This window comes from Diabrotica virgifera, chromosome 5, assembly GCF_917563875.1.
Source record: "Diabrotica virgifera virgifera chromosome 5, PGI_DIABVI_V3a".
In the NCBI taxonomy this organism is placed as follows: domain Eukaryota; kingdom Metazoa; phylum Arthropoda; class Insecta; order Coleoptera; family Chrysomelidae; genus Diabrotica; species Diabrotica virgifera.
Window position 1 is genome coordinate 72,580,029 of NC_065447.1, and position 72,089 is coordinate 72,652,117.

At 32.8% G+C, this 72,089-nt stretch overlaps 1 protein-coding gene across 1 annotated transcript; it reads left to right on the plus strand.

Moving 5' to 3' along the window:
• Positions 1-15,630: 15,630 nt before the first annotated feature.
• On the plus strand, positions 15,631-44,519 carry LOC114329775 (facilitated trehalose transporter Tret1). Its single transcript, XM_050650130.1, has 2 exons — positions 15,631-15,757; positions 43,140-44,519. Exons 1-2 carry the CDS (start codon positions 15,709-15,711, stop codon positions 44,459-44,461), a joined length of 1,371 nt encoding a protein of 456 aa, XP_050506087.1. The 5' UTR covers positions 15,631-15,708; the 3' UTR covers positions 44,462-44,519.
• The last annotated feature ends 27,570 nt before the right edge of the window (positions 44,520-72,089 follow it).

Genomic DNA, 72,089 nt, shown 5'->3' on the forward strand with positions numbered 1-72,089 from the left:
CGAAATTTTTTCTTTACTAGTATTTGGGTTTTCCGTAACAGAAAGCAGGATATCAAGTTCCTTGACGAGATCACAAATAACTGGTTTATTTTTATTTAACTTTCCGAAATTTCTCGAAAACGTCCATTTTTGGGTGTCTTCTATCAGGATACCTACTTTTGAACGTAAACTTTAGAAAGTAAGATACAATTTTGTAAACACTCCCCAATTCGAAGTACCATGTCTACTCTTTCGTAGATAACGTGGTTATTCATTTTTAGGAACAATTAAATTTGAATATCATTTATGGATGTTAATATTTTTGATAATTACCAGACCGTACTTTCATAAAATGACGATGTCATACAATGAGATACATCTTTTGTTTTAAAATCGATTTACAGATTAAGAATTTAAATAATTGCAAATTACGCAAAAACTATTAGACCTAGTTGTAGGATATCTATATACCATTCGAAAGAAGTGACTTCGTTTAATATAATTAATAATTAATATACAAGGTGTTCCATTTAAAATAAGCATCATATGACTCATTGAATCATCCAATAATGGAACTGTAAATGTTGGACACCCTGTAAATAAATTTGTAATAATCAGTCATGGAATACATTCAACCAATATCTAACTGTTTAGATGTAAAAGTATTTTTTTTATAGTTTCTTAAATAACTTGAGAATAAGCCTTTTTTTAAAACTTTATATTTTAAGAAAAATCAACATAACTCAGAACACTCTGTACATAGGTATAGGGAAGCCTTATGAAACTATACCTTATTTTTTACGGACAATTAAAAAGTGCAATAAAATACAGGGTATTCCGTAAAAAAAATAAAACTTTGATAAGCCGCCATTTATTGGGACACCCTGTATATTTCAAAATAATTTTAAAATGTAGATTTTATCAACTTACAAACCACTAATTAAAATTTTTTTCAAATCTTTTACCATTTTGCTGTAATCTTCCGTCGCGTTAGTGGTGACTCACCCTGTATATGGACCGTTCACTCTTGTTAGAGTATACATAGGTTGCTCAAATACTATGAGCACTTTTAATCCATTTCACGCGGTGGATTAGTCCGCAGTTTCCTCTAGGTCGTCGTTCATAGGTTGTGATGTTTTTTTGCCTTCTCTACTATCTTTGATTTCCATCTTTGATATATCGTCTAGCAGTTGATATTCCCATCTTATTTTTGGTCTTTCTCTTGGTCTACTTTTTGCTGGTTTCCAGATAATTATCTTCCTGATCAGTTCTTCTACCCTCTTCTTTGTGTGTGCCCAAACCACCTGAGCCTTTGTGCTTTAATGAATTTTACTATATCTTCTCATTCAGTTATATTTATTATTCCATGGTTCATCAGCTTTCTATATTCCCCTGTTTCTGTCTTTACTGGGCCATGTATTCTTCTCATAATTTTTCTGTCAATTATTCTTAACTTTTCTTCGTCTTTTTTCGTAAGGCACATTACTTCTGCTCCATAGGCTATCACTGGTCTAATTGCTGCTGTATATATTTTTGATTTTATTTTTTTGCTCAGGTTTTTGTCCTTGAGTAGTCGGTGATATTTCCAATAATATACTCTATTACCTACTTTAATTCTTTCGTTTATCTCTATACTCCTTCCGTTTTTGTCGTCCACCATCACCCCCAGGTATTTGAAGCAATCTACTCTCTGGAATGTATTTCCACCTATCTTTATTTCTGTTATACTGTTTACATTGTCTCTTGTGCTAATAAGGTATTTTGTTTTATTCTGATTGATTATTAATCCTCTCGCCTTTGCTTCTCTTACCAGGGTTAAAAATGCCTCTTCTAGTATTTTTTTATCTCGTGCTACCAGTCCCAGGTCATCCTCATATCCTATGATCTGTGTTGAGCTTTGAATAATTGTCTTTTTTAGCCCTGTGTCCCTAATTACTCCTTCTAGAGCGATATTAAATAGTGTCGTTGACAGACTGTCTCCTTGTCTTACCTTAAGTTCTATTTGGTGTCGTTTGTATCTCCCTCATTTGTTTTAACTTTTGCTGTTGAGTCTTTCATTCTCATTCTAGTTAGTCTTATTAATTTTGCCGGTATCTCCATTTTTTTCATTTCCTTTAATAATTGTTGTCTGTATATGCTGTCGAAGGCCTGTTGGAAGTCGATGAATAGTACGTGTAATTCTATGTCATGTTCATAGTTTTTTTCAATTGTTCGTGTTAGTACGTGTATTGCAGCTATTGTTGATCTTTCTTTTCTAAAGCCCTGTTGGTATAGTCCTATAATTTTTTCTGTGTACTGATTTAGTCGGTTTCTTAACACTGTGGTCAATATCTTATACGTTGTATTTAGTAGCATAATTGCTCTGTAGTTGCAGCACTTAGTTGGATCTCCTTTCTTAAAGATTGGTGCGATATATCCGTTTTTCCATTCTGTAGGCATGCTTTCGTCCTTCCAAATTGTAACCATTAACTTGTGCATTCGCTTCGTGATCTCCTCTCTTCCGTTGACTATCAGTTCGTTGTTGATTTCATCTGGCCCTGGCGTTTGGTTTACTTTTAGTTGTTTTAATACCTCCATGAATTCCTGATAAGTAGGTGCGCATTCCTCTTCATCTCTGTTATCTATTATATCCTCAGCCTCTGAATCTGCCTTGTTGTTGTTTTTGTATAGGTCCGTGAAATGTTTTTCCCAATCTTTTTTGTTTATTTTTGTGACAGTTTTTTTTTGGTACTGTATGGTTGTCTTATGTATTCGAACAATTTCTTGTTGTCTTTATTATTCGTTTCTAATTCTTGCATTTGTTCAGAGATCCATGTGTTCTTCTGTCTTCTATAGAGTTTTAATGCTTCCTCTTTTTCTTTTCTATATTGGTCCAGTTGTTCCTGTTCGTCACTAAGTAGCCATTTGTTTCTTGCGAGGTACTTCATTTGACTTTTTTATGACATTCATCATCAAACCATTCTTTCGATTCTTTGATTTTTTGTAATACTACTATTTGTTCTGCTGTCTCTATTATGCTGTTCTTTATGTCTTTCCGTTCCTCTTCTATTTCTATGTTCTCGTACCTACCCAGTTTCTGTTCCAGTTGTTCTGTATATTGTTGCTTTGTTTCTTGCGTTTTCAGTTTGTCTATATTCCATTTCTTTTTTTCCTATTTCCTATTTTGATCTTAAGTTTTGCTATCAACAGTATGTGATCAGTGTCCGCATTTACCCCTCTATATGACCTTACGTCTTGTACTATTTGTGTCCACTTTTTCGAAATTATAATATGATCTCTTTGGTTTCCACCCATTCTTCCTGGTATCATCTATATTATTTTGTGTTCTTTTTTATGTTTATGCCGAGTACTAACTATATATCGGAATGGGACGTTTCGATGCCGCCGGTTCATCGCCGGCCGTTTCGATGCCGCCGGTTCATCGCCAGTCCATTTCATCGCCGTCATATCTCGCATTTCCTAGAATTCCTAATTAATACTAAAAATAACTAATAATTGTAACTGTCGAAAATTCGGAAATAAATCAGATAGCGATTAATTGACTGGCGATGAATCGGCCGGCATCGGCATCGAACTGGCGGCATCGAAACGGCGGCGATGAAACGTCCTAGACCCCTATATATGTTTATTTATTTATTTACGGGTTTCTCCAATTTCAAAAAAATATACATATATAAACAATAAGTAGAAGTAAAAGTAGTATTAGTAAAGTCCAGTAAAACAGTAAAAAATTAAAAATTAAATTAAATGAATTAAATGAAAGTTAGTGTAGGAAACAGAGGTTGAACCTTGCAAAATGGACACAAGTCCGGTTTTATTTTTTTTCTGGCACATCAAGGGGTGCTTATTATAAGACTAACTTTTTCTGAAAAAATTTCGCCCCGGAACCCCCCTTTTCACCCCATTAAAGGGGGTAATTTATGGTTTTTGCAGAACGTAGCCCTTCCTGTACCTTTTACAAAAAATTTCTTTTATAGAAATATGAAGAGGACTATATTTTCTACGATTTATTTCCGACAGCATCTCTCTATCATCCACCGTTTAGCAAGGGTGGCGCCCCAAAGTTGACAAGTTTTTAAAAAAGATGTTTTTAAAAGAAATATATTTTTCCCTAACTGTAACGGATATTAAAAAGAAATGCTGCGGAGATTATTCACAAATAGATGATTGATTTTTTGGTATAGGTTTCACTTAAGGGTAATTGCCCTTTTTTTAATTACATGGTGTTACATTTTAAAAAACCCCTTTTTATACCATCTGAACCGTTTATGCTAGAGTAAAAAGGCTTTCAGCGATTACCCATGTACTGGTGTTATTTACAAATTTGTATAATGCACCCCCATTTTTTCCCCGGAACTACCCAAAAGAAAAGAACAATTAATAAATAAAGTGATTTTCTTGGAATCCTTCACACACAATGCCCTTCATTAATATGCTTCATATATCATTTTGTGCAAGTTATTATTACCCATGCACGTACACTAACAGCGATTTCCTAGTAGCCAAAAACAATAAATAAAATGGGGGGTTGAAATTTTTTTTTTTGTTTTTTGCTTTTTGATCCATATGGGCATATGCTTCATCAATAGTGCTTTTCAAAAATATATATGGCTATTGCAACATCCCTGCGCAAACCACCCCTATCCTTGAAAATATACTGCAGAAACTACCCCTATACCTTATCCAGCATGTTTTTACGATTTTCTCATTACCTATTCATTTTTTTTAAACAAATCTTACACAGGGTTAAAGACCACTATTTACTCTAAAAATTAGGTCCTATTCATTTTTTTCGTATACGCAACCGTTACGGCACAGTGGCGCCCTAAACCTCATATATGCTTTGACGGGCTCCAGTTTTTGTTTATTTTTTCGTCATATCTTTGTTTTATTGATAAAGTACTTATGTAAAATAAAACAACACAGTGTAACCTACAAATCATGACCTATGCACATTTTACATTCTTTGCTCCCCAAAGCTACAGTGGTGGCCCAAAATAAATTTTTTCATATTTTAGCCACCTACACGCATTTTATTGCGTTAATGCTACCTTAATAGCACAATATTCACCCCTAAGTGGTCGCTAAGCAGTGACGGATCCAGGGAGGGGTGATGGGGGCGATCACCCCCACCCCTCTCAAACCAAGTGATATTATATTTGAAGATTATAAAAATATTCATTTATTTTTATAGAAACACTTATATTATATTAATATTATTTTTATAAGAATGACTTTTTATGCTTTAGCGACAGTGGCGGATCCAGCATCGTTAAGAGGGGGGGTGCCAATTGGTTAGATTTCTATAAAAATAAATGAATATTTTTATAATCTTTGAATATAATATCACTTGGTTTGAGAGGGGGGGGAGGTGATCACCCCTCCCTGGATCCGCCACTGCGTAGCGACCACCTAAGGGTAAATATTGTGCTGTTAAGGTAGCATTAATGCAATAAAATACATGTAGGTGGCGAAAATACGCAAAAATTTATTTTGGGCCACCACTGTGGCTTTGGGGAGCAAAGAATGTAAAATGTGCATAAGTCATAATTTGTAGGCTACACTGTTGTTTTATTTTGCATAAGTACTTTATCAATAAAACGAACAGATAACGAAAAAAAAAACAAAAACTGGAGCCCGCCAAAGCATATATTAGGTTTACGGCGCCACTGTGCCGTAACGGTTGCTTATACGAAAAAATGAATAGGACATAATTTTTAGAGTAAATGGTGGTATTTAACCTTGTATAAGTTTTGTTTAAAAAGAATACATAGGTAATGAGAAAATCGTAAAAACATGCTCGCCAAGGGATAGGGGTAGTTTCTGCAGTATATTTTCAAGGATAGGGGTGGTTTTCGCAGAGATGTTGCAATAACCATATATATTTTTGAAAAGCACTATTGATGAAGCATATGCCCATATGGATCAAAAAGCAAAAAACAAAAAAAAATTTTCAACCCCCCATTTTATTTATTTTCTTTTGCTACAGGGGTTGCACTAGGAAATTTCTTTTGGTGTCAGTGCATGGGTAATAATAACGTCCACAAAATGATATATGAATCATATTAATAAAGGGCATTGTGTGTGAAGGATTCCAAGAAAATCAATTTATTTATTAATTCTTCTTTTTTTTGGGTGGTTCCGGGGAAAAAATGGGGGTGTATTATACAAATTTGTAAATAGCACCAGTACATGGGTAATCGCTGAAAGTCTTTTTACTCTAGCATAAACGGTTCAGATGGTATAAAAAGAGGTTTTTTAAAATGTAACACCCTGTAATTAAAAAAAGGTCAATTACCCTTAAGTAAGACCTATACCAAAAAATCAGTCAATTATTTGTTAATTATTTACCGCAGGATTTCTTCTTAATTTCCGTTACAGTTAGGGAAAAATATATATTTTTGAAAAACATCTTTTTTAAAAACTTGTCAACTTTAGGGCGCCACCCCCGCTAAACGGTGGACGATAGAGAGATGGTGTTGGAAATAAATCGTAGAAAATATAGTTCTCTTCATATTTCTGTAAAAGAAATTTTTTGTAAAAGTTACAGGAAGGGCTACGTTCCGCAAAAACCACAAATTACTCCCTTTAAAGGGGTGAAAAGGGAGGTTCCGGGGCGAAATTTTTTCAGAAAAAGTTAGTCTTATAATAAGCACCCCTTGATATACCAGAAAAAAAATACAACCGGACTTGTGTCCATTTTGCAAGGTTCAACCTTTGTTTCCTACACTAAGTGTGACAGCATAAAACTATAGTAAGGACATTACAATAAAACTAAATATAACATACACACAATCCACGTTATGTAGTGACAATACATAATAATATAATATAAACTGACATTAATCAACTAACTACAGACAATAAAAAATGAACACATTACATAATACAAAAGCATTATCCATGGTAAAAATTAACAGATCCACTGAAAATATAATATTAAATATTAAACATAAGTGCTGACCGGAAAAATTGATTTTAGTCGGTTCTTAAATACTCGACTGGAAGAAGAGAATAAATCAATGTCCAAATCATTCAGGCGACTTAAAGTTCTATCTATTGGTGAGTTAAGACCATAGTTTGTTGAATGATGAGGTACATGGAACAAGTTATTATTTCTCAGATTATGGTTTGGAATATTAAAGTTTATTAATTTTAATAAATCAGGACAATTGATTTCACTATTTAATAGTTTATAAATAAAAGCTAGATCATTTATAATTCTACGGTCTTTTAAGGAGTGCAAATTGAGATCACTACGGATGATGGTATAGTTGTGGTTTAGTTCAATAATATTATATCCCAATCTGTATGCTGCAAATCTTAAAAACTTATTTTGAACTCTCTCGAGACAAACAACATTAACATTATAAAATGGTGACCAGACAATAGAGGAGAATTCTAATATAGATATAACCAATGATGAGTAAACAGCCTTTATTGTATTAAGGGAAAGATCAGCACAACTGCGAAGTATATAACCCAGTACTTTTGAAGCCTTTGCTGTCACATAGTTAATGTGATCCACAAACTTTAAGTTTTCATCGAATATTACTCCTAAATCCTTTACTGTTTTAACATAGGAGAGCGCTTTACTGTCGATGACATATGATGATTGATATTTTTTTGCAACTTTGTGGAAGCTAATGAAATGACATTTATTAATGTTTAAAAAGAGTCTGTTTTTGTTACACCACTCAACTAAATTATTGAGATCGTTTTGAAGGAGACTACAATCTTCATGATCTTTGATAGATCTGTAAATCTTCAAATCATCACCAAATAGCAAGTACTTAGAGTGATTAAATCATTCACCTATGTCGTTAATAAATAGATTGAACAGAAGGGGCGAGCAATGAGCACCTTGTGGAACTCAAGATTTTATTGGTGTTGCATCTGACATAAATGAACCCAGTTTGACTTTTTGTGTGCGACCTATTAAATAGCTATCAAACCACTTTAAAAGCTGATCGCTGAAACCATATGCCTTAAGTTTATGTAGCAGTAAGTAGTGGTCAATCCTATCAAAGGCTTTTAAAAAGTCTGTGTATACACAATCTACCTGACATTTTCTTTCCAGATCTCTGATAATAGATGTTTCATAAGATAGTAAGTTTGTAGTTGTGGATTTCTTGTGCATAAAGCCATGTTGATAATTATTTATTAATTGTTGACAAGTAAAACTAATATGGTTATAAATCAACTTATCAAGTAGTTTAGGAATGGTCGATTGTTTAACTAGAAAATTACAGAGGTATATCAAATTGATATACCTCTGTAATTTTCTATATTTTCTCTTTCGCCAGATTTAAAAATTGGAATTAAATGGCTAGTTTTCCATTTATCAGGAAGAATGCCTAATTTCAATGATAAGTTATATAGAACAAACAATGGTTGAGTTAGACTGTAAGCACAGTTTTTCAAGAAAAAATCGGGAAGACCATCCGGCCCAGCTGTTACATTATTAGAAAGTTTTGACAAACCGTCAAAAATAACTTCCGCTGTCAAAGAATCACACTTTATAGATAAATAATTATTAAATGTGTCATGATAACTTACATCCAGGGAAGAAACATAAACTTCAGAGAAGTAAACAGCAAAAAGTTCACTTATCTGATCACCATTCACAGCTTTTTTATCAGCTAGATACATATTATTAGGAACATCATATAGATTATTTTTTCGGCTAAAAAATCTCCAAAATGACCTGGGATCGGTATTAAAATTATTTTCAAGGTTTTTTTTGTAATTCACAAAACATTCTTTAGATAAAATATTACATTGACTACGTAACTTTGAAAATTCTATGTAATAACAGCGATTGCCAGTATTCTTGTAATTTTTGTGAGCTATTTTCTTTTGGATGATTAAATTTTTCAACTCAGCATTGAACCACCTCAGGTGGGAAAGTTGATACCTTACTTTTCTTTTTGGGCACAAAAAGATTTAATGCCATACTCAGAATATGATAGAAATTGTGTACTGCAGTATTTATGTCATTTAAGTTTAAATACTTGTGCCAATTGATAGGTCCCAAATAATTCTGTAAGCTAATATAATCAGCGTTTCTGAAATCATAGTAAAATTCTTGGCACAGTAAATTATTTGTAATGCCCGATATAGGTAAATCAAAGGAGTATGGTTTGTGATGGGTAGATTCAGAAAAAATAGGATCTATTGCAGATGAAACTAGAATACTATCCACATTCGAAAATAGTAGATCTAAAAACTTATTATTAGAGTTAGGAATAGTAATATGCTGTTTAAAATCAAGAAAAGCATAACATTGTGCTACACTAGAAATGTTTTCATTCATCTGAGATGGTGATATATTATTTAAATCGGAAGTTATATTAGGCAAGTTAAAATCACCAAAAATATAAAAGTTGCATTTATTATACTGAATTCTCAAATCTTCAATCGTTTCAACATGTGATAAATAGCAATTATTTGGACTGTTAGGAGGAATATACACGCCACCAATGATAAAATTAAAATTTGAAGCAGAACAATATATAAATAAATGTAAAGACTGAAAAAGTTTTGTACACACTTATGACAACAGGTAAAAGGGGGAGAAGTGTACTTTTGAAGTGTGTAAAATTAATAATTCTTAGCTGAGCGCTTTCGGCTTATAAAGCCATCTTCGGAGCTATGGTCAAAAAGGTCAAAATACCACTATGAGGAGAGATGGGTTCCATTTATGATATGAAATACTTCTGTTTCTTATGTAGTTTTTTATTGGTTGGAAAAAACCTTGTCTATCTGTTTAAAAAATTGTTCAATTTGCCGCTGGTTGTTTTTGTATCCAGAAAAGTTAAACATCAAGATCGAGCACAAAGGACTTTCACACGAAAATTACATAGCAGAATTCTGCTATCTGACACCGCAGTATTCAAATGGTAAGGTCTTTTTGACCTTACCATGATCAAATATTCGTTTTATATATAATGTAATTTTCGTGTGAAAGTCCTTTGTGCTCGTTTCTAAGAATTCTGCTATCTGACACCGCAGTATTCAAATGGTAAGGTCTTTTTGACCTTACCATGATCAAATATTCGTTTTATATATAATGTAATTTTCGTGTGAAAGTCCTTTGTGCTCGTTCTTGATGTTTAACTTTTCTGGATACAAAAACAACCAGCGGCAAATTGAACAATTTTTTAAACAGACAGACAAGGTTTTTTCCAACCAATAAAAAACTACATAAGAAACAGAAGTATTTCATATCATAAATGGAACCCATCTCTCTTCATAGTGGTATTTTGACCTTTTTGACCATAACTCCGAAGATGGCTTTATAAGCCGAAAGCGCTCAGCTAAGAATTATTAATTTTACACACTTCAAAAGTACACTTCTCCCCCTTTTACCTGAAGATATAAATAACTGCTCCACTGAATTGTTTATGAGGCTCATTCTAAAAGCTTTTATTTTTCTATGAATAAGTATCAAAATCCCTCCAGCTCTACTTTTAGTACTTAAAAGATTAGATCTATCACATCTGAATATCTGATAATTAACCAAATAAAGTTCCTTATCTAGGAAATCATCGTTCAACCAACTTTCAATAATGACAAATATATCAAAGCAAGAACAATTAACTGCTGCAGAGAAATCAGATAATTTTGTCCTTAAACCTCCTACATTATGACAGTAGATTTTCAGTGTATTGGAAACTTGTGGAATGATCATATCGAGTTTTTTTGCTGATTATATTTGGTTATTTTAGGCTCACCATTAATATACCTTATAACTAGATCTTTCTCACCTTTAGATTTCCTTTCTGCCAATTCAGTTTTTAACTTATTTAAGATGTTTTGTTGAAGACGCGTGAGGTCAGCACTTATGAAAATATGTCTATTACGGCTTACATTATATTTATTTTTTAACACATCAAATACATCCTGGGGTCTTGAGAGCTCCACCTTTACAGAACGATGTCCATTTTTATCTTTCTTGCCAAATCTGGTTATCTTAACAATACTTATTTAATCACTGGAGGCTTCACTTATGATTGAACGCACAGTTGCAGTGTCATTTGGGGATTCTGGCAAATTAAAGATCATAATGTTCCTAGCTCTAGCATTACGCTCTTGAATTTCATTAATTATAGATTCATCATTCGAAATTGACGGTGTAGTAGTTAATTGTGGTATAGAAGTGTTTTTGGCTTCAATACTTTCCTGAAGATGTTTCACCTCTAGGCGTAACTCGCTGACGATTTTGTATAATTTAGGTACAGCTGCCATGCCCTCCAAACATTGCTGACAGAAATACTTCAGTTGACGACTGTTCTTTAGGTCCATGACTCTCAGTTCCGAAGCCGAGAGTTCCGTGCATTTTCGATGTAAACTCCTTTCACAGCTATCACAACTCAGTGTATCCTTGGAGTCACTGATGTCTTTGTCACATTCTAAACAATTCATTGCCATAATTAAATGTATGAAATAATTGTATTGCAAAGAACGTCGGTCGTAACAGTAGTCACTTCCAAAAGATAAAATTAAAAGTAATAAATAAGTACTTAAAGGTTAATGATATTTACTGAATTTTTCTTGATCATTAACCAGTTTGTCTATAAGAACCACTGTGTTTTTTGTTGCTGCTAGGTTGCAGATTTCTTCTTCATTATCATTCGTAGTTTCATGAATGGTTTCTTTGCCCGCTAAATTACAATTATAATCCTCCTTTCCGGTCTTTGCATTAAAGTCACCCAATATTATTAATGTGTCATTTCTCAGAATATTTTCACAGGTTTCTTTCAGGATGTCGTAAAATTCTGCTCTATCTTCTTGGTTTGCTTCTTCGATAAGTGCATAGCAATTGACTATCGAGATGTTGGCTTGTTTATTTTCTATTCTATTATTTTGGGGTTAAGGGAAGAATATTTTTGTTGTGTCTTAGAACACAGCAAAAATAAATTTCGCCCTCTACTTTAGAGAATGTACATTTTGGTTATACTTATTATTTTTTGGAAATAAAAGTCGGTTTATTATTATTATTATTATTATTATTATTATTCTTATGTAAGATATCCTTCCATTAAATGCTTTGAATTGTATTATTTTTCCCTCATTTTTTTGTTTACCATTAATGCCGTACCATTCGTTTCCTGTTTGTTTTCTCCCGAATAATATATGCTAAAGTTTTTCTCCTCAATTTTTCATTCTTTCTTCCATCGTATTTCCTGTAGGGCTAGGATTTCTAGTTCGTATTTTTCCATTTTAAGGGCTATTTCTTGCATCTTACCTACTGCTAACAGGGTTCCAATATTCCAGGATCCCATTCTAATGGGTTTCGTTCTTTTCTTCTTATTGAGCTCCTTTCTTTCTTTTGTGTGCGTTATTTTGTTTTCATTAACCGTTTGCATTGCCGAGTCTGTTTCCAGTGGTACTATCTTTTGATCTTCATCAGCTAGTTTTTTGGGAAAGTTTCTACTTTACCGTCTTTTCTCCATCTTCATTTTTCATTACCATCCACGGTTAATCCATTGTAGTCCCTTTTAACATTTCTCCCCATGTCTCTTAACTCCTTACACTTTGCTCCTATTTCCTTCTGAATATTTCTTTCTGAGATTGTCGTATCCTGGCTTATGAAATTCTTTTCCCCTTTGATATGTCTTAATTTACTTTTCTTCTTCATCACCTTATTTTTTTCTTTTATACTTTCCATTTTCAGTAGACAGGTTCTATCTCTCAGTTTAACTGATTTCTCAATTTTTATGTTCTCTTCCAAGCGCTATTTGATGAAGTTTGTCATTTTTTCTTTTGGTGCAGCTTCATCATTCGTATCTATTTTTAGACTCGTTATTACTAGATTATTTTGCTTCATTTCCTTTTCACACCGTTCTACCCTAATTTCCAAAATATTTAGCTTTTTCTTTGTTTCCTCGAGTTCTGTCTTTACGTTATTGTTTTCTTTCTATAATTCTAGTATTTCATCTCTAAAAGCCTTGTTTTCTCCCTTTTCTTCCCTCGTTTGTCTCATTTCATTCAAAACTTGTTTCAGTAACCTATTTTTTGTTTTTTGTTCTGTGTCCATTGTTTTCTCATCATGGCTATCTGTTGCTTTTGTGAAGTCTTGGAGAGTTTTCGACTCTTCGTTGACCTTTCTTCTTCGTTATCTGAACCCTCATCTCTTGTCCTCCTTTTTTTGCCATCATCGGTTGTTTCATTACTGTCCAGACATGTTTTCTTTTTCTTTTCCAGGTATCTGTCCATTTTCGGCGCCAAGCACTGTTTTCCACCTAAACGGTTCAGAGAAAACGATGCCTACCGTTTCACTGTGATACTGTTATTGCTTTTATTCTGTACCCAGAAATTCTTGTCAGTTTGGCAAAGTCGCTTTAAAACGGACAATAATTAGATGTAATTACCGGTTCAATTGTTTATACTTCACCAATTATCAGTTAACCTTGTTTATTTGTTTTTAAGTCACTTAAATGTTTTTTAATGTTTTACGGCCAAACCTTATCACTGTCATTAATGTATTATTTTAATTATACACATCGGCTTATTGCACTAAATTACAAAATATGTACATGGTGGCCTCAAAACAAGAACGATGGCGAATAAGACAAAACATCTCTATAAACGATAATAATTTCGAAGTGGTTAAAGACTTTAAATATCTAGGAAAAACAATCACAAATGCCAACAAAACAAATCGAGAAGTTGAAACGCGACTAATGGCAGTAAACAGACCTTTCTTTGGAATGCAGCATCTAATGAAATCAAAACTTCTTTCACGAGGTGAAAAAATCCAGATATATAAGACTATAATACCACTATCAGTCGCATATGGGAGCGAAACATGGACGCTAACAAAAAGAGAAGTAAATAAATTGCTGGTGTGGGAACGTAACCTCCTCCGAATGATATATGACTCTGCAGAGACAGCGTGACACACGAATGGAGGCGCAAATACAATAACGAGTTAGTCTCTATTCGGAAAATCTAGTTAGATATATAAAGGTCAATAGACTAAGATGAGCATGAGCAGGGCAAGTGATACAGGGTGTTCTGGGAAAGGCCAGATGGAAGAAGGTCTGTAGGACAGAATTGAAAAGGGTGGAAAGATACAGTCAAAGAAGATTTGGAGAAAATGGGAGTAGGACAATGGGGATTAGAGGCACAGGACCGACAAACATAGAAGCCAATAATAAACGCGGCAAAGACTCACGAAGAGTTGGAACGTCATTGATGATGATGATGATGATAGTTAAGTATGATTGTTTTTGTGTGTCGCTTTCAAAAATATGTTTAATTAAACAAGATATAAGAATCAGCAATTAAATTCACCTGCAGGTATTACAAAAAGTCGCCAAAAATGTATAAACTGTGATATTTTCAATAACATCGACAGACAACTGCCATAAAATGGTCGATAAGCACGTACTTCTTCTAAACATTGACTGGATTGTAAACAGTGGTGGTGGCTCTGTTCGCGGAAGAATTTGAAAACGTGCTATTTCGCTTTACATCATAGTCTAGGCTGTATGCTCGCATTGCTCGCCCCCGTTAGGTAAATTATTCTGATTCGTTTTTTGCACAAACTTACTCAAAAACAGGTCCTTATCACAAATCCACAGGGACCAGGCGGTACCGCGGTCGGAAAATGATTGTTTTTTCACTTTGGACCAATTTTTTTAGATTTTTTTGGCCATTCTGAGCAAAAAAGGTATCTTGTGATTTTTCTCTAAAGTTAATTGTTGTCGAGTTAGACGCGATTTAAAATTTGAAAAACGCGAAAATGACCAATTTGAAGGCTTAACAATAAGTTAAAAATTATTATTATGAAAGTGAGAAAGCGACCAAATCAAAGTTTAAAGCCCCCTCCCTATAAGATTCTGAAGAAATTTTTGTCATTATTTTATTCCAAAACTGTTATTTTTAATTATTAACAATGAGAGCTAATCGCGTATTAATGCGGCCGTCCAATGGGGTGCATCTCTCTCGCGGACGGCAGCCTCAATACGCGCTTAGCGCTCATTGTTAATAATTAAAAATAAAAGCTTTGTAATAAAATAATGACAAAAATTTCGTCAGAATCTTGTAGGGTGGGGTGGGGGGAGGGGGGTTTTAAACTTTGATTCAGTTACTTTCTGACATAATAATTTTCAACCGAATTATTAAGCTTTGAAAATGGCCATTTTTGCGTTTTTTTAAATTTTAAAGCGCGTATAAGTCGACAACAATCAATTTTAGAGAAAAATAACGACAGACCTTTCTTGCTCGGAATGGCCCAAAGAATCTAAAAAAAATTGTTCATAATGAAAAAAATTATTTTTTGAATTTGTTTAAAAAAAATTGTTTAGCAACTTTCCGACCGCGGTACCGCCTGGCACCCTGTAGATTTTTTATAATTACCTCTTTTTGAGTAAGTTTTTGCAAAAAAAAAACGAATCGGAATAAATTACCTAACGAGGGCGGGCATACAGCCTGGACTACCACCATTTCAAATTACCCTTCCCTTTTCTACATAAAAAAAAATTTCAATATTCTATAATTTTCCTCGTGTCTACAGTGTTTTCGTCTGGAATACGATTGCGGTACAATCAAAAGTTTTTAAATCATTATGAATAAAAACATATTTTGCATGTATTTAGATATATTCATTGTTTAATGTTGAATTAATTATTTTATCTCAGTTTATCTGTAAATAAATACATATTTGAAAACCTGTTATCTAAGCATTTTAAATAATTATATTACTGCGATGTTTCCAAGATGGGACAAATGGGAAGCAATTGGTTTTTATATTTGTCAGTACTTTCTGGTAAGTATTATTTATTTTAATTAACCAGTTAATTCATTGAGTGTGTTTATAATTTTTTATACAATGTTTGTTTTTATACAACAATTGTTTATACATTTTATAAAATGTTATTTGTATAAAATATTTTTTTGGTGTATTTGTCGAGAATGCGGCTAGCGAGACATTCAAATAATATTACATATTATATATTTTAATTACTTGTACACTGGACGTTTACACTGATGATGGTCAGTTTGGCTGAAAACGTTTTGTACTTCCACTCCCTTGTGGATAAATTTTAAGAATTTTAATAAATTTATATACCTACATACAACAGAAATGTTTACTTCATTCTACGTTGTTTTAACGAAGGTATACTGCCAACTACAGGGTTTACCCCTTTTAAAGTTTTATAATTATACAGGGTGAGTCATGAGGAACTGTACATACTCCTATCTAGTGTAGAGGCTCCTATGGGGAATAACAAATGACCATTAAAAAGTGTCTGCTCCCACTGTTTAATAATATACAGGGCGAGTTTCGCATTTTGACAGAAAATTGTATTCGTCATAATTTTTGGACGGTCAGATCGATGTGTCTCATATTTTGGTCAATCGTTACACTATTACCACCCAATCAACTGATTTATTCAAACTAGAAAAAAATCAGGTCTGGCTTCAAAAAAATTAGTTCGTTTGGGTCTTAGAAAAAATTTCACCCTGTATATGCTTTTTGAAAACTATAATATGAATTTTAAAAATTAGACAAATAGGCAATTAAAATGACATATTTATTTTTTTACCCACACGATTACTTAATTTTTTATAAAAAAATTAAATTTGAGTATGAAATAAAAGTTTGGTAAAGTGACCCATAGATTTAAAAAAAATAACTTTTATTACAAAAATTAATTTTTTTTCAACAAATATTTAATTTATGTTAACACCCAATCAACTTATTTATACAAACTGGAAAAAATCAGGACCGGATTTAAAAAATTAGTTCGTTTTGGTCTTAGAAAAAATTTCACCCTGTATACGCTTCTTGAAAACTCTAATATAAATTTTACAAATTAGACAAATAGACAATTAAAATGGCATAATTATTTTTCCCCACACGATTACTTAATTTTTTATAAAAAAATCAAATTTGACTATGAATAATTATTAAAAGTTTGGTAAAGTGAACCATAGATTTAAAAAAATTAACTTTTATTACAAAAATTAATTTTTTTTTAACAAATATTTAATTTATGTTAACACCCAATCAACTGATTTATACAAACTAGAAAAAAATCAGGCCCGGATTTAAAAAATTATTTCGTTGTGGTCTTGGAAAAAATTTCACCCTGTATACTCTTTCGGAAAACTCTAATATGAATTTTACAAATTAGACAAATAGGCAATTAAAATGGCATATTTATTTTTTTCTTCACACGATTACTTAGTTTTTTATTAAAAAATCAAATTTGTCAAAATCGGAAATTTAACCTAAAACTGAAAAAAAAAATGAAATCACGGTTTAACTCGCTACAACTTTGTTCCATTTTACCATTTTAATATTTTTTTTCTGAAATTTTACAGCACATATCTCTTACCATTGTGAATATGAAAATTGTTGTAGACTTTCCGTCTTCTTCTCATAAAAGTTATGAATTTTTAAAAATAAAAGGTGCAGATTCGTGAATTGCAAAGTTAAATCGCAAAAATTAAGTAAAAAAATTTAAGATTTATCTATTTGATCACGTCTATGTTAAACTGAGTCCAAAGAGAAGTGTTATGGGTTTTAGATCTAGACGTGGTATAGAAAAAAAATGGTGAAGCTTTTAATTTTGAGAAAAACATTATTTAATTTTTTTTTATTTTTATGGCAAAATTCCGATTTTAACAAATTTTATTTTTTAATAAAAAATTAAGTAATCGTGTGGGGAAAAAATAAGTACGCCATTTTAATTACCTATTTGTTTAATTTGTAAAATTCATACTAGATTTTTCAAAAAGCGTATACAGGGTGAAATTTTTTCTAAGACCAAAACGAACTAATTTTTTAAATCCGGGCCTGATTTTCTTCTAGTTTGAATAAATCAGTTGATTGGGTGGTAACATAAATTAAATATTTGTTAAAAAAAATAAATTTTTGTAATAAAAGTTAATTTTTTTAAATCTGGTATCTAGTAAATATTGTTCACTTTACCAAACTTTTAATTATTCATAGTCAAATTTGATTTTTTTAAAAAAATTAAGTGATCGTGTGGGGAAAAAAATAAATATGCCATTTTAATTGCCTATTTGTCTAATTTGTAAAATTCATATTAGAGTTTTCAAAAAGCGTATACAGGGTGAAATTTTTTTTAAGACCGAAACGAACAAATGTTTTAAATCCGGGCCTGATTTTTTCTAGTTTGTATAAATCAGTTGATTGGGTGGTAACATAAGTTAAATATTTGTTAAAAAAAAAAATTAATTTTTGTAATAAAAGTTTTTTTTTTAATTTATGGTTCACTTTACCAAACTCTTAATCCATACTCAAAATTGATTTTTTTATAAAAAATTAAGTAATCGTGTGGGGAAAAAAATAAATATGTCATTTTAATTGACTATTTGTCTAATTTGTAAAATTCATATTATAGTTTTCAAAAAGCGTATACAGGGTGAAATTTTTTCTAAGACCCAAACTAACTAATTTTTTTGAAGCCGGACCTGATTTTTTTCTAGTTTGAATAAATCAGTTGATTAGGTGGTAATAGTGTAACGATTGACCAAAATAAGAGACACATCGATCTGACCGTTCAAAAATTATGACGAATACAAATTTCTGTCAAAATGCGAAACTCGCCCTGTATATTAATAAGCAATGGGAGCAGACACTTTTTAATGGTCATTTGTTATTCCCCATAGGGTCCTCTATACTAGGTAGGAGTATGTACAGTTCCTCATGACTCACCCTGTATATAGTCCTGGATCCCGAGGCCAAAAAAACTTATTTTATAGCAAGCTGAAAATTTGTTCATAGTTTAACGTTGTCAAGTCGGACAAACTTTGATGTATGGGAACACTGTAACATGGGAAAATACAATTGTGAAACGTGATAAACGTTTAATGATTATGAAAACAAGCATGAAAATTTTAAGTTTATTCAATATCCAAGGTTATAGCTATTTGTATAACAAGGGAGGAAAGTGCTTCTTTTCCTCCCGAGAATGAAGTTTACTGCCCGACGCGTAGCGGAGGGCAGTAATCATTCAAGGGAGGAAAAGGCACTTTACTCCCATGTTATACATATGGTTTTTCCACCTTCCTCAAATAACAAGTCATTTTATCATTTTTACTTAATTTATTTATGTAACTAACCAACAAAATTTATTAGAACTAAAACTAGCAAGTAGGTACAATATAACTGTCAACTGTCAAATATAAGTCAAATTATTAATGTAAACATTGTTAAATCAGAATAACAATTTACTGTTTTTTACCATTCTGCAAAATACAGAGTGTTTTTAAATAAACGTTAAAATGTATAGATACTTACGTAATAGAAAATAGATATTGTACAGGGCGTCAATAAGTTATATTTCATGAATGAAATACCATGACGTCACTTTTACTTTTCCTCCCTAGGGAGGAAAAATATTTTCCTCCCTAGGGAGGAAAAGTACAACTTTGCTCCCTACAATCAGGTCCGGAAAAGTATACTTTCGGTAGAGGTAGGTGGAAATAATATTATACATATGTATATGAAAAAAGGTTTGTCCGATAAAAATGTTGGGCATTTTAACAAGTCCAACACGTACAACATGTCAAATGACAGGAATTATGTTGGTGATAACTAGCAGTGTGATCTCTATGTACACAAGAGTTTAATGAAATGGAAAAAATCAATTGGAAGTTCTGTCCTAAAAAATTTATGGGACGTTTTATGAACAAAAATGCTGGTGATTTGTCGGACAAAATGTTTAAAAAAATTGAAGGAAATAAATTAATAAAAAAAATTTTTAGCATTATTTATACGCATATTGATAAAGGTAATTTAATTGTATAATATTCTTATTTATATTCACATACCTGCATTGGTATATTATATACCTATAATAGGTATGTACATTGTACATACATTTACACTCCAAAAACATTAAGTAGTAATGTAAGTATAGGTAATGGATTTTAGGAAGAGCTATGGTCATGAAAGTTTCACATAAACTTTTGTACTAAATCGGCATAATTTAAAGTATGGAAAATTTCCTACAAAAAATGTATACATTTATTTGCATAATCAAATCCTAACTCTGTAAGATGACGTAGATAAATGTGAAAAAAGTGTAAAAATTCGAAAATTAGCTCTTTCGGTCCTCCAAAAAGGGTGCCTTAGAGTAGCGGTTCCCAACCTGGGGTACGCGTACCCCTTGGGGTACGCAACGACCTGGTTGGGGGTACGCCGAAAATATTTGGTAATGGCGGACTATATGTGTTTGTCGTACGTTACGTACGTGGTGGTTGAAAAGTACAGTACAGTACTGGCGCGCCGAATGGTCCGATGGTCTGACTCACGCTTGCTCGTCAAGGTTAGTTCGCCCTCTGCCGCTCCCCCTCCCCCACTCACTTGCCACTATCACAATGCAGCTACCGTACCCGTACCGGCCGTACCGTCAGTCAGTGCTCGAATAGTTCGCTTGCATAGTAGTTGACTGTCGTCTGTCGCTCTTCATTAGGTGATTTTATATTCAGTTTACTTTTTACTTGCTTATTGTGCGTGTTAGTTTTTGACTGATTTGTAAACGATTTAACTGTAATCAAGAAGATGGAAAAGTGGTTAAAAACTGGATCGGTTAAAACAAATCAGACTGATACGGCAAGTCAGGTGCTTAGCAAGCCTAGTACGTCCCGGGACTTAGCAGCAGAACATTCTTCTTGTGTGAGTACCAGTGATAGTAAACCTCAGAAATCTAGTACTAGTACTGGAACTTCCTCAAAGGAACAAAAATATTCAAATAAGTATTTGAAATATGGCTTTTCGTTTACTGGAGAGGAGGAAAGTCCAAACCCACTATGTGTTGTTTGTGGAGAAGTTTTAAGTAATGGTAGCATGAAACCTTCCTTACTTTTGCGCCACCTTGAATCCAAACACGCCCAGCACAAAAATAAAGAAATTACCTATTTTGAACGACTTTCAAAAAAATATGGGAAAAATGGCGTGGTTTCTTCTTATTTCGCATCAGTTAATAGAGATAATGAAAATGCTGTGGAAGCCTCTTTCAAAATTAGCTACCATATTGCAAAAAGTGGTAAAAACCACACAATAGGTGAGGATTTGGTAGCCCCTTGTATAAAAGATGCTGTTCAGTGTATGTTTGGTCAGAACTTTGTTCGTAAGGTGAACTCCATCCCGCTGTCAAACAACACAGTTTCATGGCGAATTCAAGACATTTCTAAGTACATTGAAGAAAAAGTGGTTCAGCAATTAAAAGACAGTGATTTTTTTCCATCCAAGTTAATGAAAGTACGGACATTGCTGCCCTAGCAATCTTACTTGTTACTGCAAGATATGTAAATCCCAACAAGGAGTTTGAAGAAAACCTGTTGCTGTGCCATGCATTAACTGAGCATACTACAGGGGAAGATGTGTTCAATGTGATTTATAGCTACTTCTGTGAAAAAGAAATAGACTGGGGTAAATTGTGTGGTATATGCACTGACGGAGGAAAATCAATGTCTGGCAAATATATCGGTTTTCGGGGGCGCGTAAAAGAAGTGGCCTCCCACGTAGCATGGAGCCATTGTTGCATCCACAGACAGAGTCTTGCAGCCAAAAAGTTGCCGTCTTCTTTGAATGATGTTCTCAATGAAGCAGTTAAAATAGTCAACTTTGTTAAAGCCAATGCAACAAACTCCAGACTGTTCAAAGTGCTTTGTGAAGGTATGGGTGGCATTCAATCCACGTTGCTTTTGCACACGGAAGTAAGGTGGCTATCTCGCGGGAAGTTTCTTACAAGACTTTTTGAGCTCAGACATGAACTGCAAGTATTTTTTGAAGAGCATCCTTTTTATTTAGCCTCCAAGTTTCATGATAGTGACTGGCTTCAAAAGCTTGCTTATTTAGCTGATATTTTTTCTCAGATCAATAAACTCAGTTTAAAGTTACAGAACAGCTCAATTACAGTATTAAAAGTTGCTGACAAAATTGAATCCATGCTGAAGAAAATTGATTTTTGGAAAACCTGTATTCAAAACAATCAAGCTGAAGTTTTTGGCACGCTTCATGATTTCTTGAGTGACAATAATCTGCCCATATCTGACAAAGTAAAACATCAAATAGTGACACATTTGACAAACCTGAAGGACTCTTTTAGAAAGTATTTTCCTAAACGAGGTGGCGGAGAGAACTGGATTGCAGATCCTTTCAATGAAGAAAACGTCAAGACATTGACCGTCCATGAGATGGAAAAGCTCCTAAAACTTTCAAGTGACTCCTCCTTGAAGTCCGAGTTCAAGAAGAAACCCCTTGGACAATTCTGGGTGAGCATTAGGGATGATTATGGACCTTAACCACAAAAGCCCTTCTGGTTTTACTTCCTTTTACAAACACAGAACTAGTTGGGAGATCGTTCTCTTCCTATGCTTTCATTAAGAATAAGTATAGGAATAAGCTAAATGCAAGTCCTGATTTAAGAGTGTATTTATGAACCTTTGATATTGATTTCAAAATATTATGTGCAACAAAACAGGCCCAAGGGTCACACTAAAACAGTTTTGACTTGTTTTAAGGATAATTTTGATTTCTTTTTTTTTCAATAAACTTATTTGCTAATTCTAGTATGTGTTTGTGATAAGGAACATTGTATTTACTTTGTAATTATTTTTTACAGTTGGTATTTAGAATTTACTAAGTTTATTAGAAATATAATATATTATGCGTAAATATTTACTTTCCATGATTAATGTTCTTGCAACTTTTTTTTCTTGGGGGTACAATTTGAAATAAATTTATCTCAAGGGGTACGGCAGTGAAAAAAGGTTGGGAACCGCTGCCTTAGAGGACCCAATAAATTCTGAAAAAATCTCATTTTATATTTTATATTATATATTATATATTGATATTTAAAAATAAATTATTAACAATAATGTAAAACTTTTATGAATTTAATTTAATAAACAGGAGTCATTTATGCCCGGTTGCACCAACATATCTTAAGCTTAAGTCGAGAATATCATAAGAATTAACATAATATAATTATAGTATATTATAATAAGAATATCATAATTCAATAATAGATATAACTGATAATAAGGTAAGAATCTAAAATTATCGTGCAACATAAGTAATACTCAAGGAGACCCTATCTAAAAGTAGAGCTTAGCTAAGCTGGAGCTTAAGATCTGTTGGTGCAACCAGGCATAAAATTTATTAATCAAAGATTTATCCTGAAAACTTTTAAATTTCAAATTAGGTTAAAAATCGACCAAAAAATGTATAATATCAATGTCAACATTATTAATTTTAATGAACTTAAGAATTTTAAGTTTCAATAAAACGCTATGCCTTTAACTAATACTTTTTTTATTTTACATTCTCTCATTTAAATATTCTAGACATGTAGTGACCCGTTATTGAAATTTGAAATATTATTTTTTAAATTTTCAGACTACGAAATCTACTCATATTATTATTTTTTTTTTGATAACATGCATTCCTTGTAAGTAATAGTTTACTTAACTAAATGGCGTTTTTGTCGAAAAGCTATTTATCATCAGCATTTTTGTCTATATCTATCCAGCATTGTAATTGATTTTTTATTATACTGTCATGCAAAAATCAGACTGCTAGTCACCACCATAATTCCTGTCATTTGACAATGTTGTACGTATCGGACCTGTTAAAATGACCCTTTTGGTCGGACAAACATTTTTTTCATACAGTACGCTGGAATAAGTGTTATCCCCCCCCCCCATTAACCCATTTATTTTTAGCACATGAGCAAAACTTTCAAAAGTACATCATGTGACACATCATTTAAATTGAAATACTGATTACAAAAATGTACAATACTTAAACAAAATTTTGGTCGAATGCTTTTTAAATGCATTTATTTTTTTCGAATCCTGAGAAAACTAATAAATCATTTTGAAAAATTTAAACGCAGAATGAGAGACTACATTATTACCGAGGGCCGAAAGTCCCATATAATAAACAAAAAGTTTCTATTGGATGATATATTTGAAATTAAAAATCCTACTAAATTTTCTCTTCGTTTTCACCCCTGTATCTTATAGAATAAGAATATATAATATAATAGTATATACAGGGTGATTCATTAAGAATGTCCAATCTCTGAGTTGTAGATTCTAGACCTCAAAATATTAAGATTTAACCCAAATCACTTATATAAAATGTGCCTCGTTACTGAGTTACAGGGTGTTCTCTTTAAGAATTTAATAACCATTTTTACCCAGTACTTTAAAACTATTTGACATATCCTTTTTATACTTTGCAGAAAGTGTAGTTGCCGTACACCCTACTAAATTATGATAAACAAACGTTTCTGGCTACTACCAGAGGCGTACGACAGGGGACAGTGTATGATTTACCCTTCCCAAATTCTACGCCACTGGCGAAATTGCCATTTTAGCACAATATTTCGATTTTCCAATACTTTCTATGTAAATAATATACTCTTCATTCGTAACGTTAAGGTCATTAGTTTTCGAGATATTTGAAGTTGAAAATGAAACTTTACAGTTATTTTGATTATTGTATTGTGCCCCTTCATTTTTAACTTCAAGTATATTATTTGCATAGAAAGTATTGGAGAATCTAAAAATTATGCTGAAATGGCAATTCCATCAGTGGCGTAGAATTTGGGAAGGTTCAACCATTCATTTTCCCCTGTACGCCTCTGGTAATAGCCAGAAACGTTTATTTAACATACATTAGTAAGGTGTGCAGTACCTACACTTTTTGGCAAGTATGATACGGCAATTTCAAATACTTTTAAAGTACTGGGTACAAATAATTTTTAAATTTTTAAATCAAACATCCCTATTACATAAATATTAACTATTTGTATCCAGTATTTTAAAAGTATTTGACATATCCTTATAATACTTAGAAAATAGTGTAATACTGTACAACCTACTAAAAGATGTTAAATAAAACTTTCTGGCTAGTACCAGAGGCGTACGACAGGGGAAAGTGAATGGTTGACCCTTCCCACATTCTACGCCACTGGCACTTTTTCGATTCTCCAATACTTTCTGTGCAAATAATATACTCTTCATCCGTACCGATAAAATCATTAGTTTTCGAGATATTTAAAGTTAAAAATGAAGGAGCACAATACATTAATCAAAATAGCTATGCCGTTTCATTTCCAACTTCAAATATCTCGAAAACTAATGACTTTAACGTTACGAATGAAGAGTATATTACGTACATACAAAGTATTGGAAAATCGAAATATTGTGCTAAAATAGCAATTTCGCCAGTGGCGTAGAATTTGGGAAGGGTCAACCATTCACTTTCCCCTGTCGTACGCCTCTGGTAGTAGCCAGAAAAGTTTAGTTATCATAATTTAGTAGGAAGTGCAGTACCTATATTTTCTTCCAAGTATGACAAGGATATGTCAAATAGTTTTAAATCCCTGGGTAAAAATAGTTATTAAATTTTTAAATAAAATACCCTGTAACTCAGTAACGAGCCACATTTTATTTAAACGATTTGGGTTAAATCTTAATATTTTGAGGTCTAGAATCTACATGTCAAAGGTTGGACATTCTTAATGAATCACCCTGTATAATAAACATTATAGAAGTTTTTATGGACTTTCAACTCTCGGTAATAATGTAATCTTTCATTCTGCGTTTAAATTTTTTAAAAATTCTTATTAATTTTTGTTAGGATTAAAAAAATGAATGCATTGGACCTAAATTTTGCGCAAGTATTATACACTTTTGTAATCAGTATTTCAAAAGCTTTTAAATGAGGTGTCAAATGATGTACTTTCCCATTAAAAAAAATCAGTGTTATGACTGTCACCTGAAGAGGCATCGCGTAAAGTTCGAAACATTGAGGCTATAATATACTATAATTATTTTAAAAATCGGCCTGTCCGAGCGTTTTGCTTAAGTGCTAAAAATCTTCTTCTTCTTCTTCTTAGCCTTCTATCGTCCACGTTTGGACATAGGCCTCTCCCAACTCCTTCCATCGGTCTCTATCCTGAGCAACATATTTCCAATTCGTTCCGGCTACTCTTTTAATATCATCAACCCATCTCATCTGTGGTCTTCCTCTCGGTCGTTTACTTTAGTAAGGTCTCCAATGTTGTATCGTGGCATTCCAACGTTGGTCTTTTTGTCTAACAGTGTGGCCTGCAAAGCTCTATTTAAGTTTGGCAACTTCTGTTGTTATGTCCTCGACTTTTGTTTTTGATCTTACCCAGTCGCTCCTCTTTTTATCTGACAGTCGTATACCTAACATTGCTCTTTCCATAGCTCTTTCTGTTGTAGCTAGTTTATTCATATTTGCCTTGGTTAGGGTCCAGGTTTGACACCCATATGTCATGATAGGAAGGATGCACTGGTTGAACACTTTGGTCCTCAAATATTGAGGTATTTTGCGGTTCTTAAGTATCCAACCAAGTTTTCCAAATCCTGCCCATGCTAGTCTTGCTCTCCTATTAATTTCCGCACTTTGGTTTTCTTTGTCAAGTTTCAGGATTTGGCCTAGGTAGATATATTCCTGGACTTTTTCTATCTCACTGCCATTTATAGTTATGCGTCTGGGGTCATCTGTGTTTGTCATTATTTTTGTTTTCTTCATGTTCATTTTTATACCGACGTATTGGGAGCTGCCTGCGAGTTCCTCTATCATAATTTGCAGTTCCTCGAATGAGCTCGCTATAATCACAATGTCGTCAGCGAATCTGAGGTGATTTAGCTTCTTGCCATTAACGTTAATGCCATAGGTTGACCAATTTGTCATTTTGAAGACGTCTTCTAGTGCTAGGTTGAAAAGCTTTGGCGATATTACGTCTCCTTGTCTCACGCCTCTCTTAATAGGGATGGGATTTGTATTTTCGTCTAGTTGTACTATCATAGTTGCATTTTCATATATATTATGTATTAGTTGTCTATATCTCGAATCTATTCTACAATTATTAATAGCTTGTTCTATGGCCCACATCTCGATACTATCAAACGCCTTTTCATAGTCTACGAAGGCAAGAAATACGGGTAGTTGGTATTCATTTGCCTTCTCTATCAATGTTCTCATTGTCAGCAGATGGTCTGATGTACTATATCCTTTGCGGAAGCCAGCCTGTTCCACTGGTTGGTAATTGTCCATTTTGTAGGTCAACCGGTTGCTAATAATTCTCATGAATAGTTTGTATACTTGACTGAGCAACGATATCGGTCTATAATTCTGTAGGTCACATTTGTCCCCTTTTTTGTGTAAAAGTATTACTAGACTTTCGTTCCAGTCTTTAGGGATCTTGCTATTATGGAGACATTTATTAAATAGCTCTGTTAGTATAGGGAATTGTTACTGTCTTGCTTGTTTTCAAGAGCTCGGCAATTATACCGTCCTGTCCTGGAGCTTTATTATTTTTTAGTTCTTTTAAAGCTCTTTCTATTTCGAATCCCTTTATATTTGGTAGTACTTCTGATCCCACGTTTTTTATTTTACTTTTGACGTTCTCCTTTGTTGATTCATTAGGCTGGCTTTGCGAGCTGTACAAGCTTTTGTAGAAGTCTTCGACTATTTTTGTTATTTTATATTTGTCCTTCTCTTCCTTACTATTGGCGTCTTTAATTTTAATGATTTTTTGAACACCCAATGCGGGTCTTAGACATTTTAAGCCTCTGTTGTTTTCAATGACTCGCTCTATTAAGTTCTCGTTCCATTTTTCTAAGTCGCGTTTTAGTTCTTTTCTAATTGTTTTATTAAGTTAAGTGCTAAAAATAAATAAGTTAATATGAGGGGGGTAACACATATTTCAGCGCACTGTATATATAATATTACATTATAACGTTGGCGATTGAATAAACTTAAAAACAACCTGCTAGTCTTCATAATCATAAACTTATCAAAAATATACGTTTATACCGTTCCACAATTATTAAAACTGCTCCTGTTCCAGTGTTCCCATACATCAAAGTTTGTTCGACTTGATACCGTTAAGCTATGAACAAAGTTTCAGCTTGCTATTAATCAACTTTTTTTTGATAAGCGTGATCCAGGACTAATAGTATAAGTTATGAGGTCGCACATGCAGGATAAATGTTTCTGATTCGGTTTCTTTGTAAATTCCTGTTCAAAAATGGCCTCTTTAAAAAAATCTGAAGGGTGTCGGGCGAAATTTTTAGGCAGAAATTGTTTAACTCTTTCAGGGGCGACGCTGTCAAAAATGTAACACAAAAAAATTTACTGAAGTATACAGTGGTACATATTTCATACCGTATTTGCATTAATTATCTCTAATCCGTCCAAATAAGGTAAAATATACTGTAGCATTTGTGTCCTTGAAAGAGTTAAACAATTTTTTTAACAAATTTCAAACTCACCTTTTTCTGCTTCAGATAACATTTTTTACGTTTTTTGGGTAATTTTGAACAAACAAGGTCTCTTTTTATTTTTTCATAAAATAGGTTAGTTTACGTCTAATATACAGTTTTCTAATTAAAAGCGATTAAAAATCTGAAAAATACGAAAATACGCATTTTTGAGGGTGTAAAACATTACTAATTGTACATGTAATGTGCATTACATGTACATTATTAATTTTAAGGTTTACAAGTGGCCAAATAGAATTCTGAACATTAAATTTCTTGTCCCTTGTTTTTAATTGTTAATTATGCGCGTTCACTCGAGGTAAAAGCCGCCGTAATATAATAATAATAATAATATTTATTGCTTCTTGGAATACAATAAGTCCAAAGCAAGAGGTTTGTTCGACAATAATTTAAATTTTTTTGAACAAATACGTATAGTGACATGCAGAGATAGTATGACAAAATAAATAGGTAATAAATAAGTAATACACACATGACAAAATTACATTACAAAGAGACGAATAATAGTGATACAAAAATTACAAACAAAAAAAAATGTAAACATATATATATAAATAAACGGTAAATATAGAATTGCACAATGGAATTTATATGAGAAAAATTATTCATTCAAGATAAACGCTCTGAGTTTTAAAATGTTCCATAATATGTACCCTGCAATGATTTTAGCGTTGTTGGGAGTGAGATTATCAAGAGCATTTAATAGTGAATCCATGCTTTGAAAACAAATAACTACTGGTTTTTCAAAAATCTTATTAAACAGAGATGACATATAAAGCACCCAATTATGAGGAAGACTTTATATACTTCATAAGGAATAATGTCCAAGCCGGGAGATTTTTTATTTTTGCACTTGTTAAGTGCTGCGTACACTTCAGAAGTCGTAATTGTTGCATCTAAGTAAGGATGACGGACATCTATAAAGACAGAGCTGTCAGTTAGGCGGTTGGCGTACAACTGATTGTAAAAGTTTTCCCAAATTTCAATGCTTAGTGAAAAATATTTGCTATAGCCACGCGCCTGCTTTACCGTTAGCCAAAATTCCTTTGAATCGTTTACTTTAGATAGTTTGGTAATTATGTTGGTTTCGTATGTTCTTTTTTTGTACTTAATTAATTTTTTATACTCTTTTTTTCCGTTCAATATAGTTGGCTCTAACATTTACGGTAAAGTTTTGTTTCCTACATTGGCTTAATAGTAATTTTAAATTTGTTTTTCCATTAATACAATCTAGATCAAACCAGGGTTTATTTAAACTTCTTCTATTATCATTGGTTTTTATAGTTACCTGTTTAACTAAATTTAAACTTTCACAACATTCTACAATAGTTCTGTAAAAATTGTCATATGAAAGTTGTCCGTCATTAATAAATCTGACATTAGGGGACGACCGCATGCACAATTTAAACGATAATGCTTTATCATCATCCCACAGTAATAATTTTTTAGTGAATGAACTAGGAGCGCTCACATTATCTATAGCAATAGAATATTGTTGATGAAGTTTCAGACAAACCGGAAAATGATCTGATAAATAATCTAATAATAACTTCCAAATCAAAAACGTTTGCAAGATAAAGACTATTTACCCACACCAGGTCGACAGTGCTGCAACCTTGAGGTGTGATACATGTAAATTTCGCTGGACGATCGCTAGAAGTTCTGCCGTTAAGCAGGTTGAAGGAATTGTTATTCATAAAATCAAGTAGAGTTGTGCCCCTTTTGTTTTTAATAATATCACGGCTTAACCTAGTTTCATATAAACTTATATTACTAATTATTTCATCCGGAATAGAACCCAACGTCCCGAGACGGCTATTAAAATCACCTCCAATTATGATAGCGAAGTCAGAGTAATTATTTATTATCTCATTCAGGGTACATTGGAACAGATTTAACATATTTTATGTTCAATATCAAATGACGGCTTAAAATATAAGTTACATACTATATATTTTTCACAAGGTGCATCTATTAACATAAACAACCACCATGAACACTGATGGAGAACAATAGACCTAAAGTTTTTTTATATACAACACAGAGACCTCCACTTGGTCTACCTAACGACTCTTCTTTGACAGCAGGTATGGAAATTATTTTATACTGTTCGTTTCAACATATTGGATTTGACACAAGCCAGGTTTCACTAACGCATAACAAATCAAAATCAAAGTGGTCTCCTAAGTAATTTTCTAGATTTGAATAACCGTGACAGTTCCAAAAAATAATTGTTTTTAGTTTTTTGATGAATTAGCCAATTTATTACCCTTTTTTGTATTATGAATAGGGGAACTGTCTTCTTCCCGATTGCGTTTTGGACGGTCAGATTTTGTTGAGATTATAGTCGGGTTGCCATCAATAACAATGGTTGGTTTTCCCTTAACATATTTTATTGTTAGGTTTTCTTCATTTTGATTTTTCTTCTTGTGACCTCGGATATAAACTGTAATTGTTGGGGTGTGGAGTCCGATATAATGTTTACCCTGGGATACTTATCTTTTGGAACCTTATATTTATTTTTTAATATTGACAATACCTGATCCCGTGAATTTAAAGTGATGCGGAACACTCGAAGTTTGTTTAAATCTATTTTTCCCAATCGAGCAGCTGATTTGATCTGAAAGTGGTTTTTTGGTATTACATTTTCTAAGATCCCTGATGCTTTAGAAATATCACCTTCGGTATTATTGCTTTCTGGTACACCCGTTATTATATTTTCAGATCTTTTAAGCCTCTCATATGACTCTTGAAATACGCTTTCACTCGTAGTTGGCACATTTTTGCTTTCCAGTTTAGTAACCTTATTTTCTAAAGCCTTTAAATTGTTATTAAGGCTTTGATTTTCTTTGCGTAAGTCTGAAATGTCAGCAACACATGTACTTATTGTTTGTGACTGAGCGCTTACTAAATCTGTTAAATTATTAATTTGCGTTTTGCAATCAGTTAAAGCGCTATTAAGGATTGTAAACTGGGCCATTATAGCATTAAAGTGGGAGGTTTCAATATCACCGCTTGGCGAAATACATCGAGAACATTTCCAACTGCGAAGTGTAGTAGGATCTCCATTAGTAGGCTGCGGTTCGGCACAAACTCCGTGCCACGGCCGTATACATTGTAAACAGACGAGAGAACTGCTGTCATTACCTGGTATCGTCTTCCCACACGCATGACAATCCGACATTTTGATAGGATAGCAGTTTTGATAGTATGTTGGTGTCAATACAATAATTATTAATTTCAACTTACTTCAGAAGTTTTTCTTCAAATTTATAACACTGTTTATTGTTGCCAATCCACTTTTTATTCACTAAACTGTACTAATAGTATAGTAAAACTCAGAATACCTACGTAATTATTTTGCCGAAAACCAGTGTTCTAGAACGATGTGAACTGGTCGGCGGTTACGAACAAACTCCCTAGCCGCCGTAATATAAGGTGCATCTCTATCGCACTTATACAGGGTGTTTTATTGTTTTCACCCAATTTTGAAAAAATGTGAAAACGTTGAATTATCCACGTCTGTCCGTCCGTCTGTCTGTCTCTCTGTCAGTGAACACAACTCCTCCGTCATTATACCACGTAGAATGACAAATGAGGTGTCAAATGAAAGCTTATAATCCAAGGATGGTACTCAAGGTGAGAAATTTGACCTAGGTTGTCTGTCCGTGCGACGGCGAATATATCTCCTCCGTCATTATACCAGGTAGAATGACAAATGAGGTGTCGAATGAAAACTTATAATCCAAGAACGTTACGAAAGGCGAGAAACGTTACATATATTCCATCCTTGGATAGGTACTAAAGCTTTAAAAAACACAAAATTTAGACTAGTTTCAATCAGTCGGACTGTACGGTCATTATAAACTACATAAAGCAAATTTAAAACCAATTACTTGGATAGAGGAATTGGATAAAAAAAATGACAAGTAAAAAAAAAAAAAAAAAAAAAAAAATACGTGTATAAAAGTCATTGAGAGGGATGGGTCGCAATGTCTAAAAAGGTTTTCGAGAACTTAATGACGATACAATAGCTGGCAAATTTCAAACTATCTATTAGTATGACATAATTGATCCAAATAGTGGTATAACCCAGACATCCAAAGTGAAAGTTATCCTCCAACACCAAATTGTTCTATATGGTCCACATAATTTTCAGGAAGAAGGCACACCATTTTGAGAGTCGGGTTTGAGGGGGGCGAGAGGGGGGAGAAATCAATCGGTAAATTCGTAGTTTTTTAGGTTTTTCGTCAATATAAAACTATGGGGTTTAGCATGAACAACCTTCTACACAAAATTGTTCTACATTAAATTTGCAATAAAAAAGGCCCTATGCACAATCCTTCTAAAATGAACGGTTCCAAAGTTACGGAGGTAGTATACAATAATTGGTCCAAAAAAGCCCTAACCCAGACATCTAAAGTAAAAGTTTTCCTCCAACACCAAATTGTTCTATATGGTCCACATATTGTTCAGTAAAAAGTTACACCATTTTGAGTGTCCGGTTTGGAGGGGAGATGGGGGAGAAGTCGGTAAATTAGTAGTTTTTTACGTTTTTCGTCAATATTTCTAAAACTATGCTTTAGCGTAAACAATGGTCTATACAAAAATGTTCTACATAAAATTTAAAACAAAAAAGGTTGCATAAATAATTGTTATAAAATCAACGGTTCCAGAGTTACGGAGGGTGAAAAGTGGAGGTTTTCGATATATTTTATAATATCTGGGCAATATTCATGATGATTTTGAGTGGTGAGGTTGACGTTTCTTCAAGGGCTTATCGCTAACATATCATCGGCCACTGAAATAGCAAATTTTATTTACAAAACACAATCATGTTAAAGAAAATTTCTATAAATTGCACAAAGAATATAAAAAGTATCGAAAACCTCCATTTTTACCCTCCGTAACTCTGGAACCGTTGACTTTATAACAATTATGTATCGGACCTTTTTTTTTGAATTTCACGTGAACATTTTCGTATAGAACATTGTTTTTGCCAAAGCATACTTTTAGAAATATTGACGAAAAACTTTAAAAAACTACTAATTTACCGACTTTTCTGAATAACTTTTTACTGAACAATATGTGGACCATATAGAACAATTTGGTGTTGAAGGAAAACTTTTACTTTGGATGTCTGGGTTAGGTCTATTTTTGGACCAATTACATTATACTAAAAACCTCTCCCGATTTCTCCCCCCTCTCCCCCCAAACCCGACGCTCAAAATGGTGTGACTTTTTTCTGAACATTATGTAGACCATATAGAACAATTTGGTGTTGGGGGATAACTTTCACTTTGGATGTCTGGGTTTAGGTCTAGTTATACCATACTACTATAGAGATATAGTAAACCATCAACTAAAAGCACATACAGATAGGGCAGTCAATAAGGGTATGTGGCTCCGAATTCCATCCTACTATATCGATTTACATGATCTTTTCACAGTAAGTAGGAAATAGCCCAAGAAACAAAGTCTACCCTATGCAGATGTGTGCTTTTGTCTTGGGGGCGGTTCCCACCCCTTCTCGGGGGTGGAAAATTTTTTGCTTAAATAACTACCGAAGTTGCTAGAGAACCTAATACTAAGCAAAAACTGTTCTATATTTTTTTTTTCGAAAACTCAATAATTTTTGAGTTATTCCTGGTTGAAAATTGGCCATTTTCATTGAAATATAACACCTTTTCAAACGGTTTTTTGCGAATACCTTAAAAACTATTCATCTAACTAAAAAAACCATCTAAAATATTTTTGTAGCTTATAAAATAACAAAGATATTCTTTCCTTGATAAATCTTCTAGTTATAACACAAAAAGATATATGGTAAGTGAAAAAACTTGTTTTCTTAGTGCATGCTCAAATCTGTGTATTTAACTTGAAATAGCAGAGAAACGGTCGATTTTAGGTGTATAATGCTACCAATAACTTTTGTTGTGCTTGAAAAGACCTTTAAAGTAAGCAATATTTAATGTCGATTACGTTCAAACTGTGCAAGATAAACTGTAAAAAATTTGATGACTAACTTATTTTAAGAAAAAAAATGAGAAGTATAATTTAACTCTTCATCCACAATAATTTAAATGCATCGTTTTCCGTCTACACTACATTTTACTATAGTGTTCTTTTTATGTTCAAAAAGTTGGGCAGGTTTAAAGTGAAGTTTTTGAAAAAACTAAGATCAAATTATTGAGCGCATTTTTAAGTTTTCTTAAAAATCTTAATATTTATCCATGTAACTCGAAAATGATAAGAGATGCCAAAAAAAATATGCCATACAAAAATGTAGGTGTCTTCTAGATAAACATTTTGATTTTACTTTTATAACAGTATCTCTTATCATTTTCAAGTTACTTGGAGGAGGAAGATTTTTAAGAAAATTTAAATATGCGCTCTATAATTTGATCATATTTTATACAAAAACCATTCATTTTAAACCCGTCGACTTTTTGAACATAAAAATAACACTGTAGTAAAATGTATTGTAAAAGGAAAACGATGCATTTAAATTCTTGTGGATGAGGGGTTAAATATACTTCTCAATTTTTTTCTTAAAATTCGTTAGTCATCAATTTTTTGCAGCATATCTCGCTCAGTTTAAATGTAATTGACATTTAATATTGCTTATTTGAAAGGACTTTTCAAGCACAATAAAAGGTATTGGTAGCATTATACACCTAAAATCGACCGTTTCTCTGTTATTTCAAGTTGAATACACTGATTTGAGCATGCACCAAAAAACAAACCCTTTTTACCTACCATATCTCTTTTGTGTTATAACTAGAAGATTGAAGATGGAACGAATCTCTTTGTTTTTTTATGAGCTACAAAAATGTTTTATATAATTTTGTTAGTAGATGCATTGATTTTAAGGTATTCGCAAAAAACCGTTTGGAAAGGTGTTATATTTCAATGAAAATGGCCAATTTGCAACCACGAATAACTCAAAAAGTATTGAGTTTTCGAAAAAAGATTATAGACCAGTGTTTGCTTAGAAATAGGTTATCTAGCAACTTCCGTAGTTGTTTAACCAAAAAATTTTCCACTCTAGAAAAGGGGTGGGAACCGCCCCCAAGACAAAAGCACACATCGACATAGGGTAGACTTTGAATAAGGAGATAATTTCAGGCTATTCCTAAAATTTCATTAAAATCCATGCAGTAGGATAGAATTTGGAGGTAATATCCTCTTCTTGCTCTCATTGACTGCCCTAAGAGAATATAATAGGAGATTATCAGAACGGTTTCCGTCCAGGCAGATGAACCATAAACGCAATAAACACAGTAGAAAAAATAATGCAGAAATATAGGGAATATAATAAGATCCTATGTATAACTTTTATTGACTTCAGAAGTGCCTTTGACTCCATGAATAGCACCAAAATAAGAAGGGCTTTAAAGAACATAGCAATCCCAAACAAACTGATAAAACTACAGCAGATGTGCCTGCAGAACTCCAAAGCGCAAAAATCAAATTTCAGGGAACAATATCAGATGAAGTTAATCTCATTAGTGGTGTGAAGGAAGGAGAAGGAAACCCAATCTCTCCCACCCTTTTTAACGGGTGAAGTCGAGTTCGCTCCTCTTCGTTCAGGTATATTTTAGAAGGGTACGAATTGGCTCCCGCATGAATGCGGGTAGGCTCTCATATAATCGCGGAAACATTAGACATTGTTGCCAAATCGTATAATATTTATACTGCTTAGGAAATTTACATATTGATATAGACTTTTATAGGAAAATTATACTTTTAGACAAATACTTTTAGAGTTTGTTTTAGTTCAACATTGGCATATGTGGCAATTTTAACACAAATTATCGGTGTCGGCCGGTATGCGCTCGACCGTTTTGCGCTCTTACCTGAAATCGGCCGGTTTGCGCTCTACACTCTAATACCCGAAAGTTAAGTTAGGACCGAAGGGTTAGGTCTTCCTCCTTTCCCATAGATATTTCTAGGAAGGTACCTGTTTCTAACAAAAAGAGAAAATTTGAAAGAAGTGACAACGCTGGGTGATATTTTCGACATGTTTAGGTAAAATAAATTTTGTCTATGGGAGCCAATTCGGACTCTAACTTTTTTAGTTCAGGTAAAATTCTTACCATTGGGAGCGAACTCGACCCCGTCCTTTTTAACCTAGTTTTGGAGCAAAAAAATTTGGAGAGAAAAATATAATACTAAATGGAACACAAATTATCGCTCATGCGAATGATTTAGCAGTTGTAGCAGAGATAAGAGAACTCTTAATAAAAGCCATAATAAACCCTGGATGTAGAAGCAAAAACAGCGGGACTAGTGATTAATCAAAATAAACCAAATATATAAAATTAAACGGGTAAGCTAGAAGGGGACTAATTATAATGGAAAATATAAATTTAAAGAAGGAAAAAAGTTCACTACCTAGGTGTAACCAGAGGAAAAATAAACAAAATAGAATACAGGAGAGAATTCAGAAGGGTAATCAAGCTTTTGGAAGGAATAATCAATTACTCAGATCCAAAAATATCAGGAGACAAACAAAAATCAGAATGTATAACACACTGATCAGATCAGTTATCACTAGGGAGCGGACTTTATGCTAAATGCATATTGCTTGCATATTTCGCATATTTGAGAACTTTACCAAATTTTGCATACTTTTAAAGAAACGTGCATATTATGTGTCTATTTAAAAACATTTTTCTCCAAACAAAAAAATTCTAAAATTTTCTAATTTGACACAAAATATTCTCCCGCGCATGCTGTAATATCTTTTCGAGAACTACCTGAAGTCGGCTCATTTACTTCCTTTTCGGGTTTTCTTAGAAAACACCCGATATTTACCCACAAAGTGCATACAGTACGCCGTCATAAAATTTAAATATGAAATTTAAATATGATTTAAATCAGATCTCGTAAATCAGTAAAATTAGTCACCTTTAGTCGGTCAATGCGAATGTTTAGTTTTTGTGTAAAAGTACTTCTGTTTGTGAATAGTGCAATATGCCGAACGATTCTAGCCTGGTTTATTCTCGGATCAGAACCTATCCCAAGCTTCTTTACACCAATCGAAAATTATTCTGCAAAGCATGTAGTAAAATGCTGAGTTTTAAGATTGCTTTCTTCCTCTTTTTTCTTTAATAAATAATATTTGGCTGCTTCCTCGACATTTTAAGTTTAAACAGTCTGAAAAAGTATGTGTTATTTTATAGATTTTTTTTTATTATAGGTTATTCACTGCATGCAATCAATAAATAAAAAAATTATAAGCATGTTAGTTGTTTGTTCAAAGGGGTGTAAGTATAAATTTGGATTTGTTATCCAGTGATAACAAAGAATCCACTAGCTTCTTAAATTATTGGAATGTGCCCTGAAAGGGTAAGTAGTTCACTGCACTGCACTGCACGACACTTCACTTCACTGCTGCTTAGAACCTATGTGGTAGCTCCAGTGGTTTGTGCCTCCTCAGTCTCCGAGTCTGCTCACTATTACCCAGCAGGTTTAGTGCAAGATTATTAGGGTGGTTTTCTAATTTTACCAAATAGCGGCTGCTGTATTCACTCACTGTCTCCTTTACTGCGGTTACTTGAAGATCGTCTCTGATTTCTCTGTTAGGTATAAACCAAGGTGCATTTGTTATGGTCCGTAGTACCTTCGACTGGAAGCGTTCCAATATCTCCATGTTTGAGTTTGCAGCCGTACCCCATAGTTGTACACCATATGTCCATATTGGTTTTAAGGCTACTTTATACAACAATAATTTGTTTTTTAAACTAAGCTTTGACTGTCTTCCCAATAGCCAGTAGTATTTGCTGAGTTTCAAGACAAGTTGTTTTCGTTTGTTAAAAATGTGCTTTCTCCAGGTCAGTCCTTTATCCAAGTGCATCCTTAAATACTTAACGCTGTCATATTGAGGCAGATCTTGTCCATTTAGTGTAACAGGTGGCACTGTACTTCTGCATTTGGTAAATGTAACCTGCACTGATTTTACTTCATTGACTTTGATTCTCCAGTTTCTTGTCCAGTCCTGAATTTTCACTAGATGTTGTTGGAGAATTCTTGCGGGTATGACTGGGTCTTTGTGTTTGACCATTATCGCTTTATCATCTGCAAAGGAAGCTGTGATTGTTTGGTTGCTTACTGGAAGATCAGCTGTGTACATAAGATAGAGAAGTGGACCAAGAACACTGCCCTGTGGTACCCCTGCCTTTATCAATGTGATTTCTGATGTTGTCTGTCCGTACCTTACAGTAAAATATCTTTCTTTTAGGTAGGATTCCATAATAATGTACAGTGTGTGGGGGAGTGATTTTTTTAATTTAAATAGTAGTCCATCATGCCAAACCTTATAAAGGCTTGATTCACATCTAAGAAAGCAGTCGTTCAGTAACTTTTTTGCTCAAATGCTTCATTTATTTCGTCCACTGCTCTGTGGATCTGTTCAATTGTGCTATGATCCTTTCTGAATCCGAGTTGGTGTTCAGGAATCAGGTGGTTTTCTTCTATTATGGGAGTCAGTCGGGTTATGAGTAGCTTTTCTAGGAGTTTACCAAGGACTGGCAGCAGGCTGATTGGTCTGTATGATGTTATTTCATTTATTGGTTTTCTAGGTTTTGGAATAAGTATAAGCTCGGCAACTTTCCATTGGGCAGGGAAGTGTCCTAATCGTAGCACCGCGTTGAATATTGTTGTTACTAGCACAATCCCTTTTCTTGGGAGTTCTTTAATAAGACGGCCTTTGATCAGATCAAACCCTGGAGCCTTATCTGGATTTAAGTTTCTTCTGATTGTCTCATGTACCTCTTTGAATTTGAAGAATTTTGGAGTTTGGGACATTTGATATGGAGTTTTAGAGTTTCTTTGATTTTAGCTTCTATTTCAGGCGTATTTTGCGATGGAAGGGGTTGAAAGACTTCCTCCAGATATTCTCGGAAGGTATTTGCTTTTTTCTCTTCAGTGCGTGCCCATGTTCGGTCTCTTTTACGAATCGGAGGAATTTGCTCATTTTGTCTTTTTAAGTTCTTAACCGCTTTCCATAATGAATAGTCTGTATCTTCTGTACTGGTCAGATTTTCTAAGTATTCGTTAAATGATGCATTCTTTATATTGTTAATAAGCTCTTTCAATTCTCTAGAAGCTTTGTCATAATTTATCCTGTTTGTCGGGTGTCTATTACGCTGCCAAATCCTTCGGAGTTTTTTTTCAGCTATTTTCTTTTTTATTATTACTGGGCAGGGTTGATTTTTTTTGTGATTTGATATTTTTTGTGTTGCATTTTTTGCAGCAGTGTGGATGATGTTTGTTAATTGATTTACTGCAGTTTCAATTTCTGTTTTTTTAATGATATTTTTAAGTCAATTTCTGCATTAATTTGGTTTCTATATTGTTCCCAATTTGTATTCTTGTTGAACAGCATTATAGGAAGTTCTTTTTCTATAATTGTGGCACTAACTTGTGCTATTATTGGTGTGTGATCAGAATAAAGGTCTAGATTTGATTCTACATTTAGGTAACCAGCTCCTATGCCTTTAACTATGAAGAAATTAAGTAGGTCTGGTATTTTAGCTGGATCCTTAGGCCAGTAGGTTGGAGTGTATGTGGATAGGTAACTCAATTGCAGTTCTTGGATGATGTTATATAGTACTCTACCTCTACCTGGCGCTGTTAGTCAAGAGCCCCATGCTATGTTTTTCGCATTGTAATCACCTCCTGCTAGGAACCTGTGACCTAAAGACAAGAAGTATTCTTCCATCTCTTGTTTATTTGGTGGGTAATTTGGTGGGAAGTATGCCGCTGATACTGTTAATGGACCTAGCCAATCTTCAATTACGATACTGGTTGCTGGTAGAAAGCTTTTACTGAATTTAGGTAACTCATAGTGTTTAATTTGGTGTCTAATCAGCACTGTCGTTCCTCCTCTGGCTATCCTGTCAGCTTCTGGATGTGTTGTGTGGTACATTAAATAATTTTTAATATTAAAGTAAGAACTACTGTTAAAGTGGGATTCTGATATTAGGAGAATGTCAATGTCGTTGTGCGCAAGAAATACTTCTACTTCTTGTTTGTGTTTGGCAAGGCCGCTTGCATTCCAAAGGGCAATTTTATACAGTTGGGCCATTTCTAATTAAGAGATTAGTTAGTTGCGTGAGTTATTCTCTAAGGGCCGGCTGTTCGAACGCTAATCAACAATGATCATTATCAAATATTTAATTACTGTCACCAACTGTCAACGTCAACTTTGTTTGGGTTGCTGAAAACATAATTAATTACAATAATTATGAGATTTATTAATCGATTATGTTAATAATTGTTATGTTAATTGATTAACTAGTCTCATAATTGCAATCATTTATGTTTTCAGCAACCCAAACAAAGTTGATATTGACAGTTGGTGACAGTAATTAAATATTTGATAATAATCATTGTTGATTAGCGTTCGAACAACCGACCCTAAGTGATTATATTTCTGCTGCCATTTGGTTCATTATTTGTTGTTGGTTTGTAATTGTATTTTGAAGAATGGATAATATATTATTGTCACTGGCAACTTGCGCATGTTGGCCTGTATTGTTGTTGGGGTGTTGGTGCAGCTTGTACATTTTGTGGAGTAAAAGATCTTAAAAGACTTTCTTAGATACCATCTCAGCGAAAATTTACACAAAGCGTATAATATTACGTTAGCGATCCGAAAGTTGATCAGTTACTCATTGATAGTAGACAATCGTTGATGACTTCATCCAATGAACAATATAAATTTAATTCGGATTTATGCGAGCCGATGATCTGTACAAATATACCTTTGAAAAAACTGGAAAAACCTATGTTTAAAAGTTTTTTGGAAACATATTCCAAAGAAAATTGTTCCCGATGAAAGTACATTGAGAAAAATGACATACCTCAAATTTACAATGATACCATAAAAAAATCAAGATGTGGAAAATCGATACATTTATTTTATTGTAGACAAATATATGTGGTTTCTCAAACTGCGCATTTTTTGAAATTATTTTGCATATCAAAAATGAATAATCATGTTCAATTTCGTTGCAACACGAAACTACAGCCGCATTATATTCTAGTTCAATCAGAGAGCTGCACTCTACTGGTTTCGAAACTTATTAGACTCTCATCAGGAGGCACATATGCTGCTCTCTCTCTGACCCAACCAGGACAAACCCCGGCGTGCAGTTACGGATTGCAGTGAACGAAAGGGCAGGGATGCCCTAGCGGCAACTGCTAGCAAAAGACTAAGTTCTCAATCTAATAGCACATAAAAGAACACTAAAAATATTACTCTACCTTCCACCAGACTGAAAACAATGGAAACCTTCTCTGGTTACACCTCCGAGGCTTCTAAAATTTGCAAACCATAACGGATGCTGAGACTAAAGAAGATGAGGGAATTTTACAATATTTATAATTCATGTCCCATCTGCTCAGCGCGGTAAAGTTCCAACGAGAATGGTTCCCTTCGTACTCTAATCATAGTAAATATGTAAATCCAAAATGAATAACCTTTTCAATTTCGTTGCAACACATTAGCCGCATTATAATCAATAACATTCAGCCGCATTATATTCTACTTCGATTACAGAGTGCAGTAAGCACCTCTACCGGTTTCAAAACTTATTAGTCTCTCATCAGGAGGCACATATGCTGCTCTCTCTGACCCAACTAGGACAAATCCCGGCGTGCAGTTACGGATTGCAACGAACGAAATGGCAGGGATGCCCTAGCGGCAACTGCTAGCAAAAGACTAAGTTCTCATAAGTGCTCAGTCTAATAGCACATAAAATAACACTAAAAATATTACTCTACATTACACCAGACTTAAAACAAAGGGAACCTTCTCTGGATACACCTCCAAGGCTTCTAAAATTTGTAAGCCATAACGGATGTTGAGCCTAAAGAAGATGAGGGAATTTTACAATTTAAAATTCACGTCCCATCTACCATAAAATATGCCATCTCCCATAAAATTCTCTCATCGTTTTAGTCTCAGCATCCGTTATGGCTTTCAAATTTTAGAAGCCTCGGAGGTGTAACCAGAGAAGGTTTCCACTGTTTTCAGTCAGGTGGTCCATATTTTTAGTGTTATTTTATATGCTATTAGATTGAGACCTTAGCCTATTGTGCATATCTTGCGCATATTTCGTATTTTTTTACTATATTTCATCAAAATTGTCCGCATATAAATCCGCTCCCTAGTTATCAGATACATATGCAATGGAAACCACGACGCTGACAAAAAAGATGAAGAAGATCAAATATTAGCAGAAAGAAAAATAATGAGATCAATATTGGAGCTAAAAAAACAAGCGACGGAGAAACAAAAATAAAGACCAATAAAGAAATTCAATAAGAAATGGGATATGATAACATAGTAATATACATAAAAGCAAGACGACTAGAATGACCAGGCCCCATAATGCGAAGCGCACCCACAGAAATAATAGAAATAATCAAAAATTGTGCACCCCTAGGACCAAGAAAAAGAGGAAGACTCTAGATAAAATGGTGGAACCAGATAGAGAAAGACACAAAAATAATGAAAATAAAAGAGTGGAAGACAAGGTGCAGAAACAGGAAAGATTGGGAATACATAATCAACGCTGCAAATACACATATAAGAAATAAACCAAACAGGAATAATCCAACTGAAAAAAAAAGGATTACTATGTGCCTCGGCATTGCCATAATCCAGTGGGATTTAACGGCTGTGATGATGATGATGATAATGATTAATTTAAGTTTAAAAATATTTCAGAAAATTGATAGTGTTCACCAATTTCATTCATCATCCAGTAAAAACTACAGGATTAGAGTTACAGTTTTATGTTTATTAACTATATAATTTGTTTTAGTTAACCTTATGACGTATACCTCCAACATCGGATCATCTTGGACTTCGCCCTTTTTACCAAAACTAAAAGGAGTTTGGGGCCCAGAAAATAATCCTCTACCAGAACCGATCACAGTTCTTGAGGAATCATGGATAACAACCATTATAAGTCTTGGATCACTATGTGGACCACTTTTTACGGGACAAATTGCCAATAGGATTGGAAAGAAGATGACTTTAGTATTATTTTCAATACCGATGCTACTATCTAATGTATTGTTAATTTTTGCGAATAGGATCTTCCACTTTTATATTGCTAGATTTTTATGTGGCTTGGGATTTGGTTGTGTCTATTGCATAGTTCCACCTTTTGTAGCTGAAATATCTAATGTATCGAATCGAGGCAAAATGGCCTTACTCTTAACGTTTATGAATACTCTTAGTCACGTTAGCGTAGTTTCCATTGGACCGTACGTGTCTGTGCGAACATTTGCCTACTTAAGTCTAATACCTTCTTTGCTATTTTTTAGTACTTTTCTTCCCTTTGTACCCGAAAGTCCCTGTTACTACGTTTCTAATAAAGACACTGACAAAGCTATGGAATCTTTACAAAAGTTTCGCCAAAAAGAAGATGTTAAGGCTGAATTAAACGAAATTGTTATAAATCTTGAACATACACAAGAAAAAGGTAGTTTTAAAGATGTGCTAGCTTCAAAAGTTGTGCTAAGAGGTCTACTTATAACTATTTGCCTAATGTTAGGCCAACAGTTAAGTGGTATAGCGCCGATCAATGCTTACCAACAAGACATTTTTCGTTCTACCAGCAGTACCATTCCAAGCGAGATTTCAGTAATTATAGTAGCAATAGCTCAATTATTTACTGTATTTCTGGCCATAGGACTAATCGATAGGTTGGGAAGAAAAAAATTATTACTGATTTCATATTCGGGTATACTGATATCTCTAATCAGTGTCGGTACCTACTTTTTTCTGCAAGAGCAAAATATCAATATGGATAGTATATTCTGGCTTCCAGTAACTAGTACGTGTTTGTTGACGGTCAGCTTTCGGTTTGGTTCTGGCCCAGTAACATGGTCCTTTGTTGCCGAAATATTTCCATCTAATTTAAAAAATACGTTAACACCGATCGTCACAATTTCAATGGTTCTTTTCGGTTTTGTTGTTACCTTTACTTTTCCTCTGATGTTTATGTATTTAGGACAGTCATTTACTTTTTGGACATTTGCTGCTTGTACTATGAGTATACTTTTGTTTATTTATTTTTATGTACCTGAGATAAAAGGAAAATCATTTTTAGAAATTCAAAATATGTTAAAAAGATAATTTAATTATAATAATTACCCAAAATAGTAATGTTGAAATATAGGTTTTGTATTTGTAATTTTACTTAGCACGTTAACCGCCAGGGCGGTCATCAGTGACCGACACTATACTTACCAAGGCCGAAGCCGTTATCAGACACCGACGACATAAGCGAATATAAATTCTGATTCTGACAGGCTGACCGCTACTAATTTGATGCAGTCTAAATATTTCATCTGATCGTTGTGGTCCTTTTAAACAAGACCTATGCATAATAATATATATTATAATTTTCATTTACCACAAAAAAAAGAATATTTAAAAGTGCAACTAAATCTATGTGTAATGGAATACCTACAAAATAAAGCAGCATTAACTATTCAGTATACAAAAACGCTGAAGTTTTACTACAAAAAGAAGAGGATGACGACGATTTGTTATTGTTTTCTTACTCTAGGAGAGATCCGACAAAACGATTATATTGCAATTAAAAAACAGCTTATGGGTTATTGATTATGTATTTTAGAAAGGAACTACAACGTTAACGGGGTTTTATTGTTTCATATAGTCAATGAACCTCTAAATATGAAAAAACCGCGGAGTGCTACCACTTAAATGGGTGCGTTTTGAGAAAGAGGTGAATTAGTCCCTAGGCACAGGGCGAATTAGGGTACTCACCAATGCACTTTTGGTACAAACACGTCTACAGGAAAATTGTTCCAGATTAAATTTACTATCGAAATATCACATTTTAAAGTAAAAAATATTTACTTTTTACAAAAATATATTCAAAAGAAAAGCAAGAGAAAAACACGAAAGATAACAATTTTGTTTTTTGCCTTATACGTTTTTTTCCACGGGGATATAGGTATAGGCATTAGTCATTGCTTTAGCAGAAAAAAACTTCCATCCTGCCTCTTTAATATGATATCTGTTAGAAGTTTTTGTCTTTATAATTTCCAAAATATGATTTTTCAAACTTCGCCACTCAACGCGATTTTGGGCCATTTTCCTTGTTACTTCGCAAACATTGTTCTGTAACTTTTTTTCTACCAGCTTTAGGTATATGCAATGTTACATTTAATAGGAAGAAAAATCAATTAACTTTAAAATATTGCAGAAGGCTGTATTTGAGCAAGATATGGTTTTTCAAAGTTTCATACTTTTAATGGTTTTTGATATTATTTACGATTATCTTTAAATTTCTCATTATAACATTTTTTATTGTATATTTAGGTACATATTATTGTGCAATAAAAAGAAAGCATATTTTCTTTATTTTAAAATGGTGTATGGTAAAAAATTTTAGGACTATTTTTAAACTAAATATGCTTTATCAAAATGTGACATATACACATGCAATAGGTCAGCTCCCACTAAGTTGGAACCAAATGGAAAACTTTTTTATTATTTACTTGAAAAAAATTATTCCTTATAAAATGCTCTGTATAGTCTAAAACCTAATATGCAATCATCAATTATCAAATTTTATCAATAGTGTACGAGATAAACATGTTAAAAAATATGAATTTCGCTCAAGAGTAAAGTACCATTCTATTTCACAATATCGAAAAGTGTTATTAAGAAAAATTATTTGGAATTAAAAAATAATGTTTTAATATGCAATTATTATATTCTTCTAATTGAAAAAAATTAAAAATTTTAAAATTTTTCTCATAATACGGATACCTTTAGATATTCTACGGATATCTTGTTTAAAAGTAGTCTTAGAATTTTTTGCATTACACCATTTTAAAGTAAAGACAGTAAGTTTTTTTTATTCCTAAATGCATATACTTAAATGTACAAAAAAAAAAGTCATAATGGGAAATTTATAAAATAATCATAAGAAATATCAAAAACCATTAAAAGTATAAAACCTTGAAACAGCAGAACTTGCTTAAAAATACTCGTACAACCTTATACAGTAGACCATTATAAAGGTAATTGGCCTTTCTTTCTATTAAATACAACATGGCATACACCTAGATATGCGTAGAAAAAAGTTACAGAACAAAGTTTGCGAAGTAATCGGGAAAATGGCCCAAAAATGCTGTGAGCACCGAACTTTGAAAAATCCTATTTCGGAAACTATAAATCCTGAAGACTTCTATTAAACGTCATTTTAAAGAGAAAGGATGGAGGTTATTTTTCGCTAAAGCAATGCCTATACCTGTATCATTGTAAAAAACAGTTATGGGGCAAAAAACAAAATTGCTTTCTTTCGTGTTTTTCTCTTGCTTTTCTTTTGAATATATTTTTGTAAAAAATAAATATTTTTGACTTTAAAATGTGAGATTTCCATAGTATATTTAACCTGGAACAATTTTCCTGTAGACGTGTTTGTACCAAAAGTGCATAGAACTCTCCCTAATTCGCCCTGTGCCTAGGGAATAATTCACCCCTTTCTCAAAAACGCACCCATTTAGATGGTAGCACTCCGCGGTTTGTTAAAACTTAAAGGTCTGTTAACCATATAAGATAATAAAATCCGGTTAACGTTGTAATTCCTTTTAGCTCTCTTATTTTGAACATAATCAATAGCCTATTTATTATGTTTCAATTCTAAAACGATTTAAAAACGATTATACTTAACTAAACTGGAAGAAGGCTCTTGTGAAATATTAATAAAACGACATTTCGATGATAGTGCAGCCAATTTTAGAAGTTATTGCCGTTTAAATAAAAATCAATTTAATTTTGTGAACTCTGAAATTTGTGAGAATCTTACACCAAAAACAAGGAGATCTCCTTCCATACACTTTCTTTCGTATGTGAATTTTTATAATTCGCATTTTTGCAGTCGAATAAACAGGGATATTCAAACACGGAATCAACAAAATAATCATTATCAACTGTAGTGCAGCCGATATGTGAGACAATTGTGCATTTAATGACAGAAGCATATAACTTGGACCACATACTACACATATTATGGTATACTTCACATATAAAGCTTCCAAGGACACCGCACACATCTTATGAAAAATATAATGTCACTAAAATTCAATAAAATTTATATGAATAGATTCGTTTTAAATTATCGGTCAATTCTTATCATTGGTCAACTCTTAATTATGATTAATTACGGCGAAAGTTGCAATTAAAGTTTATCGACATCACATTTTTGGAGTTCATAAATGTGTCAGTTACAATCACTATTGCTCTGGGTGCTATTCAAAACAGCTTAAACCCCGCTGGGCCTAAGCGGATTAGTGAAACTATTGCGCTGATTTATGGAGTACCGATAATTTGGGTATTTTAAAATATTTTTTCTCTTTCTAACTTATGTACGTACCGATTTGATTTCAGATTTATTTATATCAATTTCTGATCTTATTATTGAAAATACAGAGTTGGCGCAATGATAAGAATTGACCATTAATTTGAAACGAATCTATTCATATAAATTTTATTGAATTTGAGTGACATTATAGTTTCCATAAGATGTCTGCGGTGTCCTTTAGATGTGATGCCAACTCAGATTTTTTCCTTCTACAAAATTGGCGGGGATTCATAATGGCGACTATACAAATGTGACTAATAGCACAATAACTTTTGAACGGGAGGTGAGATTTCAACCAAATTTGGTATATAGGTTTGTTTTTATGTATAAGATCGAGGTCTTGAACCGGAAGAATCGGTTTACTAAAAGTTTTGTTTTTCCTAGTTTTTATGTAAAAATATGTTGTTTTTTTTAATTCATTCACCCTGTATATATTAATTTTTCAAAAAGTTAATACCGCCATTAAAAATAGCGTAAAAATATTTTTTAGGAAATATTTTGAACTTTGTAGTTATGTTAATTACAATTTAATAAATGCATAACGTATCTTCACGTGTACCTATGTGTGGCAGATTCGTGAAATTACTATAAGCATTATTGTGCATTTAATGGCAAAAGCGTATAATTTGGACCACATATGTATATTACACATATCAAGGTTCAAATTTAGATATAAGTCCATCTCAGATTTTGTCTTTTACAAATATAGTGGACATTCAAATTGGCGAATATACATATGTGACTAACAGCACGATAACTTTTGAACGAAAAGTCCGGTTTTAGCCAAAGTTAGCATCAATGTTATTTTTTTGATGAATAATATCGAGGTCTTGAAGTATAAGAATCTGTTTACCAAAACTTTTGTTTTTGCTGTTTTGAAATATTTTTTTTTCAATTCTTTCACCCTGTATATATTAATTTTTCAAAATGGTCATACCGCCATTGAAAAGAGTGTAAAAATATTTTTTAGGCAATAATTTGAACTTTTTAGTTACGTTAATCACCATTTAATAAATACTTATAGTCCGTCCGCTATAACTTTTCCCATGCGGTACGATTCATTTTCAATCAAATTAAGTCAAAACATAAATTGAAACGAACGTCGATGTGTATACATTGATGAGCGAGCTAATAACCGGCAAAATAGCACAAAAGATGGAAAACGTATTAAGTTGTGAGATAAAAAGGAATGAAACTAATCGCGTTGGGAAATTTAGCGACATTAACCTATAAAATTACATTATATTGATTGTTTCCCACCTTAACTCGACTAGTTTCATTTCTTTTTATCTCACAATTTAATACACGTTTTCCATCTTTTGTGCTATTTTGCCGGTTATTAGCGCCCTCATCACTGTATACATTTTGTATACTGTATACTATATACTACACGCATCGGCGTACGTTTCACTTTCTGTTTTGATTTACTTTGATTGAAAATGAATCGTACCGCATGGAAAAAGTTATAGCGGACGGACTATAACGTATCTTCACATATACCTATGTGCCTCAGATTCATTTGGAATGCCCGCCATTTTTGTAAAAGACAAAATCTGAGATGGCCTCATATCTAAATTTGAATCTTTGTATGTGTCGTGTGTGTGGTCCAAATTAGGTATATGCTTCTACCATTAAATGTACAATAATTCTTATATTATTTACACGAATCTGCCGCACATAGGTACATGTGAAGTTACGTTATACATTTATTAATTGGTAATTAACATAACTAAAGAGTTCAAAATATTTAAAAAAAAAATATTCTTACGCTCTTTTCAACGCCGGTATTACCTTTTTGAAAAATTTATAAATACAGGGTGAAATAATTGAAAAAAAAACAACATATTTGTACATAAAAAATCAGGAAAAACACATTTTCTGGTAAACCTATTCTTCCGGTTCAAGACCTTGATCTTATACATAAAAAAAAAACTTATATACCAAATTTGATTGAAATCGGACTTTTCGTTCAAAAGTTATGGTGCAATTAGTCACATATGTATAGTCACCATTTTTGAATGCCCGTCATTTTCGTAAAAGACAAAATCTGGGATCACCTCATATCTAAATTTGAACTTTTGTATGTGTAGTATATGTGGTCGAAATTATATGCTTCTACCATTAAATGCACAATAATTCTTATAATATTTGCAAGAATCTGTCGAACATAGGTACATGTGAAGATAGGTTATGCATTTATTAAATGGTAATTAACATAACAAAAAAGTTCAAAATATTTCCTAAAAAATATTTTTACGCTCTTCAAAAATTCACAAATTTTGTTAAACCGATTCTTCCGGTTCAAGAGCTCGATCTTATACACCAAAAAAAAAGAAACCATATACCAAATTTGGTAAAAGTCGGACTTTTCGTTCAAAAGTTATCGTCGCCATATCTATCGTCGCCATTTTGGATGACCGCCATTGTTGTAAAAGGTATGGCCTCATATCTTTTTTTGAACTTTTATATGTGTAGTATACGTAGTCCAAATTATATGCTTCTATCATTAAATGCACAATTCTTATAATATTTGCACGAATCTGCACTACAGGGAGTTCGGCCCTGCATGGAGATAAGTAATATTGTTCCTAACACGGGCTCCGTAAAATTGTTATTTTTAAGCGATATAGTCCAAGTAATGAAGCTTAAAATAGGACAAAACCTCGCAATTTTTACAGAATGGATCGATTTGCTTGAAAATTTGAGAATAAGTAGTGAATAGTCCAAGGATCAAAATCTATATGATGCCAAAAGGCGCTTTTACCATGGGGGTGGTTGCCACCCCATGTCAGGGGTGAAAATTTTTTATTATTTTTTGACCGCAAAAGTTGGTAAAAACATTCTTTCTAAGCAAAAAATGTTCTATAAATTTTTTTGATAAAATTAATAGTTTTCTATTTATTCGCTATCGAAAGTGTTAGTTTTATATTCAAAAAATTAATGTTTTTAATCAGTTTTCTGCAAATAACTCAAAAAGTTTTTGATTTATCAAAACAACTTTGCTTAACAAAAATGTACCTTTTGAAAAAATCAACAAAACCCTTTTTTAAATTGTCTTTAAGACCAATAGTAATCAAGCTATACTTTATTATATCTTAGGTCTTCTTCGGCAAATGCTAAATATTGTAGTTTCAAAGTCAAAAGACAGGAAAACTGTGCATTTTTCGAGGATCACTTGTTTAAACTAATTTGTAGTATTTAAAAATATCTATCTTCAGAAATAAAAAAAGTCTTTAGCTTAAAAATTAGGTGGCTTATAATGAAAAGAATGTCAGACCCTATATTTTTCAGCGAAAAAGTGATCGAAAGCAAACCGCTAATCACCACCCTGATCAAAATTAGTCATTGACCTTATGATGATTAGTTTTTAAAAAAATGGAGTCAAAAGCAAAATATCGAATTTTTGAAATTTGGTAAAAAATTCCCTTTTCTTCAAAATAGAAAGATTATCATCAGAGATACAAAAAAATATTGAAAATATAAAATTATAGCTTATTTAATTCCCAAGAACTTGGATTGCAGAAATTTTCTCTACGGTAAAAATTGAGTGAGCTATTGAAAATTAAAACTTGTAATAACATGCAAAAATTACCTTTACCAACCCTTTCAAAGTCACCACTTTTTGCGACTAAGGATTTTAAAAGGATTTGGTATTAATAGTCTTATAGATTTTGTAAAAACCTACAAAATTATTTTTTAACACACTTTCTAAGATAAAAATTAAATAGGTTACGGTTAAAAAATCAATATATTTTTTTCAAAAAAAAAAAAAAAGAAATCCAATTGGAAGCATAATAATGTAAGTTAGCTTTTGCTTTTAGTCATTGGCCTTATTAGTTCTTCTTTATTTATGTATTTTTAATAGATTTTAAAAGTTTGACTGGCTTAGAATGATTAGCTTTAAAAAACTAGATTTAAAAGCGAATAACGACTTTTTGTAGTTTGGTAAAAAATGCCATTTTCGTCAAAATAGAAAGATTAGCATCAGATATACGAAAAAATGTTTTTATATGAAATTGTAGGTTATTTCATTCCCAAGAACTTGGTTTGAAAAAAATTTTTCTACGGCAAAAATTGAGTGAATGATAAATGAGTATATATCGAAAAACATTGATTTTTTCTATATAAAACTAATACTTTCGATAGCGAATAAATCGAAAAGTATTAATTTTATCAAAAAAATGTATAGAACATTTTTTGCTTAGAATGAATGTTTTTATCAACTTTTGCAGTCAAAATATAATAAAAAATTTCCACCCCTAAGATGGGGTGGCAACCGACCCCATGGTAAAAGCGCCTTTCGGCATCATATAGATTTTGATCCTTGAACTATCCACTACTTATTCTCAAATTTTCAAGCTAATCGATCCATTCTGTAAAAATTTCGAGGTGAAATGCTTCGGTTCCTGGACTAATAAAACAAAGTTATAATTTGTGAATTTGTGCCTAATTATAGTCGATAACTTTTAGGCAAGCTGCACACCAAAGAAACATGAAACAAAAAACATGAAGCATGAAACGAAAAACATGTTTCATGAAAAGAAAACACTATTAAACAAATCTCAATGTCCGCCTACCAATGAAACGAGTATGATTCATGCTCATGACACATTTTTATTTTCGGAGAGTTTCATAAATGGCCGGACACATATTTGTTTAGCAGTGGTTTATTTCCATGAAACGTAATTTACGTTTCATGTTTCTTTGATGTGCGGCCTGCCTTAGTGTACAAGATTTAATCAGTTTCGTTGTAAAAACTTCATGAATTTAATATATTGGGACAGTTTGGTAATCCTATTATAAACAATTTCTCGTTATCAGTGGTTTCACGTTAATTACACCTGTCGTGATACAGGCGCATATAGCTGTTTTTGCAGGTGGTCAGGGTCGGATCCTTTTTATTGACAAAGAGTGTTTAATGAAAGTAATTAACCATGGAACATAATGTTATACTTTTTCTCATGAGGATCTTTCAGTGCGTCACAGTTTTTCGATTTCTTTCTAACGCGTTAAATTGCATGTGACAAAACAAAAAGCACGTCGGTGATTACATTTCGTCGGTGACATTTAAAACATTTATTCTAGTTGTCAATAGATGGTGCTATAATCGAAATAAAAATTATTTTCGAATTATATAATATATCTACGAATATAATCTGTACAATTTATAAGACTATACAAATCAAAGAAAATACCATTTTATAATTGCAATAAACAGAATTAATTTGTTTTTATGCCAAATTGCACCTAAGATTTGACAACTGTCAAATTTAACTAAAATGTCATGTCACTAAAATGTATGTTATCACGGACTTACCTTTTTTCTATCATTTGTGACGCACTGAAAAATGCTCATGAAAAGAAGCATACCGCAATGCAATCCAATATCCAAAATTAACAAAATGTCTCACAAACATACTCTTCAGCAACATCAAAATTTTAGCTTCTATCAAAAGAACAGGCGATTATTTTTAATGCACTAGACAATACCAAACTCCAAGACTATCTTATCCCCTTGGGAAATATGATTCAACCCAAAAATATTATATTCTGCCCGCGACTGTCTAACAATCGCATCTGTATGTACCTATTTAGCAAATAACTGGTAGAAGATTTCATGACCAACAGTGCATACATTAAAATTCAAAGTAAAATTGTTCGAGCTAGGAAATTAATAACACAAGCAGAGAGGATTGTTCTCTGCAACGTATGCTCCACCATGCCCCATGAACTACTAATCAGCGAATTACAAAATATTGGTTTAGTACCGCCTTTACTTGTGACATTCCTTAAAATTAGTGCTAGCTTATCTGAATATAACCATATTCTTAGCTTTAGGAGACAAATATATATCAGTCTCCATAATTTAACACTTCATTTCTACTTGAGTTTGATAATATATCCTATAGGATTTTTAAAATACAAGATGGTTTGGTCTGCTACAACTGCAAAAAGCCTGGTCACAAAGCATATCAGTGTTTCAAATCAACAGATCTAGAAGATCAACATTCAAATAATGAAAAATCTTTACCCAGCCTAAACAATGCAGTTTAGCAATAAACACATATAGTATCAGAATAAATATTAATCTCCCACGTTTTTAGCCATGCAGATTCCCAACATGTGCATCAACTATTAGAAGAAGCAATATTAGGATCTCACGATTCAAACACAACAACCACGATAACAAACATTGCTCAAGATTCCAACTCTCATAAGCACACCATTGATGATATAACTTCACCTGAAATCTAGTCTTTTTCAGCAGAATGCAAGTTGTTTCTTGAGCCTAAAATTCGGCCAAAAATCAAAAAAACTAAAACTGCTTCAACGGAAAGTAGTAGTAACTCTGTATAACTGCTACTAGAACCCGCAAACACGTTTATTGAAAATCATTCTCCATCTTTCGTTCTTGATTACAACCAACTGGATATGTTTCTAACTAACATTACCGGTTCCGCTGATCCCTTGAGTATCATTCAAGAAAACACAAAAAATTACGTCAGTCTAACTGATATGTTCACAAAATATATCCCCACTTAAAAGATAGAACTATATAGCGCAAATTAAGGTCTATTATGAAGAAAATGTTTGCTCAGCTTGGTAAAGAAATTTCTGACTCTGACAGTGACAGTGACAGTTCTCAATTAAGTCAAAAATAACATTCACATCATTACTTCAATGGAATATTGATGGATTCTTCCATCACCTCGTTTTACTCCAACTAGTTATCACTGAGTTTTCAATATTTCATTCAACTTCTATTGCCTTAGATCCAAGTAAACCTTTGTACGACAATACCTTCAACGATAAATACATGAACTAGTTTGAAAATAGACCTTGCACACCAAAACCTTACTACGAAAGAATTCTACTCTACTGTTCTGAACTAAATATTCCATTCCCAAAAGTTTTTCCAATAAAGTCTGACAGCTGGCCCCCGTGGACTATTGCAGACCCGAAAAGATCAAACCAAACAAATCCATCAATCTTTAAAGCAAAGGTTAACCTTATCTTGAACCAGCAGGACAAAGACGGGTTTAAATATTTACCGATGCATCAAAAACCGAACAGGGAGTTGGTTCAGCTTTTATTACATCTGACGGTCCCTTAAAATTTGACCTTTGTTCTTTGAACTTTTGCTTTTTTCAAAGCCCTACAATATATTAACAGCAAAACATCTCCTACGGTGTCATTCTTTCTGATTGCCTCTCTGCAATTAAAACTATGCAAAATCTCTACCCGAAACCTCCCATGAAAAAGTTAACAGATGTTAACAGTTACCTGATTAAAAAGTTAACAGGATCTGGAATATAAAATAAAATAGAGGGTGTTCCATTAAAAAAAAACATAAGTTTGGTCTGCCAGTATGTTATCGAACAACCTGTAACATTCTAACTAATCTTCTAATGTGAAGCACAAAGTTTATCGCTATCTATTACTATAACGGATCTACGGAGCTTTACCCCACTAATCAATCACCCTGTATAGCCAGTACATATATCTGTTTGTGTTTAAAAAAACATTTCCTTCACATTTTCTTTGACATGTCCCAAGGGAAGACTTTGCCTTTTTTTGCTATTCCGACCAAATGGGCGCTCCTTGTAAGCCATTTATCGAGAATTACTTCTTATATTTGACATCATTCGCCTCTTTGACAGTCTCTCCATAAAGAGCGGACATCTAGATGTTATCTAGGTTCCGTCTCCTTGTGACATTAAGTACTACTCTTTTACTAGGATTTACAGAGTTTTGTGCTATCTCAACGCCAAGTCAGGAGATGTGTTGTTCTTTGGAGTGTGCAGCATCGAAAGTTACCACATACCTCTTTCCATAATTATTAGATAATTCGCATAGGCTCAGATTTGTAACTCCTTTTGTGGTTAGTGTTACAGAAGTAGAGAAAACACTCCACCCTGTGGGCACCCCTTAGCTGTTTTGGCTAAAATCTCCTCTCCTGACAGGTCTGTTAGAATCAGCTTTTTCCATATTTGCTTTGATCCAGTTGCATCCTGTAGCTGGTATTATTTTTGTTGGTAGTGTATTATTAAATGCACTTTGTATATCTAGAAAGGTGGTTAATGAAATCTCTCCATTATTATTGGAGTGACTAATTTTCTGAACTACTTTATGTAGCGCTGTTTCTGTTAGTTTTCCTTCTTGATATGCAAGCTGGTTGTCATTGAGAGTATGAACCCTCAATGGCCCCATTCACATGAGTTAAATAAATTACATACATTCTTCTTTTTACGTAAATTAATTTAATTCAAAAATATCTTTTGGGCAACCTGTATAAATAATGACATTAATCTTTATATTACTAAATAGAGAATTGAACATCCCTTCAAATGGGCTACCACAAGACCCGTATTCCCATTTAAAAATCAGCGATTGCGTCATCAGGCTCAGATTGATGACGTCACTAGTATGAAATATATGCCAAAAAATTGCAATATAAAAATAAAAAACGACCTGTTTAGGCATTTCCTTAAAGTCTACTGTTTTCTTTGGCTCACGCTGTATTTTTTCTATTGTCTTCAACAGAATTTATGTAAGATTGATCAGCCTGTAGGATATATTATGTAGAGCAGTAGTGCTCAGACTTATACTGTGTGGGATCTAACACATAAACTGCAAGCGTCCAGCGATCGACTGCTAGTAAAAAACAACAATTTTGAAAATAAAAAACTTTCTTGTACATTTCTATTTGATAAAAAGTTGTAATTTCACAGAGTTGTAATTAAAGTAATGTTTTTCATCCTAATTTTATTTGGATGTTGATGCATGGCACTGCATAATATTCACAAGATTTTCATAAGATGATACAGAATTACCGAGGGCTAGATGCAAGCATGTTGAGATTTGTTCGTCAGTTAGCCGATTATGCTATGTACTTTGACTTCACTACCTTCATTTGGGAAAATGCAGACTCACACAAGTACGTTGATCCAAAGAATGATATGAGCTTCAGAGCTATTTGCCTCAAAGATGGATATTTGTTATACGGTATGACAGACCAAAATTTCATATCAGCCGCTTTGGACTTAAGGTGTATATAAGTATCCGAAATTTTTTTCAGTGCCTCATTTTGGATGGTAATGATCTTCATATTGTAAGTAATTAGTAATTAATATTTCAGTGGCAATTTTTTCCACGTCTTTACTGTCAGTGTTACAATATCTGTCAGTGTCTTAAAATCAGCCAAGCATCTTTCAAACTCGCCTGAACTACTTGCATCTCCGTCTCATAATAAATATAATTCAAATGGGCGGTTAACCTTTTTTTCAACAATAGAAAGTTGTTTAAATCCTTTCTGTTGATTTGATTAATCAATAATAACTAAAGCTCGGATTATACGCAAAATGCCTTTTTTGCCTATTTTGCCTATTATAACTGTTTTCGCACTTTTTGCCTTTTTTCGTAAATTCCGCCTATTTGTGCCTTTTTTAAAATTTCATGGTACTACCCATGATATTATTCTATTACTAAACCATTCTATAATAAAATTTTGGGTCAATAATAAAATATCAATGGTTTGTTTATATAACAGATTTCTAGGAATATGTACCTGATTGAGTCTTGAGGGTTAACTATTTGGAAATCCCTAAGCTTTATTCGTTTATTATCAGTTGTACAGTCGGTTACTGTATCATCGTTTAGTCACAAATTGCTATATCCTAGTTTAGTTTTGTTGCGTATACCGAAAAGCAAAGAACACGTTTTAAAACGTTTTAGACATTTGTGTGAAAAGATGACATCTAAATTAAGGCTATGGATCGCACCTTATTCGGAAATTTCTCTAGAAGGAGATGGAGCATTTTGTAAACCAGGCGGTAAATAGGTAAGTTTTATTTTTTCTCTTTTTTTCTCGTCCCACAACATAACTAAATTCTAAAGCGGTTTTAGAATTCTAATTATTTTTTTTAATTCTCAGATTTCAAGTAGAAAAAAGTACTTTATTGACCAGCATTGTGAAACCCCACTTCATAAACGTAATTTGGAAAAATTAAATTCCTCTAAGTTAGCCCAAATATCTCTGCGGGATAGTTTAAGCAGTTCAAAAAAAAGGAGGAAGACGCATTTAAATTTGATTTATGCCAGATGATGATTGCATCCAACATTCCTCTATATAAAGTTAATAACCCTAGTTTTAAATGCTTTTTTGAAAAATATCTTAATAAATCCTTACCAGACGAGAGTACATTGAGAAAAGATACTGTGGAAAAATGTTATGTGGAATGTATTTCAAAAATTAAGTGGGAGTTAGAGGGCAATTTTTGTATATTATCGTGGATGAAACGACAGATGTATGCGGCAGGTATATAGCTAATTTAATGATTGTAATTTTGAACGAAAACTTTGCGAGAAATCCTTATTTAGTTGCCGTTAAAGAATTGGAAAAAACAAACAATTTAACAATAAGTCGATTTATACAAGATAGTTTAACAAACCTCTTTGTACCCAACCCTATACCAGTGAATAAAATAGTTTTAGTGCTTTCAGATGCTGCGGCATATATGTTAAAAGCTGCTGTTAATTTAAAGATTTTTTATCCTAATTTAATTCATTGCACTTGTGTAGCCCACGGGGTAAATAGAATTGCTGAAGAAATAAGAAATCTGTTTCCGTTGGTAAATAATTGTATAAATTTTATGAAAAAAGTTTTTGTGAAGGCTCCGTTGAGGGTGCAAATATATAAAGAAAGACTTCCCGGTGTCCCTTTGCCACCTAAACCAGTAATTACAAGGTGGGAAATCTGGCTCGAAGCAGTTTTTTTACTTTGAACACTGCAATGAAATAGAATTAGTTATGTCAGAATTTGATGATGATATTTCCGAAGCCATTCGAGAAGCAAAAAAAATATTAAAAAATCCCAAATTGAAACAGGAACTCGCTTATATCAATGACAATTATAAATTAATAGTTACCACAATTACCTTATTAGAAAAACAAAAGATAAATTTATGTGAGTCAGTAAAATTAATAGATAATTTAAAGACGAAAATTAAATCGGCACCTGGAAGTAACGGTCAATTAATTTTTAAAAAAATGAAATATGTTTTCGACAAGAATGAAGGTTTTTCGTTTCTATCTAATGTTGCTAAAGTTTTGAATGGGACATTTTCCGAGGAATTACAAATTATGCCAGATTTATTATCCGCTCTGAAATATGCTCCAATTACATCTGTCGATGTCGAACGTTCGTTTTAAATGTACAAATTAATTTTAAGTGATCCAAGACATAGTTTTAAGACCGAAAATATTGAAAAACATTTAGTTGTTTCTATTAATGATAAAATTTTAAGTGGTTACAGTGTTTAATTATTAATTAACAGTTATTTAGTTACTAGTTTATTTATACTAATGTTATGATTATGATGTGTAAATATACCTGCCTTAAGTTAACATTACGTTAATTCACTTTGTACAATAAATAATAAGTTATATTCCTTTATTGCCTATATTTTCCCTAAATGTTTTTTCAATTTTTGTTGCCTATAAATCCGAGCTTTAATAATAACAATTTGTTGACAAAGGAATGTACTGCGCTCATCATATCGATAATTGTTATTTTTACCCTGTAGTTCCAAATTAAGGAGGTTCAAATTATTTGATAAATCTGATACGAAAGCCAGATCACTGAGCTTTTCGTTTTGAAGTCAATTTTCCCCTCGTTCTTCTAGAAAAGAAATTATTTCGGGACTAATTATTTCAACCACCTCACATATGTATACCGAAGTAAATTAGTTAAGTGTCCACAACTTTTTTATTTGTATTTTTTCCGTGAATCGCGATCGACTTAAAAAACTTTGGCGATCGAATCTTTGAGCACCGCTGATGTAGAGCATTGTCATGTCGTTCTATTTTGGGTATAAAATGATTATACCTACTTTACGGATACAGTTGTAACGAGGAGTGATGGTAACAGAAAAAAAGGTACATATTACAGTGGAATACACTTTTATTTACTCGATTCTAGTCGCTGTGAGCATTTTGATACATTATATATTACAGTTTGCGACCATTCTTTTAAATCTTAACATTACTTAACAGCTTTTTAGGTTAACAAATAACATATTGATGGAGATGAATATCGAAATACAAACGTGTGTATTTTTGCTGAAAGAAACTTCGTAGAGCCACCTCTAGGGGTTTTGCAAAATTCTATACAACAACAAACACTTTATAGGATCCACGAAGTTCCCCATATCATACAAGATTAGCACATAAGTTTACTTACATACATTGCGCGATTGAATTTACAAAGAGACATTTTTGGAACAGCAAATTTATTTTTTTTATATTTCTGTTTCGTGTAAACTTCACAATTACTAGTATAATATACAGAAGAACTCATTAAAATACGTAAATAAGTTATAACTCAAACAAATATTACTAAAAAATATCTAATTTTTGAAATGCACCCTATTAACATTAAGTAAGTATACTGAGTTTTGGTGTGAATTTGGAAAATCATTTAATCTCATTTTTATTTTTGATATTTTTACACAATAATTTTTTTATGTAAGTTTTCAAATACTTGCTAAACACTTATAACAGCCTCTATTGTAATTTTGGTGGCCTGCATTAATAAAGTCATGGATGAAGGCCATAAACCAAAAAGAATCAACATTTGTACAGATAGCCAAGCGGCTATTCTATCAGTCAAGAACCCATTCGAAATGTGGGTGTACCGACGTATTATCAAAATATCCTGGACGACCGACACCACCAACGTAGAGGTATTGCGCCGAGTTGGAAAACAAAAAGAAATCTCTTTCGATATTAAGAAACGGAACTTAAATATCTCGGTCATATCATGAGACATGATAAATATCGGATGCTGCAACTGATAATACAGGGTAAAATAAAGAGCAAACGTGGACACGGAAGAAGAAGACACTCATGGTTTTAAAACTTACGCCAATTGTTTGGACTAACATCAATCGAGTTATTTAAAAACACCGCAAACAAAATAAAAATTGCTATGATGATAGCCAACGTCCACAACGGACAAGACATGAATAAGAAGAAAGAAACCACTCATTAAATCAAAACTGACGAGGAACTGCAAAGAGCTCTTCAACAACCTCGAAAATATAATAAAATGTCTTTAAGATATGTGCCTGGTCACTGGACATTAACGAGTGTATAAAAATAAATGAGCAGATTTGTTGGCAAAACAAAGCTCGAAAAGAACCTTTAGTGTCCCAGAATCATTAGGTGATGAACAACAAAAACGAGGTTCAGAAGTGACTGATAAGAATTCAATAAAAGAAATGGCACGAATAATAGTTGAAGGCAACGTAGAGGGCAGAAGATCCAGAGGAACATCTCCATTACGATGGTCGGACCAAATAAAGGACATGACTGGTTACTCATTCTCCGAAGTAAAACAACACGCTCAGGAGAGAGAATTGGACAGAAACTGTCATACGACTTACATGACCCCACTACATTCTTACGAAGGAGAAAAGATAGAGGAGGAAAATAAATGAAGAGCCAGTTAAAGGCAAATCTAGACAAAAAAAGTGACAAAGAATATTGATAAAAACTTCTCGGGCTGGGTATTATCGTTTAAGAAAACCCTGACCTTACCATTCAGTGCTGCAGATTATCGAGTATCATCTGAACTAATCAGAAGAAAAAAGGTTGTTATTATTGACAGAAATTTTGCTGAAAAAAAAAACTTTCTGCCTAAGCAAGAAAGCTAATAAGCTAATAAGTCTCAATATTATAGTACTATTCTTCTTCTTCAGCATGGTTGCATTCATTCTTAGACAAAAGCTTCCTCCCATGAATTTTCCACTTTCTCTGTTTTGTGCTATTTGGTGTCAGTTTCTCCCCACTTTTGCTTTGATGTTGTCTAGTCATCGTTTTTATGGTTTTCCTTTACTACGACTATACTCGCCTGGTCTCCAATATACAATGTTTCTCGTCTACCTTTCGTTATTTTGCCATGCCACGTGTACCACCCAGTTCCATTTCATTTGCGCAATTCTTTCAATTACATGTTCCAACCTTTGTCCTGCTTCGCGATTCCTCATTTCGTTATATACTACTAACATATCTCGTTCGATGGCCCTCTGTGTTGTTCTTAATCTATTGGCTGATAGCTCTGTAAGTGTCACAATCTCCATGGTATAGGTCATGACTGGTACAACACAACTGTTGTATACCCTTTTCTTTAAATTGATTGCAATCTTTTTGTTTTTCAACACATCACTGAGTCTTCCTACTGCCCAAGTCATTCGGATTCTTCTAGCTTTCTCTGCCGTTTGATGCGGTTTGTCTAGTTTGATCGTGTGACTTAGGTATCACCTTTATATTAGAGAACACATTAGAGAGTTATCAAGTAACCCTAGGAGAATACGGTAACGTTATTTTACTGTATACTTTACATGTTATTTATAACGTTACCGTATTCTCATAGAGTTACTTGATAACTCTCGAATATCTAAATATTATATAACGAAATAAGAGATCTCTGTAACATACAGTGTGTCAATTTTAAAACTTACAATGGGCTATATCTCACGAATAAAAGCCGATATCGAAAAATGCTTGAAACCGTTTCTAGGGTGGTAAGGGGGAACTAAAATGACATGAAAGAGAACTCACCCCATCAACCCCCTAAGGTCCACCTACCACAACCAAAAAAGTGCAAACGCCTACTTGTGATACATCATTGAAAAGACTATAAAAAATGCTATCCAATGGTATAAATAATAATTATACAGGGTGTTAATATTAGCCGGCTTACTATGACTTTTTCATTTGTAATGCTATCTCCCGGAATATTATTTTGAATGAGTGTCCGTCGGAAAACAAGTTGAAAACATTTGTTTTTTGGGTTCTGTCAGATTCAAAAATTTTTGGTTTATTTGAGACTTTTAAGTCATTAGTTTTCATCATTTCTACGATCGGTACTGTCATTCAGCTGCAGTTGTCACGATGGTTTACAGTATACTGAACGTGTGGAGATCATTTTCAAATTTGCCTCCCAGAACCAGTGTTATTTACGAACAGCTCAAATACCTATTTAATGAAAGGCATCCGGACAAAAATATAAGTCTCGTGTACGTCCGCGATTTAGTTGAAAAGTTTATAGAAACGGAATCAGTGCAAAATAAAAAAAGGGATGCCCCAAGATTACTGAATGAAGATTCCCAAATTGAGGTGCTTGGAAATTTTGCAATAGAGCTTACTGGATCAACACGTCAAGTATCTGCAATAACAGGACTTTCACATAAGTCGTTTAGAAACGTTTTGAAATTACATAAGTTTCACCCGTACAAAACACAAATTCTTCAAGAACTAGGCGATGATGATCCAGACCGACGAATTGAGTTTTGTGAACTCATGACTGAAAGAATTCGCGTTGAACCGAGAATGTTAAAAAATATTTGTTTCACTGATGACTGTACTTTTATGCTGAATGGTAATGTAAATAAACAAAACTGTCGGTACTGGAGTGATGCGAACGCGCATCGATTCAGAGAAGGTCACACTCAATAACCTGAAAAACTGAATGTTTGGGCAGGAATATTAGGCGATGCTATAATTGGTCCCTTGTCCATACCAGGCAATTTAAGCTCTAGACGAAGATTTGCTGCACTTCCAACAAGATGGAGCACCTGCTCACTACGCAGCTCCAGTTAGGCACTGGCTAATTATCCGAACAAATGGATTGGAAGGAGAGGTCCCATTAAGTGGCCACCGAGGTCACCAGACTTATCGCCACCTGACTCTATGGGGTTACCTCAAGTCAGTAATATACATATTATATTATAGGGAAGATAGAGAAGATAAAAGCAGAAACAGCATATGACACGAATGGCAGACCAAATGAATATTGGGGTGAGAAAATCCCTATATGAAACCACCTGGTAGAGGTTCGCAGCCAATCGAAAACGAAAGCTAACAATATATTCAGTATCAGCTCGCCCTAACAAGGGCTCAAAGAATATGGAGGAGGATTAAGTAATCTCCAATTCATAAAAAGAAATTTACAGACAGTTGATAATCAGAACAATTTGGAACCAGTAAAAAAAATAATTAAAAAATTCCTGTGTAACTTAAAACCGAATAGTTAGTACACAATACTCCCTTGAGTTCGTTTAACAAAAGAGTTAGGTTTAAAACAGACGAGCCACTTTGCAGCGCACTATGTGGATCCACAAACTGGCTGAAACAGTTGATTTTTGTGGTCCCAATGATTTTGTAATGGACGCCACAGTGGCGTGGACAGTGGTTGGCCACTGTCGCTCGTCTGGAATGGCACGTTTAATTTACATAAGAATTTACGGCTAATCATCGGAAACTACTTTGTGGATCCACAAAGTAGCGCTTCAGAGTGATTCTTCTGTTTTCGGCCTTATACAAATAATAGAGCCAAGATTTTCCAAATATATCTTAATACATAAAACTATTATATGTAAGTAAAAACTGCTCCATATATTAATTTGGAATAAAAAAATTGGAGTCTCTAGTTACTCAAGAAGAAGGATAACTAATAATTGTTAATTAAATTAGTTGTGCTGTTCAAAATTTGTCTCTTTTAGTAACGCCACAAATAAATAAATAATACTGTAAAAAATGAGAACTTACTACTTCATAAGCCATTACGGCACTTGACACCAATAATTTGAGCAGTTTTTGAATAATACTTATACTTTGTTAAACAACAGATTTGTAGTTTTTAAATACATTCTAAATAAGTTTCTATTATAAAACAACAAAAAATGTATTTCCATTTACATAAGACACAATTTTAAACAAAAAAAAATTAATAAGAAATAACTTTTACAGCAGTGGAAAATAGCTAATTAATAATGAAAAAGCCTTGTCTTTTTAGTGTGGAGCTCTTTATTGTATAGATCAAAGCAGACTATTAATAAAATTCTACATACATTTTCAATCTGCTATCCGCTTTGTCCAAATCTCATAAAATAAGCTCATTGCTATACATTCTAAGGCTTATAGTAAATATCGCAAATGTTAGTAAAAAAACATCATTGAGAAATAAATTAATGTTTTCTATGGCATATCTTTATTGTAAACATTTCTTTTTTAAAAGTATGTCTTAAAAACCAATATGAATCCTATCAGAAATATTACAACAAACCAATTCTATTTGGTGTTCAATCTTGTACGAATAGGTGTCCATTGCTACCATGAGTTGTCCATTTATGAAATGAAACTTATATATTACCAAGACATATCGATAAAGTTTCATAAGGAACTAATAAAAAAAAATTGGGCACAGCTCATGGGAGCAAATGGAGAATGTTATACAAAAGACCAAAAATTTTTAGGTGAATAAAGTATAGTTAAAATAATTGTAGTGACGTTGTTTTGGAGATAATGATATATGTAAGCTACCTTGACATTTATCAAATATCAGCGATTTGTGAGCCATCATATCTACCCTAAATAAAATACCTCGTACAAAACTTAGAGTACCAAATAACAAAAAATAAAGGATCAGCTTAATCAATTAACCAATCAAGACAGCACCTGAATAGAGAGCTGGATGCAAAATTTTGGACAAGAAATAGAAGACCATTGGGAGCTATCTTTTTTTTCATTTAATTTGATGGATTTGGTAAAGAGCAATTAGCCAGGAGAGCTATGTTTAACATGGGCATTATAAGCACTACAATTTAAAGTATTCCAAAAAGGGGCAACTTCAAAACCTTTGTTTTGACTTATATCTGCTTTTATATCTGATTTTAGGCTTGAAGGCAGACAGCATTAAATAAAATGGTTTATAGTGTAAACTTGTAAATTTGAGTTCATATAAAAACTAGCCTTACAGCAATATTTCAATATGAAAAAAAAACGTTATCAAAATCAGCTAGGAAGAAAAAATACAGTATTTTAAAATTTGTATTATCAATTATTGTACTAAAACAAAGGCAATAGAGCCTAACATAGTCTCCTTAGCAGGACTGTAAAAGAACTGTGTGAAAAGCTTATTTTGTAACAGTAGCATTAATATAATCTTAGATGTCATTTTCTGACGCTCAACATAACACTGATGAATACGCTAGAATACTTTGAACCCTGGCTTTATAGAAGGATCTTGAAAATACTTTGAACAACCCACACCACCAAGGAAAATATCCTCAGGAGAATAGGTACAGATAGAGAGCTGTGAAAGATCATCAAAGTTGGAAAAGTTAGCTACCTAGGACACATAATGAGAAACTAAAAGTACTGCCTTCGCGTAACTGATCATCCAAGAGAAGATTGAAGGCGGCGCCATACTTCGCCAGCACTTTCTTTCCCGCCGGTTGGAGAAAGAGGGGGTGAGTTTAGTTGGTATACAGCTCGCTACGGTTTAGCCCAAAACAAAAAGATACAGCAAACAATTATTTAGGTAGGTAGTTACTTTATACTTATTTTTAATAAATAATCTACGTCATTAACAGATTATAAAACTATACTCTACTTTTGCAAAAGTTTTTGATCTTCGTCAATGACCCTTTGCCCAGAAAAGGGCTACTACTTGACAATTTTTTAACAAAGTGCGTCCAAAACGCAGTTGCACATAGAGTGTAGTCTGGAAGCCGCAGTGCTCAGAGCAGGTTACTTGTCGAAATTTTTATGGTAATTTTTGTATGTAGAAGACATGGACAATTTACGTTTGCAACGTTTATATTTGTTATGAGTTTATACGTTTCTTATCGGTACATTAAAAAAAAAAGAAAATGAATGAAAAATTACGAGAAATATTATAGGAACTTAGTGAGCAACGTTTTATATAGTTTTAGACAAAAATATTATATACATAGTACCAGAAGAGTTTTTTCAAATAAGATATAGTACTAAAAGCGTAGCCATTATGATTGTAGAGATACTTGAGATACAGTATTCTAAAAAAAATTAACACAATTAACCCAATCGAAAAGATAATGAACTTATTCGGGGTGAGGTAAAACTATTCTTTCAAATTTCGCATAACTTTATGCTCATGTACAACTTGGATTCTACCAGTTTTTCATAGTTTTATATAATGAAGTATGTATTCTGTTACCAAATGGTCCAAATTTTAAAGTTGCCTTGTGTTGTTGTGTCTATCTTAAAATTCTGAAAATCTACCTTTCATATTCTAAAAATTTTCAGAAATGATTGTAAAATCTTATAAGTGCAAAAATTAATATATATGGCATATTGGTCAATATATCAACCCTAGTTTAGAAAGAAGATTGGTGAAAAAGTTATTTAATAGGTTTAAAAATATTATTCTGCCCATGTTAAAAACATCTAGGACTGGAAAAACTAAATATAATTTTCTAAGCTATTACTCAATTGATAAATGATGAATAAATAAAGTGAGTTATGGAATAAACAAGTATTTGATATCAAATAAGTGATTGAGACTATTGATGAATTTGAGAGACTGAGAGCTCCAAAGACCCGACAACCAAACATACGAAAATATGAGAGTAATCAGTAGAGAAAATAGGATAAATTAGTATAAAATGGGGAACGAGAACCAGTGTTGAGTATTGCCGGAAGAACGAATGGGATTCATGTAGCTTATAGGGTCTTTAGAGTTAGTGAGATATTGTCCTAAATTATTAGGTAGTTTCTACGAAAGAAAGAAATATAGACATATGAAAGAAATTTGAATGTTGTCAACTGATATTTTAGTTCAGTTGCTCCTCTCCGTCCTCAATGTAAAGACATAATATTGTCTATTAAGCAACTCATGTGCCTTGTGGCAGTCATAATTATAATTCCAAATGCCATATCCTTATGAATTTTATCAATCAATTGGTTTTTTCATTTATTATGTCAGTGTAAAGGTACGATTCCGACATCGACGGCAGGCGGCAGACGGCAGACGGCAGACGGCAGGCGGCAGACGGCAACTGCAAACAGCATTTACAGTTGTTACCATGACATACTGTAATATAAAATAGGACATTATGTATAAAATATGTTTAAAACCCATTCAAAGTCATTAATCGATGTAGTGTCTGTTCTTGGATTCAATAACCGCGAGTAACATTGGATTGTCATGTTTGTTATTATTTAAAGGTGTATATAAACATTAACTAGGGCGAGAAAGATATTATGATTATTGTTGTAGTTAGCAAGTATTCAGTTTAGGATAGGTCATGTTAATATTGTAAATAACTTATGGTTGAATCATCGATAGTTCGATTTAAATATTATGTTATCGGAAAAACTGAGCTTTAATTAATTGGGACTAGAAGGCATTAACAACACACCTATTTATGACAATACGTATTTACTTTGTACTATTAATTTGTATAATTATTAGCAATTGACATTCTGCCGCAGTTAGATGTCGGAATCTCATAGTGTTATGTATAGCCTCATAGTGTTATAGTAAGTAAATGCGTATGTCATGGTAACAACTGTAACTGCCGTTTGCAGCTGCCGTCTGCCGTCTGCCGTCTGCCGTCGATGTTGGAATCGTACCTTAAGACATTTTGCCAATAATTAAAAGGTTTTTACCAATGTATTTTTGATAGCTCAGCATGTCATGCATGTAAAAGCACTGATGATGCTCTACTTAGAGAGAAAACTTTCAGTGATAAATGAAGCGCTTTTTTTTTCTTAAATAAATATACCTTTTAAGAAGGAATTTCTCATTAAATTTATTTGTGAACTAAGAGGTGAAGTCATAAGAAATGAAAAGATTCACTAATTATAAAGATAACGAACTGGAGAGACGTGACGTATAACTTAACGCTATACGCGGTGTACGACGCGACGTTTATTCACGATTAAAGCCACTATGTAAAGATACTTTTGTTCACATTTACAAAACTGTTGCCCAATAAATTGTAATTGTTTTGTTTTGATATATTTGTTATATTAATATGGACGGTACTGCTACATACAAAAATTAGTTTGACTTTAATGAGGAATGATAATACCCGTATTTACAATTTCACTTTAATTGTAGGCCCTGTGGGCATTAATTATTAGTAAACCTACCTAACTAGCATATTTGAGCAGTATATGTTTTATAAATGTATGAGCTAAGGTGTTGATTAAAAATAAATAATTTTAACTTTATTAAAGCAAGTAAAGAATTAATATAAATAAAAGAAATTTTATTAGAATTTAAATCAGGTACAATATTTACTTTTCTTTTTTAATATATTAAGTAATAAGTATTTTGGTGCAATTTAACTTTTTTGTCCTACCATACATAATGAAAAAAGTATAAATGTGTTAAATGCTTTATGGTACACTGCGGAACTATTAACCTCGTACACATCATAATCCGTCGTTTTTACACAAGGAGTTACGCCAAATTGCCCAGTGTTAGTTTAAGTCGGACCATCATAAAATAATAGTTTGACATTTATTCAAATAACTATTACCACGATCTTTTTAACTGGGAAGTTTTTGATTGAAAAAGAAGGAATACAGCTGGATGACGGTGTGCCTCTTATGTAGATTTTTTTAAACGTGAGCGACTGAATCGTAAATACACCTTAGATAAATTACAAGTAATGCCGTTTTTCAAAACCCATGGTATCTATTTTTTCAGTTGGCCATTATTTCATTATAATCCCATTTTGTAATTGGGAATGGGTATTTTGATTAGCAAGTTTTTATTAAAAATACATTTACCTACATATACCTTTATGGGTCTAGGCACATAATGAGAGGGGAAAAGTACTCCCTCCTAAGGTTCATAATCCAAAGAAAAACCTCGGGAAAGAGAAATATGGGACGTATAGGAGGATTTCCTGGTTGCGAAATTTAAGTGAGTGGTACGGGTGCAGTTCAATACAATTGTTCAGAATTGCAGCCAACAAAGTTAAGACTACTGTGATGGTAGCCAACCTCCGATAGGAAATTGTACTGCAAGAAGAAGATATATATCTTTAAATTTCATAAAAAGATCTGAAGTACTCCGTACTCTGTTAGATATAACTTTGACAGAAGAAATGAATTATATGAAAACATTTTGAAATTATGTAGCCAAGTTTCATAAAAAAATTTATTTTTTAGATAAAGCGGCTTTCATGCTCAACGGTCACATAAACCGTCAGACAGATCTATACTGAGCAAGTGAAAATCCACATTGGATAAAAGAATATAGAACACAATATCCTACAAGGATGAATTTTCGGACCCAAATTGTAAACAATCATACTATCGGGTTACATTGTTGTGAAGAAAACTTAACTGTTCCTATTTATCAGGAATTACTTCAGGATTATCTAATGCCACAGCTGAATCAGCTATTTCCAAGATTTGTGGTTCCAACAGGATAAGGCTCCCCCACATTAAGTAACATTTCCCCAGGTAGTGGTGGATAGGGAGAAGAGAACATATCAAATGGCCATTAAAGTCCCCAGATTTGACATTGCTAGACTTTTTTTGTGGGGAGCTTTGAAGGGAAAAATATGTCAAAGTCATCTAAATAATGAATAAGGGTTGAAGGAGATCATCAGAATAGAAATTGCACAAATACCTCCTGAAGTCATCGAAAACAGCAACTAATTTACTGCGGTCTTTCTCATTTCATTATTGCTGAAGGTCATAAATTTCATTATTTCTTATACATAAATTAATTATATATTAAACCAACAATGTTGTATTTTAAAAATTTGTATTTTGAAAAATTGTCGATTACGTAATTACGCTAATAATGATGAGGGCCATCTAAAAATTAAAATTGAGGTTTTTAAAAAATTTTCTAAAGTGGTATATTTTTGAAATAAGGAATTTATTCCACATATTTGAATAATTATACTATATGTTATGTTAGTGAGTTTATTGAGTTTTATATTTTTCTGCCTTGATTTTTAACAAATACATTTTATAAAGTGTTGCTTTATTACCATGTGGAGGCACTCTGAATCTAGTTCCGTAGTAAAACTTTTCTTAAAAATCGATGATAAAAAATCATTATATTTAAGGTATTCTATCATGCTCTAAAAAATTTGATAAATATTTTAAAGTTAGTTTAGATGATTAAAGAAATTTAGAAGCATAATATTATTCCTAGATATTAACATGCATAATATACGATATTTTTGTTATACGACAAAAATATATAAAATTGAATCAGGATGTTATTTAACAGACTTTTTTATAAGAAATATGGACTGCACACAGGCTAGATTTTTTTAAAGAAAAGTAAGTATTGTAGCTTAAAATATATTACAATATATGCTAATAATTATAAAAAACTAACAAGAAAATCTGAAAAAATGAAATAAATTAAACTATTTGGCAACAGCGAGTTTTAACTTTTTCGACAGGTAACCGAAGTGAGTGAATTATTATATTTTTTTCTTGTTTGTAAATGACAGACCCTATACCACTGGTGCTGTCACTTACCCCGCAACTGCTTATGTATGGATATACATACAATATATACTTTATATAAATATCTATCGCGAGTAGATAAGATTTAAAAATAATGATATATCCTAATTAACAATGTGTATATCTTAGTGCGTTTTCTACTGCAACCGACTTTTACCTATGAAATTAAACAAATCGAAATTTTATTTCAAGTGGACTGTAAAACGCTAAATATTCTATTTAATTTATCCAATTCAAAATTTTTCACAATGCTGATTTAAACTGTACTAATAATTATTATATTCCAATAAAATTATTTATTCTAACATATTTAAATTAGCTGAAGTATTTTCAATTTTGCCTTTGTCGTTAATCATTATTACCATATTATAATAATTACGATGAAAAGTTAACAGGAATATTTGTGGTTCTAACATAAAAAGCCTCCGTTTATATAATAAAATATATATGTATTATAAGACCCACAATAAAATTGAAGATCAGTAAGTCTGATGAAGGTACATTTACTTCAATTTAAAAATTAATATGAAGCTAATTAATTTAAAAAGTTAATTTTGCTAATGAGATATTCTTCTAACATCAAACAGGCAATACATTTATAATAAAATGGCATACAAGCAAAAACATCCACAATAAAAATATACTGTAAATACTAAAACATAAGAAATGTACAACTATCAAGAATTAATATCACAAAAAAACATACAAGTTAAATGCATGTACAAAACTATAAGTGACATAATGACTACTTTGGCACTGATGATCATTACAAGCCATCACCAACGAGATCTCAAGTGTATGGGTCATTAAGTCATTATGCGCGGGAAAGTTATATATGTATAATGCGTCCAGTTGTTTTTTATTCTTCTGCCTTCTTGTTAGGTAATTCTGCCTGTTTCTCTTTCTTTGGATTGCACCTATACTGAATTGTATTATATTGAACACAAAAATATCAGATCAAATATTATGCTATTTTGGACATATGCTTCGAAGAAATGGTCTTGAGACACTTTTCCAGGGAAAATC

What these genes read in the sequence shown, in the direction of transcription:
- LOC114329775 (XM_050650130.1), top strand. Translation starts at nt 15,709, where the DNA reads ATGGGACAAATGGGAAGCAATTGGTTTTTATATTTGTCAGTACTTTCT. An exon ending in ATATTTGTCAGTACTTTCTG is followed by an intron (nt 15,758 to 43,139) that starts GTAAGTATTATT and finishes AATTTGTTTTAG; the next exon opens with TTAACCTTATGACGTATACC.